Source organism: Scardinius erythrophthalmus, assembly GCF_964197995.2.
Source record: "Scardinius erythrophthalmus genome assembly, chromosome: 10".
NCBI classification, from domain to species: Eukaryota; Metazoa; Chordata; class Actinopteri; order Cypriniformes; family Leuciscidae; genus Scardinius; species Scardinius erythrophthalmus.
The window spans coordinates 10,722,310-10,774,769 of record NC_138230.1 but is presented as its reverse complement, the minus strand read 5'-3'; the positions used below and the strand labels follow the sequence as shown (position 1 = coordinate 10,774,769).

Here is a 52,460-nt window from a genome sequence, read left to right as displayed (position 1 = left end):
TGCATATGTCAAAATGTGAAGTATACACACTTTATTCCACAACCCAATGTGCTCAAACAAGAAGCAATCATAATTCTTAACTTCTCATTGTTGACCAAAAGTGTAAATTTACTTAAAACTGTAAATGTCTACATATTTCCAAGATGAGAACATTAAGAACAACATGGGGACATTTAATATTCAACAATATTATTGATCTGCCTTACTTAAAGGGGGGGTGAAATGCTATTTCATGCATACTGAGTTTTTTACACTGTTAAAGAGTTGGATTCCCATGCTAAACATGGACAAAGTTTAAAAAATTAAAGTGTACGTTTGAAGGAGTATTTCTGTGCCAAAAATTGTCCTTCCGGTTTGTCACAAGTTTCGGAAAGTTTTTTTCGAGTATGGGTCTGTCTTACGTAAGATAGAGCGGAATTTCCTTATATGGGTCCTAAGGGCTCTTCTGCCGGAAAACCGCGGGCGCGCGCGCACTCGTAGACCAGAGAGAGAGAGCGAAAGCAGTTCGCCATCAAAGCACTGCTCGGCTTTTGGAAGTCTATGTCACCAAAGAAGTGGGTTTTTGGTTGCCAGAGCAAGACAACCCTGCACAGATTCCCAAAGAACCCAGCGTTAAGGGACCAGTGGATGGAGTTTGTTTTTTCAGAGCATCATCAACGGAGTTGTGTAAGACTGTTTGTTCCCTGCATTTCGACGATGATTGTTTTATAAACAAAGCCCAGATCGACGGATTTGCAGATCGTCTAATGCTTAAGGATCGAGCAGTCACAATGATAAAGGTTCACGGTCGTGCGTTGGAACCGCAGGCGGTGAGTAAAACTGCTTCAAATGTCTGTGTGTGTTGTTAGCTATCGGCGCATAAGCACAGCTTTAGCTTCGCTCACACGGCCCGCCTCCAGCCGCTCGTTTTTTTCCGGAAAGACTCGGTACAGCCTATCTTTCTTTTATGAATATAATAAAACTAAAGACTTTTTGGAGATTTGAAGGATGCAATACTACTCTATAGGTACTCAAGATTAACAGGAGATTGAGTGAAAATGAGCATTTCACCCCCCCTTTAAGGTGGACGATGACGCAATCTGTATTGTAAAAACCACTATATAAATAAAGGTAAAAAAACAAAAAAAAAAACAGTTAAGCAACTCGCTTAACTGACCATGCAATTTGATGAGATCTCTTCAGAATTACAGATGCATCCTTATTTGCATACCACCTATGTTCTAAATGGTATATGAGATTGCAGTGTGTCCCAAATCGGAGAAGTTAACAAAAAAAATGTATGCAAGGATTTGCCCAGGTCTCAGGTTATAATTACCCACAAGCCCTTGCACTATAGAAGAAGAGCAGTTTGTTTGTAGAAAGATGGAATGCGTGATCAAAGCTGCTGCAATTTGTGAATTTAAAAGTGAATAATGAATTTGGCAAATGCAATAGTGTACACATAAACAGCAGATTCAAAGTTTGGAGGATCAAACAATATATTATCCTATCTTCCTTAATCTGAGGTGCCCTGTTCCTACACAGATTGTTAGCTAGTAAATGTATATATGTTGTCTTGAGATTCTGAAAATCAAAGAAGAAAATTAATTAAAATAAAATAAAAATTATAATTAAAGCCCTCCAAAGACCAGATTCTGTCCAAATCCTAGTTAGCAAAATATTATGTACATGCATAGGCTCTATTCCCCATGCCGTCTCGTCCTGGAGTCAACCATAAATGGATCTCATGCCTTTTTATTATGCACAACCTTATCTGCATATAATTTCCATATGCATTTTCCATCCAGACACCCATTAACAGATACTACAGCGCATTAGCGCCATCAGAAACACATTAGGCGACGATAAAGACTATAAATATATAATTTTTGCAGAAAAGAAAAAAACTACTGTCTGACATCAGCCTATTACTGAAAAAACTTTTGTAAAATAAAACATTCAACATGTATACAGAATACTGTTACCTTTTACATCAAAGTACTACAGTTAATATAAATTATAAAATAAAACCAAAATGTATTATAAAATACATCTGATCCACGCATGAGGAAGCACGTTTATTTTAAATGTGGTATATTAAAAGAAAAGTGTACTATGGATTTTGATCATTTAATGCAGTTCATTATTTGGATCAGTAAAAGCGTGTACTTTCCAATTTTGTGCATACCCAATATTATTATTCAATAGGTCCCTGATCTTTAACCATTACACCCCATAAAATTAGAAGATTTACAAACAGCTGCTGCACATTTAGCTGCCAATTATTAAAAGCAGCCACTTCACTTCCTCATCAACTAGAAATAATACATCCCGCTGCAGTTCAGGGCTCATAACAGGCCGTTGAGTCTCAAGGAAGTGCTTTACAGGACTCCAGGGTCTGCTGTAGTTCTGTGTTCGGTCTTTGTGTTTTCACTGGACTTTCCAAGTCCATGCGCACAACGGTTGAGCTAAACGCAATCAATCAGAGGTTGAGGATATTTTCTCGCTCTCTCTGTGCCTAAAGAGAACTGAGCTGGAGAATCCCAGGCCAATTAAAAACCCATTTTCTCTTCTCTCTCTCTCTCTGCTCTCCATGGTGTCTCTATTGACCCTTCTCTCTTTCACTTAAAGCTTCAACAAGCCAGGATCATCCCCAGCTTCAGCCTACACATGTGATGGGGTCTCCGTGCCCTCCTGCTCTCAATGACATCACAGATTCAACACAAAAACCACACATGATCGACTGCTTTAAATAGACCTGAATGAGGGAACGGCTGGGTCTGCAGCGTGAAATCAAAACGGACTCTCAAATCTTCTATCAAAATGTAATAGCATTCTCCTGTCTCTCAAAACAATGTTTCTTCTGACAGTGCCAGCACTTTGAGGGAAGTGAAAAATAATAAAACTAACTTACCAACCAACCAAAACCATGCAAAACTATTGCTATGCACTTGCTAAGGTGTTCTAAATGTTTTTTAGAGCATTGCTATGTGGTTGCAAGGGGTTTATGGGTGGTTACTTACTAAAGAGCTCTTTGCCAATTCTCTGATATTCTGGTCTCTAGACATGACGAGTCCCATCTTTTTTTCATCCGTAATGGAATGGAAGTTAAATGCCTTGCGAATTTCATTCTGTGTCATTATAAAGAATAACAATGATTTTCTCTCTCCAATTTGCATGATTCTGAACGATATAGACAGACCCTCAGGCAGTGTGTGTCTAAATCTAAACATCTTTATTATTCCACGCGTGTGTGCGCGTCGGCAGGAGGTTGAGAGGATTTCATATTAAAGAGAATATAGTTAAGGACCCTACAGTAATGCACCATAGAGTCTGACATCACAGCTCAGGGTCAGATCTCCTCTCGGCGCTGTTTTCCAACACAAAGAGTTGACGGAATATATATCACCCCTGAGAGGAGCCCTTCAAAACACACAACGCTTTTCTGCAAGCATACAAAGAGGGACAAGGTTACTTCAATGCTGCCTGGTCAGATTACAAATCAAGCAAAGCCCGTTTATGAGTCAGAGGTATTTACAGAAAAATGAGCAATTCGAACTGTTCACATTCCGCTCATGTATTGCGAAAGACGTCAGTAAACAAGAGGTAAAATGGGTCGAGAGGAGAACCATGAAATAAAATGCAGTAATAGCATGCATTTATCAAACAAATGACAGCATTTGATTAATTAAAAGAGCAACCATGAGGTGGGGAGGGGGTGATGATGTCATTATCCCGGTTCAAACACCTTGAGACACTGGCACGTACAACACTTGCGCCATAATGCATGCAAGGCCAAATTTTTATTCCAGACTTGCATGCACATTACTTCTTTGTTTATTGTCAAAAGGAGTCTGTCTTAAATAGGCCTGAGGACCTGGAGGAGGACAATGCCTTTCAAACAGGTGAAATAGATACTGAAACTTCTGGCCGACTGAAGTAGCTTTTGAATGCCTGAGGGTGATATATCTAGAGAGCAGGGTGAAAAATGCTAGAATGACAGAGACTTGTTTTCATGTGATTTTGATTCAGTTCTGTCATGATTTTGACACAGTCTTAAAGGGTTTGTTCACCCAAAAATGAAAATTATGCCATTAATGATTCACCCTCATGTCGTTCCAAGCCCGTAAGACCTCCGTTCATCTTCGGAACACAGTTTAAGATATTTTAGATTTAGTTCGAGAGCTTTCTGTTCCTCCATTGAAAGTCAATGGACGGCATACTGTTCACGTCCAGAAAGGCAATACAGACATCATCAAAGTAGTCCATGTGACATCAGTGGCTCAATCTTAAGTTTATCAAGCGACGAGAATACTTTTTGTGCGCAAAAAGTAAACAAAAATAACGACTTTATGCCACTATTCATTTCCTTCTCTCTGTGCCTCAAGTGAGTTCGCGTAGTGTTTCAGCGTAGCGCGTCTGTGTTGTACGTCACACGCATCGCACATGACCAGCGTCGGCCAATAGTGAGCCTACGTGTGACGTACAACACAGTAGGGCTGTCAAAATTGTTCAAAAATGACGTTCGAATATTCCCTCTAAAACACATACGAATATTCGAACTATTCGAACATCTGGTTGCGCATTTTGTCAATGACGCACCTTACGTCAATAACAGGACAAATTAATACAAAGAGACATAACTACTTGTATAGGTAGTTAATTTAAGTTTAAACATATTTGACAATGTATTACCAACACAAAATCAAGTAAATAAACTAATGGCCAAGACCGCAGACCTCACTCTCGCTCACTCGCAAGCACTCTCTCCCTCCCTCGCCCTCGCGCTCGCGCTCTCTGCGCATAACGGTTTAAAAATGAACAACAACAATAAGCACATGTTGAGTGCTGATCAAGAGTTTTGTGCAAGCAATTTAAGGTTGCGACTCTTGTCCCAAATATAGCAGGCTTCATTCAGTGATTGAAACAAATTTATTAACATTAATTGAAGTTTTACAGTATAGAACCGACATTGAACGCTCCGAGCGAGCTGTGCTGTGGTAAACGTGGAACTTTTCTGTTTAACGTTAAATAAAATGAGGCACACAATTTTCGAGATGTGACCTCATGTTGCTAGTGGTCGAATGGTATGCTATCTGTATCTTAAATAGATAGCTTGCATACTACTTTATCTCGGGGGAGTCGCGGCTCCACAATTTTACGTTCTACCGACCAAAATCCAAAGTACTTCCAGACATGGCTTAAAATCACTTTCTCTGCTGCGGTCGAGTTGAACTTGGGCTCTGCACTTTCTGCCATCTTCCATGCAAGTCAACCTTCAGCAGTGACGCTGTGCTAGACAGGGCGACCCTGACGAGACAGCGCGCGCACCCACTCGCAAAGCAGACAGCCGCGCCTCTGCTTCCGCGGGCGTGTTTTTCCATATTTGAAATTCACATTCGAATATTAATTTTCACTTTCGAATTTCTGTTTTTTAAAACTATTCGAATATATATTCGAATTTAGAATATTCGTTGACAGCCCTACAACACAGACGCGCTGCGCTGAAACACTACGCGAACTCACTTGAGGCACAGAGAGAAGGAAATGAATAGTGGCATAAAGTCGTTATTTTTGTATGATTTTAAATTCAATCATTAACAGCAACGGTCTTTATGTGTTAATGATTGAATTAATAATATTGCTACGCCTTCGTTTTTAACTTTGTGGTGTAAAGATATATATATTATCTGCGTATGAATGGGACTGTAACTTCTAACATGTCAAAAAAAAATTAGAAAAGAACTCTAGGCAACTTGTGATCATAAGAAAACCACACACAAAAACAGGCAGAAAAAAATTACAGGGCTTCCGTACAGTGTCGTTATTGTTAACTAAAGTTACAACTATTTAAATTAATTTCCATTAATAGAAATAAATCTGAAATAAAATAAATATTAGATGAAAAATCTTAAACTTATTTTATTTCAGTTCATTTTAGGCAACATTTCTCTAAAGTTTAAGTTGTTGTCCTAAAATTACTAAAACTGAAATAAAAATAAAGCTTATTAGAATTTGCTTTGTGTTTTAGATTACTCTGCTTGTGCTTTCAGTAACGTAACGGACAGTGTTTTTCACCCACTGGTGGACCTTCAGACACATTGTCCTTCAAACCATCATTCAAATCCACCATACAATGTCTGTGAATCACTATTTTTGATTCAATCAATAATTCGCCACCATTTACTAATAAAAGGAAACACCTCCAACCTGTCTTCAGAAACCACACAGAACACAATAAAAAAGCCTTAGAAACAATAATTCTGACAATATAACTTTGACAGCCCTATAAAGAAGCATCTTGTGTTACCTTTGCTGAAGTCTTTGGGGTCCAGAGAGAGGCTGTACCCCGGCAGGGTCTCCAGCAGGAGTTTGTAACAGGCCTTCCAGCCCGGCTCAGGAATGGTGGGAGCCACACACTGCATGGCGGCAACGCGTTTGAAGAACGCAGATTTACGGTGGAAGCCGATGAGCTCGTAGAGCTCTGACAGGACGCTGTAGCGCTGGATCTTCTCCTCTTCTGACAGCTGAACACAGATAGGATCATTCCTCATAGAGCAACTTGACTGACTTGCTGCGGTTTTACTGAACAGTGTTGTACATGCGCTCACCTGGCCGAGGTTGATGTAAACAGCGTTCTGCAGGAACTCGGACGCCTCCATGGCTCGCTTCTGAATGGCCAACACTCTGACGGCCTTAATACAGGCCTCCAGCTCAATCACTCCGGCACTCTTATACTGAAACACAGACAACAACATTTGCCTTTTTGTGACTTATGAGCTGTCAACTTTAAAGCGTTAATTTAGTGCCTTAATTATTTATTTAAAAAAAATTATTATAAAAAATAAATGAATGCAATTAATCATGGCCCAGCCCAAAAATATATTCCATTAGAGCAATTTAAGCTTAATAAAAAATATATATACATTTATTTTAATAAAGAATTTATTTTGTATTTATTCCATTAATGTACTAATTTGAAATATATATATTATTAAATAATTCATTTTACTTAATATCATTAAATAAATAACTTAAATTATCTAATTAAATTATTAATTTGATTATAATAATACTATTAATATATTATTTTGAATACAATAATAAATAAATAAATAAATAAATAGTGAAAAAAATGTAATAAATAAAAAAAAGTGTGCACATTTAATATAAATGACCAGATCATTCTGATATTTTAAAATCACATTGCCATTACAATTTCAGATTGTAAAAGTCACACTCTAAGACCATAAAGGCTCAGACCATAAGAGGTTCACTGATTAAAATATACATGCAAAAATATTTGAGGGTCAAAAAAAGGTCATCTCGTGTGTGCCTCTATTCAGGAATTATTCATTTAATTTTTTTATTTAATAATTGAATTATTAAATCAGTTAATACAATACGAACTATGGTTTTGATTGCACAACAGTTTTACACAAATGGCCACATCATGCTAACATTTCAATCACACTGAAATTTAATTTCAGACTGTAAAAACTGCACTCTGAGACCATCCGGATAATAAATTGCAATGCTGAAAAGACCTGAGGTTCAGAGAAAGGTCATGCTGTTGAGCCTCTTTAGGATGTGTCATCATATTTGAAAATCAAAGCTCAGCAGTGGTCAGCGGCACAAACGGCTGTGTTTGCAAGGCTGCAGTGTCCCCCGCTGGCGGCTGGTAGAACGAGAGCAGCAGAGACTGCGCGAGCGGCTCAATTCACAAGACTGGGGTCAAATACTTGACTTTACATGAGCCACGAACACTGAGTTTAAAATGCACCATACAAAGATATTTTAATTCCAGAATCTAGACCATCTCTAGGGGCTATTTGCTGTGAGACGCACATCAACAGAGCCATTTTGGGTAAAACACCTGCATAAAACATTTGCCATCTCAGAGCGAGAGCTGATGAATAATGAAACGCAACTTTGAGTGTTTAATAAAACAATGTCCCACAAAGAAGCTGCGTGTTAAAGTGGATTTACCACAGTTAAAGAGCGTTATTAGGCACGGCACAGCATGGAGAAATGTGTGCTTAAAACTCCCTTAACTGGGGTAAAATCAATATAACACAAGGCTTTGAAAGACTTGTTACTTATTATGGTCATGTTTAATAAAAAAATTGTTTCATAATTAAATGATTTTGCAAAAACAATTTTACAACGGCTTTAACCATGCCTGATTTTGGGAACATTTGATAACAAGGTCCCATTAGTTAACGTTAACATAAACTAAAATTAACAGTACATTTGTGGCAGTGTTTTGGTAACGTTAGTTAATAAATAAAAAAATACAACTGTTCATTGTTAGCTCAGGCCCACTAAATAATACTAATTAATTAAATAACTAATCAATACATTCACATTATTTGCACTAAAATATAAAGCAGCACAACATTGTTTTCAACATTGAAAACAATAATAATCATAAACTACTTTTTGAGTATCAAATAATCATATTAGAATGATTTCTGAAGGATCATGTGACACTGAAGACTGGAATAATGATGCTGAAAATGCAGCTTTGATCATAAAATTTTACAATATATTCACATAGAAGTAAAATTACAGTTCTCTCTACTACTCTATTCTGTTCTATAACAAAAAAAAACAAAAAAACATGTGAACATGGCCGCTTCTAGAAAACAAAACTGATCCTCCACAGCCGAGAACATCCTCTCAGACAGAGCATGTCTGTGCATGAAGTTACCTTGCCGTAGTAAGAGATGGCCTCCTTGTATTTGTCAATGATGTCCTCCTGACTCAGGCAGTTCTTGGCTCGGCCGATCTCAGTGCTCGTGTCTGCACTGATGCCATTGGTCGTCAGAGCGCCTGGACAGGAAGACAAGAGAGAGAACCAACGTTAACGACCATGACAAATGAAAAGAAAGTTCATTCTGTTCTCTGCGTGCTAATGCAATGCTTGCATTCATGCTACCTTATTTTCAAATGTTATAAAGCCTAAGGTCTGTAATAATACTAAAAATAGATTTTATTTTGCATTTAACAGCTCTGAGATATGAGATGCTGCAAATGAGCCCATTTGTCTGATGCAAGACCTGGAACTCGACAAGCAATTTCTTGAATTAAATATGAAAGTCATCAAGAAACATGTTTAGAGGAATGAGAAAAATAATTACACACTCAGGACGTTTATTAAAAAAGAGAGAGAGAGAATAAATTCACCCTGTTTACTTAATCCATATCCCTGGTCTTATCGGGAAAGATTCATCAGTGCATAATCTTTCATTAGAGTTTAATAACCTCCTGTATCTTTTTCATAAATAAAGTTCTGTATCTGTACTGTTGGTTTTACCTTCCAAACTCTTTAAAGTAATGAGAAATCAGTTAAAATATGGATTTTGATGTTGCTATGCAAATTAAATCTCTTAAGTGTAATAAGTCTGTTTGTGATCATATAACTCAAATTCAAATGGCAAACAAACACTGACCTCTAGTGTCAGCAAAGAGCAGATGTCGTTAAGTTTATTAGCATAAACAACAAGTTAAGCCTGTGTTTAAGATCTATCAACTAAATCAATCATGAGGTCAACCCCATTAGTAACTAATAAGTTAGTTATTCTTGATAGTTAGAAACAATTTGATCAGTAAGTGTCTGCACTGCAGATTTTGTAATGGTGAAACTACTACTACAAAAAATCAGGCACAAAAAACACAAACATCACATCTAATGATTGCAAAAAAAAAGAGCTATAAATCCTTTCAGCTGGATTTAAAAGTAAGGATTCACATCCATGCACTGAAATCACTGCAGATATTTTCATTTCCATCAGATCAGAAACACAAAAGGCCACCAAAACACCTGCACACATGCACAAGCACAACAAAGCAACTAAAACTACATCACAACAGCACAAACGGGCAGGAATAAAATCCTTATCTAGAGCTACACGTGTGCTTTACTGTACCTGGATCAATGAGAACTTCTTGAGCGCCTGAAGACACAGACAGAGAGGGAGAGACAGACAGAGAGAGAGAGAGAGAGAGAGAGAGAGAGCCTGGTTCACTCTAGGCACAAGCTGCAGTTGATGGTAAGCAGTGTTAGTACAGCACTAAATGATCTGTTATGATCCTGACATTGTGAAAAAGCCGTCAGCAGACATGCAGAACTGAGAGGTGGACTCTTTATATATAATGGCTGTTAACAGAAGCATGCAAGCTTAAACATGATTCATACTCTTAGTTTTGAATATGTTGTTATCAAAGCCTTTAAAAAAAGTCTTTGGACACTTAAGCCACACTTAAAATCAAACCAAATGGCATCTGTACAAATCAAGAGCTTTTCTCTTTATTTTGAACAGCATCTATTTGTATCATTTATCACAAATGTTAAATTTCATTTTTGTCAAATGTTTTACTTGGAAAGTGTATATTTCTTTCAAATAAATGTCATTTGGTTTGACAAATTGTACGTTCAATTTAACTGTGGCTTAAAGTGTGCAAATACTTTATAAAGCCCTTTTAGACATAAATCTGTAGAGCAAACCTCACCACAGTCGATTAATTAGCAAATGAAACGTGTGAATGAATGATACACCTGTTAATGAGTTCAAATATTATGCTATAGTGTTTTCAGGCGTATGTACTGTATATGTTAATGCATGCAAATGAATGTGGAAAAATCAATTAAATCCATTCAGAAAGAAAGAAATTCAGAAGGAAGGGAATTCAGGAATGGAAATTAAGGAAAGGAAAGGAAAGGAAAGGAAAGGAAAGGAAAGGAAAGGAAAGGAAAGGAAAGGAAAGGACAGGAAAGGAAAGGAAAGGAAAGGAAAGGAAAGGAAAGGAAAGGAAAGGAAAGGAAAGGAAAGGAAAGGAAAGGAAAGGAAAGGAAAGGAAAGGAAAGGACAGGAAAGGAAAGGAAAGGAAAGGAAAGGAAAGGAAAGGAAAGGAAAGGAAAGGAAAGGAAAGGAAAGGAAAGGAAAGGAAAGGAAAGGAAAGGAAAGGAAAGGAAAGGAAAGGAAAGGAAAGGAAAGGGAATAAGGAAAGGAAAGGAAAGGAAAGGAAAGGAAAGGAAAGGAAAGGAAAGGAAAGGAAAGGAAAGGAAAGGAAAGGAAAGGAAAGGAAAGGAAAGGAAAGGAAAGGAAAGGAAAGGAAAGGAAAGGAAAGGAAAGGAAAGGAAAGGAAAGGAAAGGAAAGGAAAGGAAAAAGAAAAGACAAAAAAGAAAGACAATAAAAGAAAAGAAAAGAAAAGAAAAGAAAGGAAAAAAGAAAGAAAAAGTAAAGAGAAAAGAAAAGAAAAGAAAAGAAAAGAAAAGAAAAGAAAAGAAAAGAAAAGAAAAGAAAAGAAAAGAAAAGAAAAGAAAAGAACAGCACAGCACATTTGTCTTGTGTTTTGCTCTAGGACACTCTCACGCTCCTGTTCTAGATCAGCATAACTGACTCAGGTTTAATAATAATGTAATAATGACTGTCTCTGGTTTAGACTAAACACTTCTGCTGCATGCTTTCTGCGAAGAAAAGGTGGCGATTCACTCCAGATGAAACAAACATCAAACCAAGAGCAGTAAATAACATCTGAGACACACAAGAGACATCCAACCTCATTCACTAATAATCTTATTCACACACATTCATTCATGATGTAAATAAAAACATATTGAGTTTCTATAGGAGACCCTTGCTTTTCTTCCTTAAATACATGAGTGTGTGAAGAAGAAAAAGTTTTGCAAATCACATATAATTGTATCATTATGAATGAATCAAAGCAAAGGTATGCAAAAAGGTCTACAATAATTTTATCCTCCAGACTCCAGAATCACTCAAGCAAACAAAATGAAAATATGAAGCAGAAAATCATGGATCATCTTGATATTTTTAGTTTAGTCAGATAAAAAGGGACGCTACAGATGTGTCTGACCGCACTGACCAGGCCTGTGTCTCTTCCCAGCGTCGGCAGCAGAGGAGACGCCAGGTTTACGGGCTCCGCTCTTCCCTGCAGTGCCTCCTGGGTAATGGAAGATGACAGACGCAGAACACAGTCCCTCCAAAGCAGCTGAGGAACAAAACAGAAACACTTTCACTCTTCTAATTCATCACTGGAGAGTTAATCTGTCATGCAGGCCTTTGGGAAAGCAAGATCCATTCGGCAAAGACTGAGAAAGTCTCGGCTGCTTGAGTTGAAGTGTTGGAGAAAGTGATGAAAGTGACTGGGTTTATTATTAGCTGGTCATCATGAGTTTAAAGATTGGATATAACTTTGCTCAGGCATGTAAGTGATTATAATGTTGTATGCTCAGCCATGTAAGTGTTTTGGTTGTACATGAGGTGATACTATAATGTGATAGTTACATAATGCATGTAAAGTTCCTGTAATACCAGTCTTCTACAAGCCAAGATGTTGTAATACTGGTTTCTCATGCCATTCTTACATTTGAGGAAATGGCCACCTTTAGATTTTTGGGACAGGGTTATTATGGTTAACTAAAACGATTTGAAAAAACACATGTGAAAAAAACAGACTATATGTGTGTATATATATATATATATATATATATATATATATATATATATATATATATATATATATATATATATATATATATATATATATATATATATATATATACACTCACCTAAAGGATTATTAGGAACACCACACTAATACTGTGTTTGACCCCCTTTCGCCTTCAGAACTGCCTTAATTTTACGTGGCATTGATTCAACAAGGTGCTGAAAGCATTCTTTAGAAATGTTGGCCCATATTGATAGGATAGCATCTTGCAGCTGATGGAGATTTGTGGGATGCACATCCAGGGCACGAAGCTCCCGTTCCACCACATCCCAAAGATGCTCTATTGGGTTGAGATCTGGTGACTGTGGGGGCCATTTTACAGTGAACTCATTGTCATGTTCAAGAAACCAATTTGAAATGATTCGAGCTTTGTGACATGGTGCATTATCCTGCTGGAAGTAGCCATCAGAGGATGGGTACATGGTGGTCATAAAGGGATGTACATGGTCAGAAACAATGCTCAGGTAGGCCGTGGCATTTAAACAATGCCCAATTGGCACTAAGGGGCCTAAAGTGTGCCAAGAAAACATCCCCCACACCATTACACCACCACCAGCCTGCACAGTGGTAACAAGGCATGATGGATCCATGTTCTCATTCTGTTTACGCCAAATTCTGACTCTACCATCTGAATGTCTCAACAGAAATCGAGACTCATTAGACCAGGCAACATTTTTCCAGTCTTCAACTGTCCAATTTTGGTGAGCTCGTGCAAATTGTAGCCTCTTTTTCCAATTTGTAGTGGAGATGAGTGGTACCCGGTGGGGTCTTCTGCTGTTGTAGCCCATCCGCCTCAAGGTTGTGCGTGTTGTGGCTTCACAAATGCTTTGCTGCATACCTCGGTTGTAACGAGTGGTTATTTCAGTCAAAGTTGCTCTTCTATCAGCTTGAATCAGTCGGCCCATTCTCCTCTGACCTCTAGCTTCAACAAGGCATTTTCGCCCGCAGGACTGCCGCATACTGGATGTTTTTCCCTTTTCACACCATTCTTTGTAAACCCTAGAAATGGTTGTGCGTGAAAATCCCAGTAACTGAGCAGATTGTGAAATACTCAGACCGGCCCGTCTGGCACCAACAACCATGCCGCGCTCAAAATTGCTTAAATCACCTTTCTTTCCCATTCTGACATTCAGTTTGGTGTTCAGGAGATTGTCTTGACCAGGACCACACCCCTAAATGCATTGAAGCAACCGCCATGTGATTGTTTGATTAGATAATTGCATTAATGAGAAATTGAACAGGTGTTCCTAATAATCCTTTAGGTGAGTGTATGTGTGTATATATATATATATTCTTTTTAGTTCAAACTAAAACAACTATTAATAACTATATAAATAGATAAATATATAAATATACATATAAATAAGACCTATTTTAACAAAAAAAATTACTAAAATTTATAATAAAAATAAAAACAGAACATATAAAAATTAAACAATTCAAAATACGAATACTTATCTAAAATAGTATCTCAATGATACTAAAATACTGATTTAGGGTGAAACCAAGTCTAAGGGTGTGTTCACACTTGTAGATCAGTTCTCTTGGTTATTTTGGTCCGGACCGAAAAAGAAATATTACATTTAGTCCTTGTTCGCTTAGCGTTCACACTGTTATTTTTAACATCGAACCTAAACATACAAAACAAAAAAGCTAAAATATACAGCTTTTATGACGTATATTTTGTGGCATATTTTGCAACAGAACTTACCAAACATCAAAAACAGTGCTGTGTGTTTGGCTAAACGGGCTTGTGATGGGAAACGTAGCAGTAGCACCTATGACGAGAAGAACCTACGGATATGACCTTTACGGATATGACATCACGTCCTGTTTTTGGTTCATTGTCTTTGGTCCATGTTGCGTTCATATTCCAGTCGAACCTCACCAAAGTTTGTTTTGAAGTAGACCGAAACCCTCTGAAAAAGTGGGTTTAGGTTCACTTGTTTGGTGCGCACCAAGGTTCGGATGGCAGCGTTCACACTAACAGAGCAATCGCACCTGGAAACAAACCTGGCAAGTGTGAACACCCCCTATGAATCATTCATCTTACCTCCCAGCCACAGGAAGTCATTGACAGAGCGCAGCAGCTCCACGGCCATGTGATAATGCACCAGGGCGTCCTGCAGCATCCCGGCCTGCAGACACAGATCCCCCACGTGCTTCCTCATGCGGCCCTGACAGCGCTTCTTATAGTGCCTGAGAAAGAGCAGTCAGAGAAACACTCAGCATTTACACACACAGCTCAGTTCTTCATCAGCGCTCGCAGCCAAGTGCAGGTGACATCAGCCATGTTTAATTCAAGATCTTTTATCAGCGGTGGATCGATGTCGTCTCTCTGGCTCGCCTTATATGGAGCACAGATATGCTGATGTGGTTTTGCATCAAGCTTTGTCTTCTGTCTTAGCCCAGTATTTACAGACAGAGAGGGAAGCTGGAGGTGAAGAGATGGATGCAGAAGGAAGGGGATGCACAGGCAAAACGCTGGGGATTTCAGCTAAAGGGATCCAAAAGCAACTTGATGTCTATCCCATGGGAATGAAGGAACTAAACAAAAAATAAAGGATTTATGTTTATAAACATGAGGAGGTAAAACTGTGGTGGAAGGAGCCCTATAGATAGTGTGCAAGAGGGTCAAGTGTTATTCAAGAGAGAGATAGACAGAAGAGAAACAGGAGAATTAATTTAAGACTTTCATAAATATTTACTTTTACATATAGGGATGAAGTATCAGTGACCATATAATAACATTAAATGATCAGCAACAGTCTGATTAAGCCAATGTTGGACTATTTTTATTTATTTATTTATATTTTTATCTTTTTTCTAATTCAAGCAGCATATTTTTGTCCTATGACTGATTACAAAACTGTTAACTAAATCTTTAAATAGTTCAATGCCAGGAACTCTAGTGTGAATGCAAGATTATTATTTTAATGAATGATCAGCCTAAACTTCACACAGCAAAACAGTTATAGACATTACAAAGCAATAACATATTTAGGAGTATAATACAAGTTGCAATGCTTATTTACAGTGCATCATATCATATCATATTATATTATATATTAGTATATTATATTACATTATCCAAAATGTATTATATTATGTTATATTATATTATATTATATTATATTATATTATATTATATTATATTATATTATATTATACTATATTATATTATATTATATTATATTATATTATATTATATTATATAATATTATCCAAAATGTATATATCCACTAATCCCTAATAATGATAAATAACATATGAGGTACTAATTTAATATTCATTAGTATAAATAAAAATATATTTAAAAATAGAATTATTAATATTATTGCTTTACATTAATTAATATAATATGTATAAACACATAATGTATATTCTATTATATTCTATTCTATTCTATTATATTATATTATATTATATTATATTATATTATATTATAATATATTATATAGAATGTCTATATAATATATTATATAGAATGTCTATATGCATGAATCCCTAATATTTATTAAATAATATATAAAGTATTAATTAAATATTTAGTAATATTATATGTATTATAAATAAAAATATATTAAAAATAATATTAATAATAATATTAATATTATTTCTTTAACTAACATCATCTTTATTATCTATATTTAACTGCAGATCAAGAACCTCCATCCTACAATGGAGTAAACACAGCTAAACTCAGATTATATTTAGAAATGGATGCCATATTCAAATTCATGCTGCGACCGTAGATGAGATGAGCACAAAGCTTTGCGTGCAATCACTCATGAATTACTGAATGACATCCATGATCTTCTGCAGTTAAAGCAGAGAGAGAGAGAGACAGACAGAGAGAGGCGGTATTCTTGATCAGACACTTGACCCTGTCAGGCACCAGGACCCCGAGAGTCTTGCCCATGTTTTACCTTTAAACAATCGACTCAAAGACGACACAAAGATTACACGCTGCTGAAAGCTCTTTTTTCCGTTCCTGCACAGCGATTTCCATCACAAAAATGAGTTTGACCTTTCTACTCTAAACTGAGCCACAAGAGAATCGAGGTCCAAGCAGTGTGTCACTGAAGGGGAGAGGAAGAGGCTGATCGGGGAAGAATGAACTAAAGCAGGAGACAGAACTACCGGCTCACCTTTTCACACCCCATAATAAACTCACAGGACAGTATGAAAGAAAAGAAGAAAGACAAATAAAACAAGGCAAAACAAGAGAAGGGAAGAAAAAACAACCATGAAAAAAAAATGGCAAAACTCATGAAACAGGATAGAAGATCATGCACGGTTGACCTACAGGCAAAACCATCATATCGTGGGACTTTTGGGAATCCAGTATTTACCGCTGTGAAATTCAGGCTAAATTTAGGATGAATTACACACCAGTTTAATACTCTTTTTTTTTATATATATATCTCTTCATTCCAAAAACTGCAAGTATAAACAACATTAATGGTGATTAGGGATCCTTCAATATGTCAATTATTTTCCTTGTTATGGATAATAACTGATAAACGGCCGATGTTTAAATTTTCTAGTATTTTGTCTAAATCAGAGTTTGTGAGGAAACAGCAAGACGTCCCTGGGTTGATAAAAAAAAAGCTAAGAATTAATTATATCAAAACAAATAGAAATAAATATATTCAAAATAAAACACTTAAAACAATCTATAAATACATAAATATAAATAAATAAATGTGTGTGAGAGTGTGTATCCACACACACATTATATTTAAATATATTATATAAATATATAAACCATTAACTGAGATCAGAGAACTGTAAATATGCATATGTGTGTTTGTAAATTGTAAAAATATTAACTTAAAATACTTTAAGTATATATTTTATGCCAAATGGGTTCAAAAAGGTTTGGGAAACCATAGTCATAAAATAATGAAAAACAAAACAATAATTAAAACCAATCAATATACATGCTATAAATAAATGTAGGCATCACAACATTATAATGTACAGTACTAAAATATTATATATATATATATATATATATATATATATATATGTATACATTGATTAGGATATTTGCGAAAGTTACATTTAATAGTGATATTAAATTATTAGTGTGTCTTTCAAGATTAAGATTAGCATTAGATGATGGTGAAGGTCACCTAAATGAAAAAATAAAATAGAAAACATCTTTAATATCAGCTGATAACTGATATGATTATTTTATATTGTCCATCCCTAATAATGATGCTTGCATTAGCCACCCTTCTCTAGATATAAGCATCGACAACTGAAAAACCAATATGGGTTGACTCTTATGCTGGTCACCAATAAAAAAAATTGAATTTCTCAGTAGTTCATCATTGAATGAACATCCCAGAACCCAAACTCACCTGCTGTCTGTGTCCAACCCCACAAAGTCCTTCTTCTCGAACGGCACACACAGCAGTGTTAGCTTATCGCCGGACTTATCGGTTGCCCTGTCCAGCCTTTTGGACTCCAGGACGATAAATATGGACTCAACGAAATCCTCCACCCTCTTCTCCACATCAGGACAGTCCTCATAGCTGGGGTAGAAGGCCACATCTGTGCGCTGCTGCTCCGCCAGCTCCCCCTGCAGGCCGAACACCAGCAGCCGCGAGTCGTACAGCGTGGAGCCGAACACCTCCTTCTGCCCGTGGAAGCGGTCTGACGTCTGGGGCCACTCTTTGGCCGCGGTGCAGCTGGTGACCGAGATGAGGCCCACCACTTTGCGGTGAGTCTGGAAGTCGCCCCAGTCGTTGTTCTCAGGCGGGTAATGGTGCCGGTATCGGATGAACAGGACGCGCTGGGAGTCTCGTATGCTGACCTGACTCACGCTGACGATGCGTTTGTAGATGCGGAAGAACTGGTCCTCTGGGACGATCCCCACGGGCTGGACCACCACCAGGACCGTCTGATGGTCCTCAGCACACTGCATGTAGTCTGGGACACTCATGTCTGCATACAGGGAATCTAGAGAAGGAAAACAATACACAAAACCATGTATTCTTTTACTATGGCAGGTTTCAGAAGGGATCTAAAAGATCTAAATTAAAAAAAAAATGTTTTCTATATTATTATTATCAATGTTGAAAAAAAAAATCAGGATTCTTTAATGAACAGAAAGTTCAAAAGAACAGCATTTATCAGAATTAGAAAGCTTTTGTAACATTATAGACTGCCGTTCAAATGTTTGGGGTCTTTTTTTCTTTTCTTTTTTTTGGAAAGAATTTAAAGAAATTAATACTTTTATTCAGCAAGGATGCGTTAAATTGATTAAAAGTGACAGTAAAGACATTTAATCAAATAAACGCAAAAGCATAAGAGATCTCTTTTAAAAAACGTACCGATCCTAAACTTTTGAACGGCACTACATGTATACACCTATACATGTATATTATTATTAATATTAATTAACTGAAAACTCTCCAATAAAAACTACTTCTGCAAAAGTTACCAAAGCAGGAAGATGAGCACCACGGCTTATTGAAATTATTGATATTTCACAAACTCTAATTATTCATCAATTTTCTCCATTTGAAATGAACTGAAATGAATTACCTCACGGTTCACATTTGACAAAATCACTGTGTAATCTTTATTTAAAAACACTTGACACAACTAAGGACTACTGAAGTACGTTTAGTAATCTTGTAAACAGCACAGATAAATGCATACAAAATACTCAAAATATGTAATATTTTACACATTCATAAACATAAACTGAATAAAACATGAATGCATTGTAACATGCAGCTTTATAAACAACCAGCAGAACAAACAGACAAATGTTTGACCATTGAATAAAACCTTATCGAGTTCCTTTTTGAATTCAGTTTGTTTCATGAAACAATCATCGTAGTTTTATTCATTAAAATTGATATATTTGTGCAACATATTTGTTTACGTTGGTCTGTTTTCAAAGGCGTGTTTGAATGAAACATCTTCAAATTCAAAAGCAGATATGAATGTGACAACAGCGCAATAAAGAAGGCTATAAGCCCCACAACATAAATTGTAATATTTATTCCAAAATAATGCTGACAGAATAAATCATATGAGTTTGAAATACGTGTGTAAACGTTTGTTTTTACTCACAAACGCTCTTCCTGTCAACACTGCTGCTGCTGCTTCTTCTGCTACTGTCTTGTCTGTGAGAGGCGTGTGACTCATGCTCGTGTCTTCAAGCGCCCCCTGTTGGATGAGCTCCAACATTCATTACTAATAATATCATAATATAATATAATGTTTGCCATCCGATAAAGGGACTGATCAATTAAATTGATTTGTATGGCGCTTTCTAAGGCAGCTTTGCAGGAATATACTTAAATATAAATATAAAGAACGAGGGAAAAGATCTTATGAACTTGCTAATCTTTTAATATAATAAGTATAAATATAATTTCTGTATTTTTAGAGTCAAATTCTCGTCCTACTGGTGTTTTGTACATTAAATTTAACAAAACAAAATGTCCCAGTGCCCTTTCTACATTAAAAACAAATAAATGACGGAATTAAAAGTAAAAAAAAAAAAAAAGAAAACGTGTGAATAGCGCATTTCATCGTATTTCATACATGTAATAATGTGTTCAAAAAAATGTTTCCAAAATGTGAACCTCTCGTTCACATTTAACATTTTCTGAATATATTACGGCATGATCAACCGTTGATCATCTGAGAGACCGCTCCACTCAGAGGCTGCTCACGCGTCAGACCTTTCCGCTCGCCTGCAGGCGTTCCTACTCTGCGCCTGTCATATGATCAGCTTCCCGTTTGTTTGTGTTCATGCAGCAAGCTAACCGCTTCCCACTATGAAACCTCCTCATCTGTATCCAAACTAAACATTTAATCCACACCGAGCCCACCTCAATTACTCAAATAGATCCTACAAAGTCGACATAGACAGATCAAAGGGATTTAAAGGTTCAAATATAGATTTATAATGTCGATGGAGTACGAGGAGCAGCTAGCCGGAAGCCTGGTGGACTCTTTCCCCAAAGATTTCGGCTACGGCGTGGAGAACATGGACATGATGCAGGAGAACATGGAAAACTCTCCTTCTGCAGACAATAAACCCCGAATCCTGCTGATGGGACTGAGGAGAAGCGGGAAATCCTCCATCCAGAAGGTCAGATCCCATATGGATACAGCACTGCACTTACTAAAAAAGTAATTTACTATGGTAATGCTCTGGTTTTGGACACTAACACGATGATAATACCATGGTGCTCTTGAAGTACATTGCTATATAAAAAGGTATTTAATGTCTTGCAAAAACGTACTGTGGCAGTCCCATGGTACAATCGTGCCATCAGATTGTAATACTTTTGTACTTTGATATGTACCGTAGTGCTTTCGAGAATACCATGGTAACGTTACAGGTTCATAGTGCCTTATTTCTAAAAGTACCATGGTATTCTTGGAAGTAAGATGGAGTACAACTGTATATTTCAAAGTATCATTATTACCATAATCATCACTGTACTCTTGTGCCCTCACAGTACTTGCTTGTAAGGTCAGTATGTTTTTGTGTGATGTTATATTACGTTTTTGTAAGTGTAACATTATAGTAGTGCACAAAATCATAGCATTACCGAAAGTACCATGTTTACCCCTATTGTAAAATACATGTGACATTCTGATCAGACTCTCATTTATTTAATTGTCGTATCAGATTTATATTCACATGTTATACTTGTTATTTAATATATCATCTATTTATGTATCATATTATTATTGTTATATTTTATTCAAATATTATGTTTGTATTATCATATGGGCTTCCTTCAACAATATTCCAGCTAGTAATGCACTCAATAATGTAATGAAAACAAACCGTTCTGTAACGATACAAGCGCTTGTCATAATATTATTTTTCCCCTTTATATTTTTATTCCAGGTCAGATGAATGGGGCTTTTATTGAACAATTGTTGACTGAAGTCAACATGAAATTAAAGTGAATGTTTACTTTCTTAATAAATTTCTATGATCATATCATGCATAATTTATCAGTGCATGTTATTGCAAAAGAAAAAAAAAAGCTTTGTTTTTTATTTTTAATGGAAAAGCTGCTAGTTCTCCTGACATAACCAAGTGATATGCTTTGCAAATGTTGAATGTAAAACTGTAGTTGCAAAATCATATTTCCTTTTATTATTAAGTAACATTTAATGCTGCTTAAAATCTCTTGCCTCTGGAATGCATTTTCTGTGTTAGGATGAAAGAATATTTTTGTCATTTATATATATTTATATAATTAATATATTATGTATATTTAAGATGGTTTTATTACTGTGTGAAAAATTGACTATATCAGAATCATTTTTTTTTTTTTTTTTTTTTTTTTTTTTTTTTATGTCCATATTGAGCTATGGCTTAATGTTTTGAATCTCAGGTGGTGTTTCATAAGATGTCTCCCAATGAGACGCTCTTCCTGGAGAGCACCAACAAGATCTACAAGGACGACATCTCCGGCAGTTCCTTCGTGAACTTTCACATATGGGACTTTCCAGGGCAGGTGGACTTTTTCGACCCCACCTTCGATTACGAGATGATTTTCAGGGGCACCGGCGCGTTGATTTTTGTCATCGATGCTCAGGTAAGCCGACAACTGGGAAATTATGTGAGCGAAAATGAGAGTGGTTGTTATTCAAACTGCTTACTTTAATGGCTGTTATTAACATTATGTATGGATGTGTTTCTCTCTCTCTGTAGGATGACTATGTAGAAGCATTAGGGCGGCTACATCTCACAGTGTCGCGGGCGTTCAGGGTGAACCCGGAGATCAATTTTGAGGTGTTTATACATAAGGTGGACGGTTTATCAGACGATCATAAGATAGAGACGCAGAGAGACATTCATCAGAGAGCTAATGATGATCTAGCCGACGCCAGTCTGGAAAAGCTTCACCTCAGGTTGGTCGTCCTGATGTACTGATCAATTTGCAGTCTAATGACAGATACCGAGTGTTTGATAGGATTATGCTGTGCTTTTAGATAGGCTATCGAGATATTCCATCAAGTAATGCATCAGAGATTGTGTAATTAACAGTGTTGTTATTGTTAAAAAAAACTAAAAATTAAAATGGTAACACTTTATTTTACAGTGTTACATATGTTACATGTAGTTACTATAGTAATGACTATAAATTATGCATAATTACATGCAACTAACCCTAAACCAAACCAAACTCTGATCCTAATCCTATAGTAAGTACATGTAGTTACTTAATAATACTTAGTACTTAAATACACAATTACAGCGTAACAAAGGCACCTTAAAATAAAGTGCAACCCTTAAAATGTGTTTTTGCGAATTAAAATAAATCTAAAATAAAATATACATTTTAGATTAAAAAAAACTTGAGAACTGTTTTGATACTAATAGTGTACAAAATAATACTCAAATAACACGATAATAGCATGAATCTGGATAAATTGAGAATCACAATTTTTTTTGTTTAAAATAGAGATCATGATTCTCCCACGATTCTGAACCGACAACTAAACAATAACATGTAATTTTCTAGAGTTTCAATGACTCACTCATAAAGACTTCAGTTGCTTCATTACTGGATGAATCAGCATTTTTAAACGAATCTCTTGAAGGAATGATTCAATGACAAATTCATTTTTTTATCAGTCACTTGTCGCCACCTACTGGTGTAACGATTTAATTGATACAATCTTTATTTGAGTGTCACGTGACTTCGTTCATCTTTATACTTTTATGTTGTTTTTAAAACTATAATTTCAATATAATATTTACTCTTATTATTAGGCAAATTGCTTAAATTCATCCCCTTTTGAAACTCATTTCCTGACATTCTAATGTAATTTTTGCATTATGAATGAATATGTTATGTTAACAAGCGATATTTCTCTTTGTTTGTTTTCAGTTTCTATCTCACCAGCATCTATGATCACTCCATATTTGAGGCCTTCAGTAAAGTGGTCCAAAAGCTCATCCCTCAACTGCCAACGCTGGAAAACCTCCTCAACATATTCATTTCTGTATGCACACAGCTGCTTTACTCAAAATGATTGCCTTTTGAATGCTTCCAGTATCCATTAATGTCCAATTTCGCTTGATCTAGATAAAATGTCTCTACTTTAAATGCTTTTATTGGTGTTTATCGATGCACATTAGAGACAAGTAACAGAACTGATAAGTGCATATTTGTAAATGCGTTATTTCCTCTCAGAATTCTGGGATTGAGAAAGCCTTCCTGTTCGATGTGGTCAGTAAGATCTACATCGCCACGGACAGCTCTCCAGTGGACATGCAGTCGTACGAGCTCTGCTGTGACATGATCGATGTCGTCATTGACGTCTCGTGTATTTATGGGTGAGAATCTGTGAACGGTACACAGCATAAAACGGATAAATATGTCCATCCTGAAGACCTTGAGCTTTATTTGTCTTACTATACACTAGTTTGGGGGCGGTATGATGTTTTTAATGTTTTTGAAAGAAGTCGTGGTAACACTTAGGTAACACTACAATAAGGTCCATTAGTTAACATTAGTTAATGTATTAACTAACATGAACTAACAATGAGCAATACATAAGTTACAGTATTTATTAATCTTTGTTAATATAATATTAGTTAATAAAAATCCAGCTGTTTATTGTTTGTTACCTGTTAGTTCGCAGTGGGTTAACTAATGTTAACAAATACAACCTTGGATTTTAATAATGTATTAGTAAATGTTGAATTAATATTATCTAAGTTTAATAAATGCTGTAGAAGTGTTGTTCATTCTTAGTTCATGTTAACTAAGGTAGTCAACTAATGTTAACTAATGTAAAGTGTTACCGAAGTCTTTTATGCGCACTAATGCTGCGTTTATTGAATCAAAAATACAGTAAAAACTGTAATATTGTGAAATATTGTTATGTTTTCTATTTGAATATATTAATTGTAGAAACCGTGATATAATTTTTTCAGGATTCTTTGATAAATATAAAGTTCAAAAGAACAGCATTTATTTGAAATTCAAATCTTTTGTAACATTATAAATGTCTTTACTCTTACTTTTGTTTAATTTAATGCATCCTTGCTGAAACAAAAAAAAAATATATATATATATACTTTATTATTTTGAACTTGTATCCTTTTTAATGCTGACTGTGTAAGATATAAGATGATTGTAATATATTGTATCCTTTTGTTTTGTCCATTTGTTGAATGTATAGTCTAAAAGAGGACGGCAACGGTAACGCGTATGATAAAGAGTCTCTGGCCATCATAAAGCTGAACAACACCACAGTGCTTTACCTGAAGGAGGTCACCAAGTTCCTGGCTCTGGTCTGCATCCTGAGAGAGGAGAGCTTTGAGAGGAAAGGTACAGACACGATCGCTCAGTCTAGAGCGTCAGCATGACTTGTGTGAAGTTAAAGGAGAACTCCGGTCAATTTTAACATTGAGCTCATTTTTTTGTACATTTGGAGTGCTGTCAATACAGAGAACAACGACAAAAATCGGTGTTGCCTACACCGAGTTATTCTATTTTTAAAATTTGCACCCTGTTGAGTTCAATGGGGCAAGTACTAAACCTGCTTTTAGCCTCTTAACATCCTTGATGTGTCATTACAAGTGCACAGAAAATGTGAGTGATTCCTTCAGAGTGAACACAAGTGAATCTGACTGCAGTAGATGTGAAAGATATGTATAAAAATGATGTTATTTAAGCCAGCGCACATACCTGTGTTTACATCCTGTTTTCGGTGGAAGTCCAAAGTAGTCGATTGCCGAGTTCACGCGCGTGATCATAGGTAACTAAACCTATGCGCATGAACCTTGCGTTCGCTCGTAAAATGTTTTCGTTCCTTCAAGAAACTTTGCGATCGTTATTGAGTTCTTTGCAAGCTAATTTTCTGGAGGGTATGCAAAAAAAATTGCGAGCGAATGCAAAGTTTCTCAGGGGGATGCAAATGATTTGCGAACGAATGTTAAGTTTCTTTAGCCTGCAAATCCAGGCCTAAATCTGAAAGATTAATGGTCTGGCATCGACTAATGAAACTCGGCCAGCTCGAGGGGCGGCACCAAGCATGCATTTGAATATCTCACTGCACGCAATTGGATAACACTACGACCAATCACAACAAGCCCCACGCTAAGCTACCAGCGGAGATATCTGGTAGATTAGACTCTTGCCTAACCTGGTTAAAACCAGACCATTCTCAGTAATAACTGAGTTCTGGTCTGGCAAAGCTTCATTAATAACTCATTTCCAAAGGGGCGTCACCAACGGACGTCGCTCAAATGCCTCTGGGCGCAATTGGATAGACCTAAAGCCAATCAGAGCGATTGTCATCGTGTAAAGCCATATGCTGCGTCCCAATTCGCCTAAGTTACACTACGCCATAAAAGTATGTACTCTTTTTGTGAAGAAAAGGTTTTTACTTTTGAATGTGTAGAAAAAAAGTAGGCAAGCTTTGGGACATACTACTTCGTCATCTTTATCGGACGGATCTGTCACGTAAACTGCCCTGTCAATCATCTTGCCACAGTTAAAATCCTCTATTAAATCGAATTTAATTTCCTACCGTTTCGAAGAGAAATGTAGTAGCACGTTCATCTGCCAGTGGGTCTTTCATGGAGACTGTCCTCATGTGTTTGCAATTTGAATATAATAATGCATTTAAAATTGGTGCGCTTCACCAACGGACGTCGCTCAAATGCCTCTGGGCGCAATTGGATAGACCTAAAACCAATCAGAGCGATCGTCATCGTGTAAAGCCCGCCCCAACGTTTCTGATTGGTGCCGCGATTTCGACGGATTAGAAATGGGCTTGAATGAGCTCTTTGCCAGACTACTTGCAGAGCAAATCTAAATTTGCCGGAAGTTTGTCTGGGTTTTCCCAGGCTAACTCTTGCCGTGTCCGGTCGGCAAAACAGCAAAAACGCCCGATTCGAGCGCCGTCTTCTGTTCCTCTTTTAGATAAAAAGCCAAGTCTAACTCGTTCATTGTAGCGGCCAAAGCCGTTTCAAACAACTGATTTGAAAAATGAACTTAAAGCAAAATGAATCACATACAGAGACTTTTTTTAAGCATCAGCCCAGACTAACAGGAAGAGTGTGTTTTGCCATTAAACGTTTTTTTCCACAGTTCCGTTATACTGAGATACGTGTGGGAAACAGAATAATAATGCTCAAGTTTGTTGAATATGAGATAAAAGTATTATGTTTTCATATGACAAGTCCCAGGGTCCAAAATAACCCTTTTTCCTTTTTTACATGATTCACTGTTTTAGTCATATTCAAAAATTCCCATAGCCATCTTGCAATGTTTACTAGTGACTTCAACGTCACAGCGCTGTCGTCTTCTGTTTAGCTCGCCTCTGGCCCGCCTATATCAGATAACCCGATGTGATTGGTGCAGCTCGGATACAAGGGCATATTTAATGAGCATCATTACTCGACGCCAGAGTAAACTCGCTGAGCAAATTCAACTGTGCTCTCGCGAGAACTCTGGATTTCCAGGGTAAAGTTTCTTGGGGAACGCAAAAGTTTTGCCAGCGAAAGCAAAGTTTTCTCAGGGGATGCAAATGTTTTGCAAATAAACGCAAAGTTTCTTGGGGGAAAAACAAAAGTTTTCTCAGGGGAAAGCAGATGTTTTGCGAGCAAACAGAAATTTTTGGGGGGGAACGCAAAAGTTTTGCGAGTAAACGTAAAGTTTCTTGGGGAACGCAAAAGTTTTGCGAGTAAACGAAAAGTTTCTTAGTTGAACGCAAAAGTTTTCTCAGGGAATGCAAAAGTTTTGCGAACGAACGTAAAGTTTCTTGGGGAACACAAAAGTTTCGCAAGCGAAAGCAAGGTTCCTCAGATGAGTGCAAATGTTTCTTGGGGGAACGCAGATGTTTTGCGAGCAAACGCAAAAGTTTTGCGAGCGAACGTGAAGTTTCTTGGGGAACGCAAAAGTTTTACCAGCGAAAGCAAAGTTTTTCAGAGGAACGCAAATGTTTTGCGAATAAACAAAGTTTCTTGGGGGAACGCAATAGTTTTCTTAGGGGAAAGCAGATGTTTTGCAAGCGAACGAAAATTTTTGGGGGGAATGCAAAAGTTTAGCAAGCGAAAGCAAAGTTTCTCACAGGGATGCAAAGGTTTTGCGAGTAAACGTAAAGTTTCTTGGGGAACGCAAAAGTTTTGCGAGCGAACGTAAAGTTTCTTGGGGAACGCAAAAGTTTTGCCAGCGAAAGCAAAGTTTTTCAGATGAACGCAAATGTTTTGCGAATAAACGCAAAGTTTCTTGGGGGAACGCAAAAGTTTTCTTAGGGGAAAGCAGATGTTTTGCAAGCGAAAGCAAAGTTCCTCAGGGGGATGCAAAAGTTTTGCGAGTAAATGTAAAGTTTCTTGGGGAACGCAAAAGTTTTGCAAGCAAAAGCAAAGTTTCTCACAGGAACGCAAATGTTTTGCGAGTAAACAAAAAGTTTCTTAGGTGAACGCAAAAGTTTTCTCAGGGAATGCAAAAGTTTTGCGAACAAACGTAAAGTTTCTTGGGGAACAGAAAAGTTTCGCAAGCGAAAGCAAAGTTCCTCAGAGGAGTGCAAATGTTTCTTGGGGGAACGCAGATGTTTTGGGAGCGAACACAAAAGTTTTGCGAGCGAACGTAAAGTTTCTTGGGGAACGCAAAAGTTTTGCCAGTGAAAGCAAAGTTTCTCACAGGAACACAAATGTTTCTTGGGGGAACGCAGGTGTTTTGCGAGCGAACGGAAATGTTTTGCGAATAAACAAAGTTTCTTGGGGGAACGCAATAGTTTTCTTAGGGGAAAGCAGATGTTTTGCAAGCGAACGAAAATTTTTGGGGGGAATGCAAAAGTTTAGCAAGCGAAAGCAAAGTTTCTCACAGGGATGCAAAGGTTTTGCGAGTAAACGTAAAGTTTCTTGGGGAACGCAAAAGTTTTGCGAGCGAACGTAAAGTTTCTTGGGGAACGCAAAAGTTTTGCCAGTGAAAGCAAAGTTTCTCACAGGAACGCAAATGTTTCTTGGGGGAACGCAGGTGTTTTGCGAGCGAACGGAAATGTTTTGCAAGTAAACGTAAAGGTTCTTAGGTGAATGCAAAAGTTTTCTCAGGGAATGCAAAAGTTATGCGAATGAACGTAAAGTTTCTTGGGGAACACAAAAGTTTCGCAAACGAAAGCAAAGTTCTCAGAGGAGCGCAAATGTTTCTTGGGGAACGCAGATGTTTTGTGAGCGAATGGAAATGTTTTGTGAGTAAACATAAAGTTTCTTGGGGAACAAAAAAGTTTTGCGAGCGAAGGTTTTGAAATATATTCTCTTTATATTATTGTTCCACTACCATGTCCCTTTATGGGCTCCGTATTGTTTCTTACTTAAAGATGTCTCGGCATATTAAATTCTGTAGTGTGTAAATATGCGATTCCGATCGTATCTCATGTTTCTATCTTCCACAGGTTTGATAGACTACAACTTCCACTGCTTTCGAAAGGCCATCCACGAGGTTTTCGAGGTGAGCAGCTCCACCCAGAGGACGGGTGTGGCCGTGCAGTCCAGCCCCCCCAGCAGCAGCGGTAACGGCCTGTCCCGGCTCAAATCAGCAGCGCTCAACGGTACACCCAGGAGCCTGGTTTAACCCAGGACACACGGACCTCTGAGAACACAGGCCTTCACACTAGTGCGCTGAACATGCGCTAAGGTACACGTGAGATTACTGGAGCGTTTCTCTAGTTATACCTGCAGTTCCAGGACCCGAGAGACACAACAGGACGCTCATACAGGAGAGACTACATTGCTGCTTTTTATGATATTTTGATGTGTTTGTGTGTGTGTGTGTGAGAGAGAGAGATTGAGAGAGAGAGAGAGATTGTGTGCAAACACAACATCAGCTGTTGTAATAGAGGGAAATGGAAAACTTTAGTTTAGCCAACAGAATGAGGCACTATGAAATGGTGTTACACTGAGCAAATCTAGACTCAAAACTAGTGAGCTGCCTATAATTTTTTTTATATCTTTATGTTTAAGGTGGCTAAAAGTGCTGTCTATGTATGGCGCTCTCTACGTTTCGAGGCACATTCCACTTTTCAGTGGTTTGAGTGTGAATCTCAAACATGTGCAAGTGACATTTCACCAAAAAATCAAAAAATTTGAAATTGGCTTATGTAAAATTTAGCCCGTTTTTAGGTGCATTAAAATGTTGACATTGTTTTTAACAAAAGACATTTTACCCAAATTCTCACAATTGCTGAAAAAGGTAACTTTTTTTGTAATTCTCAGTTTTTCATTACTTTAATGCAGTATTTTTATTGCAATAAATACTGTATTATTTAAATGTTGTACGATAAATATGTAATGTAAGAGTTCTTTGCTATTCAAAATAATATATTTTTCACATTTTTAATGAGAATACAGTTTTGTTTTTTTACAGTATTAAGAATTTGGTTAAAATTGTGCTTAATTTTCATTAATATATTGTCACAATTTAACAATTAAATTAGAAATAGGCTTCATTTTCTTTAAGCAATATCTTTCCTATTTAATTCTTTTGATTTTTGGGGTGAAATGTGACCCGGACATGTTAGATTCACCCATGGAACAGATCTTTTAATACTGTTTCACTCTCTTTTGTAGCAAAATTCCCAGATCACCCCGTCTTTAAGATTGCAGTTGTTAATATTGGCCAGTCCTGTGATTGTGTTGGCTTTCACTGTTATTTACTCCTGACCTACACAAAGGGAAAATAAAGGGAGAAAAGGCTAAAGACGTTTGTGAACGTCATCATGTTTCTGTGAACTTACAGCGAAATGAATCACATACAGAGACTTTTTTAAGCATCAGCCCAGACTAACAGGAAGAGTGTGTTTTGCCATTAAACGGTTTTTCCACAGTTCTGATATACTGAGATACGTGTGGGAAACAGAATAATAATGCTCAAGTTTGTTGAATATGAGATAAAGGTATTATGTTTTCATATTACAAGTCCCAGGGTCCAAAATAACCCTTTTTCCTTTTTACATGATTCACTGTTTTAGTCATATTCAAAAATTCCCCTTTCTTGAATAGATATAATGTGGGCTGTGTGTGTCTATGTAAATGTGTGTACAAGAAACTCACTGCTGAATGTGATTGTAGAATGAGTGTGTGTTCTTTTTTTTTTCTAATAAAGTGTAAAAGAATAAGATATTAATTTTGTGATTGAATTATAAGGATTATTACTTGTAAAATATCAAGAAAACGATATTTGTTTACTTATGGTATATTTTGTCTCAGAGCACGCTGATAAATTAAAGCTATATTCATTTGAGCCCTGGTCTGAGTCGTCTGTAAACTGTGTGTGTGTGTGTGTGTGTGTGTGTGTGTGTGTGTGTGTGAGAGTGTGTTTGTGTGTGTGAGAGAGTGTGTGTGTGTGTGTGTGTGTGTGTGTGTGTGTGTGTCTGTGTGTGTCTGTGTGTGTCTGTGTGTGTGTGTGTGTGTGTGTGTGTGTGTGTGTGTGTGTGTGTGTGTGTGTGTGTGTGTGTGTGTGTGTGTGTGTGTGTGTGTCTGTGTCTGTGTGTGTGTGTGTGTGTGTGTGTGTGTGTGTGTGTGTGTCACCTCTAGATGTCGCTGTCCGTTGAATTCGACAAATTGAAACGCATAAGTGGAACTAATCTGAATATAATTCTGAGGAAAGACAACAGGCAACACTGTTTGTTTTTAATACATTCATTTAATTTTTGTAAATGTATAATGTTTAAAACAACTTAACTTGTGTTAGCTCCTTAACAAACTGTAATGCTGTCCCTGAGCAGAATGTCTAAGTGGCGAGTGTGTGGGAGTTTTTCCGTAAAGTTATTAAATTTCAGAAGGACATTCCATGTTGCCATGTTGGACAGGCTGAAGAATCAACTTAAAGCTGTTTAAAGTTTAAATGTCGTGGTGTGTGTCAGATGTGGGAGGGCTGAGAGTGCAAATGTCTCGCCCAGTGGGAGGATCAGCTCTCTCTGTGTGCGCGTGTGTGTGTGTCTGTGTGTGTGTTTCATGAGAAAAACTGCAGTAACACCACTGTGTGTCTCACAGACAGACTTTAACAGGCTGTGCACAGGGACAGATCAGCTGGACACTTCAATACCACGGTAAGATGTCAACTAATTACTGTAGACACTATTAATAAAAAAAAAAAAAACCAGAATTATTGAGTTTTATAAGCTGAATAATAATAATATTGTCTTCTCATAACGTCTTCTGTTCAGGAACTCTTTCAGTTTTTTCTTGATCTATCAGTTTCAATGGAACCTAAGAGGTGATTTGTGTATTATGGATTAATTAGTCCCAGGAACCTCTGTGTGTGTGTCTGTTTGTGTGTTTATATTTGATTAATTTATATTCATAATCATTTGTATTATTTATTAGTTGATAATCATTTTAATTTCAGTATATTTTGTTCTAACTTTGTGTTACTGTGTGTGTATAGTTTTAGTATATAGTATGATTTTTATTATTATTAATTAGAATAACTATTAACTTTATTAATGGTTTGTTTTAATAGTTATGAGAGAGAGAGAGAGAGAGAGAGAGAGAGAGAGAGAGAGAGAGAGAGAGAGAGAGAGAGAGAGAGAGAGAGAGAGAGAGCAGTTGTCACTGTTGTCGCTGTTGTCCTGTTGTTCACTTCAGCTGTGGTACAGTCATTTTGGAATAGACTCATAGTACAGTTTACATTTTCCATAAAACAATGACAGTTGTGTGTGTGTGTGTGTGTGTGTGTGTGTGTGTGTGTGTGTGGCACCCCAGGGGCTCGGCGACAAAGGCCGCATGAAAAGTGAGTTATTTTTGTCCAGAATGCAGGCAGTTCTCTCACACACACACATACACACAGTGTGTATCCCTCTGTTTCTGTTTCTCACCAGTATTAAGATGGAATTTGCCCACACTTCTGTTCCCTAGTGTCTTTTCTACTTCCCAGATTTCCTTTTCAGTACTTACAAAAAGCACTGTGGTGATGCCATATAGAGTGTTTATATACAACATGATACTAAATGATAATTACCAAATTAAAGGTATAGTACTTCTGAGGTCAAACTTTCCTATACCCATAATATGCTAAATGTGAACAGACAGGAATAAAGATTATTTACACATTAACATCATGAATCAATAAAGCTGCTTTAAAACAACAGAGATTCCTCTGAGAGATGGCAGAAATACTTCCCAGATTGTAGTCACTGGGTGAATGAGGGGAATTGTGGCGCTCATTCCCGGTGCGCATAAATTTAAGGGTTGAAGTTTTGTGGACACTCACTGTTGCTGAGTAAGATAGATGGAGCCTGAGTTTTCAGACTGCTGTAAGTCTCAGATGAATAGAAGAGCGCTTTCCACCACAGGCGTGATTTATATATCTCAAAGTATATATCTCCCTTCCCAGAGCGTTAATAAATTAATCACACTGTCGTGCAGATGAATCATTCAAGAGCTACCCAAGAACTATTACATTATTATAGGTCCTTATGAAGTCTTTTTGAAAGTTGTGATTTCTTAGGCCCAACTTTAAGGCATGCATAAGCTAAAAACACCACTAAAGTGAAAACAGAACATATAAACAAAAAAAATCTAACTCAAAATATTAACAAAAACTAAAATAGAAAATCTATGAAACTGGTCATGTGACAGTGACATTAAGTTATATTGTATGTTATTCTTTTTACAAGCCCATGAAGAAAAATCCCAGACAACTATGTTATCGCAATACAGTATTTGAATGTAATTGTAAAACCATTAAAAATTACATTAAATGTAATTTAATTTAATGTAGCACACCACACACAAGGAAATTGGGTCAATTTTAATTTCACATTGACTGAATGCACCTTTTTCTTTTACAATCCCAGACAGATACAAATGTGAAATGAAATGAAATAGACATTAACATATTTTAATAATTAAAGGTATAGCGGAGGATTTTTTACTTCCGGGTGGATCACCTATACTATTGGTCCTCCTAATTGTCAATCATTCTGGTGAATCAATCAAACTTTTCAAAAAGTGGAAAGTTCTTATCTAAAATTCAGAAAGATCCTCCGCTATACCTTTAAGACAAAACATGCTAAAGAAATTTTCTATAACTTCTAATTGGCTGCACAATCGAATGCATAACATTTTGTCTACCAATAGAAATAATGGGAAATTATCTATTTTTAATTGCACAGTTTTTTAGATGTTAATCTATCACCCCTTTGAGTACAGAGGTACATTACCAAAAGAGTCACACATTAAAGGGTTAGTTCACCTAAAAATGAAAATTCTGTCAGTAATTAGTCATCCTCATGTTGTTCCAACCCCGTAAGACTTTCGTTCATCTTCAGAACACAAAATAAGATATGTTTGATGAAATCTGAGAGCTGGCTCACTCCTTCATAGACTGCTGCATAGACAACCCAGAAGCGCTGCGCTGTTACACTACGTCAACAGCTTAGGAGAATGACATGGAAGAGAAGAGATGGTTGAATAAAGTCGTTATTTTTGTTTTGTTTTTTTGCGCACAAAAAGTAGTCTTGTCGCTTGATAAACTTAAGGTTGAGCCTAGTCACTTGGACTATTTTAACAATGTCTTTACTAACTTTTCAGGGCTGGCAGATATCAGTTACCCAGCAGTCTATGAAGGAGTGATCCAGCTCTCAGATTTCATCAAACATATCTTATTTTGTGTTCCGAAGATGAACGAAAGTCTTACGGGGTTGGAACAACATGAGGATGAGTAATTACTGACAGCATTTTCAATTTTAGGTGAACTAACCCTTTAAGTATGTACTATAAGACCACATGCTTGCAATCAACAATTCTTTGCTTGTGTAGAATAGGTATCTGACCTTATACTGCTACATACTGAAACACGAACTTTGACCCCTCTTTAAAAAGATGCCCCATTTAGTTTCATTGTAACAGCAGGCATGGATGGAACATGGCATTATGGGAAGGCGCCAGTAGGTAAGCATGATGCTTGTTTATAGAGCGGGGTAAATATGGCTTGTAAAAGAGTAATTAAGTCTAACTTCTGCATTAATTCTCTATCCGCAAGCCAACTGTGGTGTCCACACATCGGTTTTTCCACCATCTAAGTGTATGATGTCACCAGAAACTTCCAGACATACAGCGAATTTGGCACCAAACTTTATATTTCCACTCACATCCAGCAAACACGTCGTTATAAGGTCTGATCGGATGGGTGTATGGGGAGGTGGGGTGGGGGGCTGTGACCACACAATGTTTTTAGTTGGCCTAAAAACTGGAATGCTGTGCGTAATCTTTCTCCGTGAGTAAAAGGCAGAAATGTTGGTCTCCTAAGAACTCCGTCTGGTTTTTCTCAGCCTGAAGAGAGGAATGTGCCATTTTTAGGAAGAAAAATGCCTTTGTTTGCCCTTTTGGAAACCATTAAATTCTTCCCAACCATGGCCCTGACCACAGTGGCATTCCCACAGGGTGGTACAGGGCAGAGAGACAATAGCTGGACACATGCCAGTGAAGAACACTATGCTGACAGACACACTGCTCTAGAAAAAAATGAGACAACTTTTAAATGGGTCGTGACATGAGACATCAAATTTGCCTTGATCTTTTGACAAATATGAGAGGTCTTTGAAACATTAAAACATCCTGCAAGTTTCATAGCTTAAACTGTCCTTCTCATTATAAACAAAGCATTTATTTACTCAAGCTCCAAAAACAGAGCCATCTGGTCTCTAATCGCTCTCGCTATTTTGGAGTCATACACCGATTGGTCCGCTTCAAGTCGAACACGCCTATTGTGGAATCTGTGACGTCACACGGGCCTTTTCTGTAAATTATTGTTATATATGGATAATGTTTTCAAAACAGTGACTGGGCATTGATGCTGTCATCTATGAAGTGACGTTAGCCAATCAGTGGCTGTTTACCAACAGGCCTTAAAGGAGCCGCCCCTTAAAAACTGATCGTTTCAGACAGAGGGTCAGAATGAAGGTAGAAAATTATTATTTTTTGTTAACTTTGTTAACATTATATGTGAACCTCAAGGAACATATTAAAATGATTTTTTTTTTAAATCAATGTCATGACTCCTTTAGTTACATTAATTTTGTTGTTGTTGAATTCATCTTAAATATTTTTAGTAGGCTATATGTATTTACTGAACGTAAAATGTTAGGTTGGCTTGATTTAAATTAAGTATTAATTCCTAAATTATTAATTCATATAGTATTTTCTTCTAAAAAAAAAATATCAGAATAGTTCATTTTTCATGAAAGTGTTAGAACAATCTGCTGTCACCACAGTGTAGGAACAACTAAATGTTAATGTGAGCAGTACTTTCCCATCCAAAACTCACTGCCACGATTCTAGGGTGTTGTGAGTGGTTGCCAGGGTTTTGCTAAGGTATTGGTGGTAACTATACAATTATTTTGTTATATACTATTGAAAAAAAAAAAAAAAAAAAAAGAAAAAGATATATATATATATATATATATATATATATATATATATTAGTTTTAGCATTTCAGTTTAAACTTATTTTATTTCAGTTAGTTGCCAAGGCAATTTCTCTAATTTTCATTTAAGTTTTGTTAACTTTAATCTAATTTTTATAGTTTAGTTTTAGATAACAACCTACAATTGAGATGGTGGATGGATGTTTAGTTGTTATCATGTTGCTATGCCCTGGCTAATCTAATCTGAGTGGTTGCTATGCTGTTGCTATGTTGACTAAGTGGCTGTTTTTGATTAAATGTTGCTATGCATATTGCATATGATTATTGCTTTGAATCTTTTGTGGTTGTTGAAGCATGTGTGAAATCATTCGTTATAAGGTCAAAAATCTGTTGAATTGTAATTCACGCCACAGATGAGAATTATAAGTCCATTATATTCAGCATATAGTTGTTTTACCAATCAAATGTAGTGATTCTGGACCAGGTTTAGTGTCTAAGATCAGTGTAGAAAGAAGAGAAAACTTTTTGAGGGAATGCTTAAAGACTGGATAAGGAAAGCAATGTAATCCCTTCTTCTCACATAATAAAACCTGTCTGGCATATAGATATGTTTAATAAGCATCCTATGATGACTGCGTTGTTTGCTAAACATCTGGAGCTGGCTCTAACACGTCCCATGGCAGGAAGACACATTGTTCTTAAGAGTAAGCAACCCTCCCAAGATCTCAACCAAGATATTAGATTCAGAACTAAACATCTTTTTCATACCCCAAATTGGTATTTATTCTTCAGACTGGAATTTGCACTTTAATCTGCACAAGTTTCGCTTTAATTAACGTTTGCTTCATTTCCCAGAATTCTTTGTTTTGCAATTTGCAAAAAGTCGTTCTCAATTTCTTCATTTTATTCACAATCTGACTTTCTATAGTTTCAGATATAACATTTGTCAGAAATGTGAATTAATACTGTAACTATACTAACTCTTTACTCTTAGAAGAAAAGGTTATATATGGAACAAGGGCATGTCAGGTGATTCAAATATAGAACCTTTAAGGGGTTCCATCATGGGGTCATTTTATAAATTTAATGTTTTAATTCATACATTTTCTATAAATTCACATTTCATTTTAATTAAATTTTATGAATTAAACAGTTTGAAAACATACTTTATAACTTGAAAAAAATTACCTCTTTAATATGAAAGGATAATGCATTTCATATAAAACCTTTTGGCATAAAGAATTTTTAAAAATTTGTCACGACACACATGAGGGAGACAGTAGATCCAAGTGCAGTGAGATATTTATTGGGTAATCCGTGAAACGTAATCCAGTCCAGGCAAGTGTCAAATACCATACAAGCAATCTAAACGAGAACAATGAACACAAGGAACAAGCAGAAACAAACCAAGAAGTGTGAGACATAACAAGGACTCCGTAACAAACACTAACACAGACAGGGCATATATACACACAGAACTAACAAGGTGATGGGAACCAGCTGAGTGCAATAATCAGATAAGTGACAGAACAGAATGCTGGGAAATGTAGTCTAATGTGAATGACACCGTGAGAACGAGGACCTCTAGTGAACCCCAGGGAAACACAACCAGACACTGTGACAAAATTGAGTCAAGAACCCTATGATCCTTTTTTTGTAAGTGTATGAGATTTTTACTTTAACAGAAAAAAAAGTTTTAATTAAACTTTGCTTAATTTCCTAGAATCCTTAGTTTTGCCTATCTCACTTTTCCTGTTTATTCACAGTCTTTTAACATTTTTTTACTCCCAAATTAAAATTAGAAACTCACAGTCTGAACATCTGTCAGAAATATGGGCAATGTAAGTTTAACTACAAGTTTACACGCAAGTGGACATTGAGTACTTTCTGTGGTATTCTAAATCTGGGATGAATTTAAAATCCACAATCAACATGTTTGATATGTTGACGGATTAATTTAGAATGGCTTCAGAATGTAACTTGAAAGTTTTATTACACTGACATTTGGCCCGCAGGTGTTCAATAGCAATAATCTCACTGGCACATAGACCTCAGGAAACAAATAACTACCAAAGCGCACACACGCACAGAACACAGTTAACCAGCTGGTTAATTTTCCACCCTCTGAACAATGGGGTTGGAAACTTTTGCAGCTGCTGAATAACGTACTATGTGCTTCAGTAAGTGTGAGTAATTTTGTGTCAAATTAGGGGTTCATTATATTTTCTTCTCATAACACATGATGCATTGAATAAGCTGGACTCCAGTACATAGAATACCATACCTGTGGAAACCACATTCAAAGAAAGTTTTTGTTGTTCTAGTGTTCGGTTTTACAGACCATTTAGCAGCGTGTTTCTTTAAAGACCCGCGGCTTGGGGAATATATGAGGTGGAACCAGAACAGAGACGCCCTTCCTGGATTTGCCATTGCATGGGGTCTGTGTGAGTTCGTACTGTTTTTGGATGGGCCGCATCAGGCATCTAAGATCGTCTTGTTGAGAAGGAAAATATTCCTTGTTATGGAGTCATTAATCTGCACATTGTCAAGGCAGGTTTAATCATGTGGGAATGCTGTGGAATTTATTTGATTAGTTGTTTGCCAATGTTCTGCTTTAGATGGCAGGCTTACAAGTTATATAGCGTTCTTTTGTAATGAAATCAGGTTTGATCTTTAGGGGAGAGGGGTATTAAAAAAGAGTGGAATAATAAAATGTGGTCAGAAATGTGATTAAAACAAGTTTTGGTTTGAAATGCAATTAAAATCAGGTCTTTCTTGTCTGCATTTTTGGTCTGAATGATCTGATCAGATGATATGTGGTTTTCCATCATTCAGTGATTGGTTGTTACAGATTTTTTCAACTGCTTACACACATTTAGAAAACTTTGCCTCTTTTTTTTCAAAACTTTACTCACAAATCCAAGAATTGCACACACAAAATGCCTCACATCTCTTGCTAAACGAAGCACTGCATTCAAAATATCACAAACACATCTCAAAAGCAAACATTTGACTTACGTTGCAAACACCTTCGTCTAATATTATATTTTTGGATATATCATATACACACAGTTATTCCAAACCTAAAGCTCTTCTTTCATGAGATGTTTAAAAATTCACAGTAAACGCGAAAGCAAGATTGAAACCAAACTACATATTTTTTTACTGTAAGCATTTGTGGTTGTGAATACAGTATTATACCGTCTGAAAAACCTATAACTTGACCTTTGGCTTGTTTATAGGCCTATTCTAAAGCCATGATTGGTTGGTGTTCAGTAAAGCAATGAGTGTTTGTGAGGCACTGATGAATTACTGTGGCATTTTGATTGTTTCTTAGGGTTAGGGTTAGGCTAACCCTAACCCTTGAAAAAGGAAATCAAGAAGATTTGTTGTGTGTTACAGAGAGAATTGTGTGTTGTGGTTTGCAAAAAGTGTTTTATAAAATTGAAAACTGAGCCGGAGACTGAGAATTAGTGTATGGTTTTGCAGATTTGATGTGTGATTCTGGTGTTTGAGTGTCAGGATTCAGAAATTGTGTGACAAGTAAAGGATTTTGTGTGTAAGCAGTTGAAATAAAACTGTAAAATGTTTTGATCAATGGATTATCAAATAGTTTTAGTTGCAACCAGCTGTAATAATGAGCTAAAAGCACAGATCTGTCGTGGTGTATCTTAACTTTTCCAGTTCTTTTGCACTGGAATAAGATAGCTGAGATGTGCAGACACTCTTTTGTGAGTCATGAAATGAGCCGTCAGTTAAACGTTTACCGTAGCGAGACACAAAGACTGGAATGTCAGCGTAGTGGGAATAATATGTCACCTATGATCTGGAAACTGACATGGAATGATTCTCACATTCTCTTCATCTTTTCTTTCTGCTTACATTATATACATTCCACAACACTTACACACTTGTCTCTCTTATCCTTCTATGATTTTGTTTTCATTTTATTGTTTTTTTTTATGGTTTAATTGTTGCAGTTTATTTATTTATTTTTATTTTATTTTTTATAATTTTGTTAGTTGCTGCTTAATTATTTAACATGTTATGTAATTGTTTAATTATCTTATTTTATTCAGTGGATGAGTTGGACTGGATAGTGAATTCCTTTTCACATTATTAAGTGTTGATAAAACATGTAAACTCCTTTAATAGTGTTATGTGTGTGTGATTTATTTGTTTCATTATTTTATTCAATTATTATTATTTTATTTTTTTAAAGTTCCAGGATCCATCCTAGGATAAGAGTGTGTTTGTTGATGAATGTCCAGAGTGCGCAGAACTGGAATCCAGACAAAGCAGCAGCATATTTTGGTCACTACATAATTGCAATACTTCCATTTGTGTTAGTTTTACTGTCTTAACTATTATTGTAGAATATGGAAAATAATGATAATATGACAATGTGTCCAAACAATTGACTGGTAAACCTCTTGGTGCTCATGAAGGAATGTGCTTGTGTTTATATGAGGAGTCACTCAAAGTCCTGTACTGCATTTCTCAACAAAAACAAGATGGTTTAGGGGGAATCTGAGCTATTTCCAGTTCACAAGGCCGTTCAGTCATTTGGGGGTGAGAGCAGGATATGAAGAAGGGGGAGAATGCGAAATCACTGTCATGATGTTCCTGACCCTCGGGGAGTTCTACACATCTCATTAGATCCGCATGTTCTACAATCAGAACGACTCCCACACAGAATGCCAGAGGAGAGCGGGAAAAAGAGCGGGACAAGAGATGCAGGCACAGAAGAACTCAAGCTTCTTGTTTGGTTTCATGTCTTATTGTCCACTGAATTTAAACCCATATAAGCATTCACATATAAATTATATATATAATTATGGTATAAATTATGGAAAGGGACGAGCAGATATAGCTGTGGACTGGAGATCTCCAGAGCAGGGTGTGAACTCCAAAAGTCGTTCACCTCCGCTAAATGTTGCTGACTTACTTTTCAAAATAAAAGTTTGTAAATTAGCCATAGTTTCTCATGGAGAGTTGAATTGATCTTACATAAAATGTTAAAGTTATAAAATGTGCTACATAAATGAATATGCCTGTATAAATATGCCCTCGAGATTGACATTTCATATTTGATGGGACAATAGCTCCGTGAGAGGGGGGTCCCAGAGCTTGTGGACGGGGCATAGACTGGAACAAATAAGATGGTCACTTGGGACATCACTACATGATGAGAACTACTTAAAATGACAGAAACCATCTTTGGGAAAAATGATTTGAAGTGTAATTTTGTACAAGTTTGGCTTGTGTCCCATTGGATTACATGGAGAGGGCGGGGTTTATGACCTATCCGCAGCCAGCCAAGGGGCGATCGAAAAGCTTTGGCTTCTGTTTTCAGGACTCGTGTGGCACACTTGGGCCAAGGGCTTTTGGACCAGGCTGAAGAGACCTCTCGCCCCCCTGAGTTAGCAAACTCTCCAACACTTACCCGTTTTTTAAGATCCAATCAATTTCCAATGGTTAAAAGAAGTCTTGCCCTGTTTTCTCATTAAATATCTGGTTTTACTCAGCAATATCACATTACAGAAGTTTAGTGTTTGTGTGATGTGTTTGCAAAGATATAGTGAGAGGAGATTCAGTGAGTTTTTAGTGTGGGAATCTGTTCATTCTCACGCTCTGTCCAGGACACACACACAGTGGACATCGGCCATGATCACACATTTAACACGCATATAGAATGTGACCGCTTGTTTCCCCAATGGATCCTGATGACCATCTGAACCATTTAATCAGAGATAATGGACTAGACTCAGATCCCTAGAGTCTCTCTCTCTCTCTCTCTCTCTCTCTCTCTCTCTCTCTCTCTCTCTCTCTCTCTCTCTCTCTCTCTCTCTCTCTCTCTCTCTCTCTCTCTCTCTCTCTCTCTCTCTCTCTCTCCACACACTTTTCTCCAGTCATTTAATTAAAAACCTTCAGGCCTAACACAGGATTTAATGCTGATTCCAAATCAAAACAGATTCATCACTGATTACAGACTACATAGTTATTTCTGATGTGGAAAGCCTCACAGATAATTACTCAAAGGTAACTATTTAAATCTGTTTTTTTTCTTTAGGACTAGAGAGCATCTCAATCCGCTGACTGTGTTGTATGAGTCAGAGAGTAGTGGAGCGTCATGTCGGAAGCGTTTGACTGTGACGGATGTAAGGAGTCTCTGTACGGGAGGAAATACATCCAGGTGAACGACGTTCCTCACTGCGTCCCCTGTTACGACCGGCTGTACGCAAACACCTGCCAGGAGTGCAAAGAGCTCATCCAACACACCTCACGGGTGAGCGTTTCACTCAGCGTCACAGATGGGATTCAGAGGTGGACACATACATATTTACAAAACATCATTTTAAAAGTTATTAATTTAAAAATATTTTATATATTTTAGATGTACTGTAGTTGTATAATTATAAATGTTATATATATATACACCATGGTAGATTCAAAGTTTAATTATTTAATTATTTTACCATTATTAAGACATATTTATAAATATTTATATAAAAAAATACTTAGAATAATAGAATAAATTTTTTTTATTTAGTGCTGTCATCTAACATAAAAGTATGTATATATATATAATATACAGTATATATACACACAAATTATTTTTATATTAATTATTTTTTATACAAGTATTTATATACAAGTACTTTGGTGTTCCATGGTTGTATTTCAGTATGGGATTATTTCAAAATACCATAATATTGTCATGTGATATACCATTACCGATCACTGTATTAAACACAACATTACGGGTTAAAATGCCCTGCAGTACCATGTAAATGCTATGGTAACCACTTGGTACCATGGTATTTTTCATGTAGTTTATATCTGATCCCAGCACAGTACTTTTTCATAAGTGTTCTTATATGTGTGTGTGACTTGCAAACTTCCACAGTATTTTTAAACACTGCTATCAATTGCTTCCACTTGTGCTGTGTTGTATTTGGATGTGTCTTCATGTGTTTTATAGTTGCTCTTCAGTGAGTTTACACACACAGGCATAAATTCATTCCATATAATATTTACAGGAGATGTATCTGTGTATCATTCGTCATAGATTCCCACTCTCACAGCTGGTCATGGTCACGCGTGACAGACGGCCAAAGCAAACAGAGACTTACACATCCACTGGGAGAAATGCACACTACATAAACACTACTACTACACGCTCTCTCTCTTTCTGTGTTTTTCTCCCTCGTTCTCCATCAGTCATCTGGAGACGTGAGGATTTGTGGGTCATTCGACTTAAAAGAACATCATTTATTAAATGTCAGGTTTAACAGTTGAGTTTGAACTGCTCTGAGTCAGTGACTCACATGTGAGGGTTTCAGAAGTCAAGTCTAGTCACCTTTTTTATATAGAGTTTTATACAATTCAGATTGTTTCAAATCAGCTTTACAGTGATTGATTTAACATCTGTGAGAAACAGCACACTGTCACATCAGCCGATCTAGTGTACATAGAGACGGTGAGATCTCTCAGATCTGATTTCTTCACTGGAAGATCTCGAGTGTTTTAGACAAACACGAGGAGGTTAAGCAGAAGCTTCTGTTCTGTGTTCAGGATTCATAACCGTCTAATCTTCGAGAGCTTGGATGAGTGGACGATAGTAAAGCATGTTTTCATTGTGTAGACACAATTCCTTTCATGGTAGTGGAAGTGACACAGAGAATAGCAAGATCTGTTTTACTTCAACATGCTTTTGGTCATAGAACTTCCTGCACAACCAGCTGTGTCACCTCGACTCACCTTTTGTTCGGATGTGCAGCGACCTTTGATCCAACATTTGATGATGTAACTGTGATTAAATAGATTCAATTCTATGGACAACATACGACATGCCACATCTTCTTTCTTGAACTATATCCAGGGGTATGGGCTGAAATATGTGCCACCAGAAACTGAATTTGAATCATTTATATTTGAATTTGAATTGATAAACTTGAATAATTGCATTGGAAAAATGAATTTGAATCACATAATTTGAAATTGTATTGTTTAATTTGAATAATTGCATTGAAAAACTGAATCTGAATTGTATAATTTGAAATTGAATTTGTTTGGAACTGAAGTCCAATAGCCTACAGTTTGATCCTCACTGAAAATTCAACTCTCTATGTATCCTCACATTCAGTTCTCACTATTCAGATTCAGATCACTAAATTCAATTTCAAGTTACTGTAACAGACATCCGGGTAGTTGGAGGATGAAGGAAGAGCAATCGAGCGCAGATCGATATCGATAGATAGAGTTCAGTGTCGCAGGATCATCACTCAGCACTAAATATGCCAGACTGTTGTGCTGCTTATGGATGTTCGAACGAAATAAATGAAGATAGATAGATAGATAGATAGATAGATAGATAGATAGATAGATAGATAGATAGATAGATAGATAGATAGATAGATAGATAGATAGATAACATTTCACAGGTGAGAATGTGTTTTATGATATACTATATGCCGCCTTCGACCTCCAATCTGAGGTCCGGCGGCGGCGGGAGGCGGAGAGTTCCGTGGCCCGCGGCAGCGGCTCTTCTCCAGGGCAGGAACACAGCCTCACCTCGCTGCTGCACCGGTCCCCGCTGATCCAGATGGGACCGGCCAAAGACAGTGGCCGGCGGACGGAGAGAAACAACAAAGCGGGGCTGTAAACTTCACTTTGAAGCAGAAACTCTTAGTTCAGAAGGGTGAAGTTTCTGTTTGGACTCAGAGCTGTGAACTGATTATAATAAATATTCTTTGTAGCCTATTACTGTAACACATTAATTAGTCTCTTTGTTTTGTTTGTTACTGCACATGATGATAAAGCTACACTTCTAAATCACAAACAAAACTAACTTTAATATTTATATAAACGCTGTAAGGAAGGAGACGATCAGATATTAGAGTTGATAAAAATAGACTCAAATAATAATTTACTATTTTGTGTTTTAATGTGGAAACATCTTGTATAAACTCAGGGGATTGGCTCTTACATCACATTGTATTACAGGCTTGCTGATGTACAAAGTAAACCAATACCATTCAAATGTTTAAATTAATTAACATGTATTTTATTTTCAAATATGGATAGTCACACCATTGTAGCCATTTTGCAGAAGGGCAGGCTATGCTAAGGTAAGTAGCGATAGTTCATTTTAAGATTACTTAAGTGTAAGAATGTGACTAATAAACCTAGGCCTACTAGCACTAGGCATTATATTTTGAACATTGTAGATTATATTAATATCAAAAGCCTACATTTTCTCTGGACTCGATCATAAATACATGTCTGACCTTTGGAACGAACCAAAAAAACCTAGAAAAAAAAAATATATATATATGGGTCAAGGCGAGGCAAGCACTTATTCGTCGTTTTATTGCTGGTACTGTGCTCCAAAACGTAGGTGCTGATTGGCCGAAGAGGAGTACTGTGTATCTTCGCCACTAAACTCTATCTATCGATCTGCGCTCGATTGCTCTTCCTTCATCCTCCAACTACCCGGATGTCTGTCACAGTAACTTGAAATTGAATTTGGTGATCTGAATCTGAATTGTGAGAACTGAATGTGAGGATACATAGAGAGTTGAATTTTCAGTGAGGATCAAATTGTATTGGACTTCAGTTCCAAACAAATAAATTCAATTTCAAATTATACAATTCAAATTCAGTTTTTCAATGCAATGATTCAAATTAAACAATACAATTTCAAATTATGTGATTCAAATTCAGTTTTTCAGTGCAATTATTCAAGTTTATCAATTCAAATTCAAATTTAAATGATTCAAATTCAGTTTCTGGTGGCACATATTTCAGCCCATACAGGGGAGTCAGTCTCATGCACGGTCACAAGATCTAAACTAAATTCAATAAACGAAGTACTGCATGATTTTCTAGAATGCTTTAATATAATTAACAGTTGAACTGAATATATATATTTGTGTTCTTGTGCTGTCTGTCTTCAGGAGCTGTATTATGAGGAGAGGTATTATCACGAACACTGTTTGCGCTGCTCACACTGCAGCCGTTCTCTGGCCGACGAGCCGTTCACCCGTCAGGAAGACGTCCTGGTGTGTAACGAGTGTTACCGTAATGAGGTTTCCTCTAAATGTGTGGCCTGCGCCAAGACTGTGATGCCAGGTACAGTTCCACACACATACACACACACACACACACACACACACACACACACACACACACACACACACACACACACACACACACACACACACACACACACACACACACACATATGCATATGCATATATTTCATTTATATACTGTATACTCTAACATTCAAAAGTAAGATTTATTTTATTTTTTTAAAGAAAGAAATCGATACTTTTATGCAGCAAGGATACATCAAATTGATCAAAAGTGACAGTAAATACATTTATAATATTACAAAATATCTATATTTCAAATAAATGCTGCTCTTTTAAACTTTGTATTCATTAAAGAATCCAGAATAAAATTATCACAGTTTCCACATGGGCCTAAATATGAAGCAGCAAAACTGTTTTCAACATTGATAATAATCAGAAATCTTTATTGAGCAGCAAATATTTTATATATAAATAATACATTTTTCTTAAATATATATATACATTCATGTGTGAGTATTTATATATACAAAATAAATATACACGCTACACACACATATATTATGTAAACACAAACTTTTATTTTGGATGCGATTAGTCAGTTGCTCAGCACTAATATATATATAGAAATAATTTCTTTCTATAGATTTGAATTGCAGAAAATTGTATTCTGCTGCTGTGAACATCTCAATCATCACAAGCCTCTTGCATGTAATTGATTGTACCAGATTGTATAGATTACATCATTACATCATAATACAACACAACAAATACGAAACCTTTCCAATGTAATCCGACAGAAAATGACGTTTGTGTCTCACCCTGCCCGCTAAAGCAGAAACCGAGTTAATGAGTTTTGATTGGGCGTCAGGGTGCGGCAGTAGAGATGTGACAGTGTGATTACAGACACACTCAGCTGAGAGAGAAAACCCTGTGGCCACGCTCACACACACACACACACACAAGCCTCCAGGCCTGGTGCCAACACTTGGGCGTTACATTACCCATAATTACACTCCGCCGCCCGCCTCTGTCTCTCTGGAGCTTTTCAGAGAGAAATAAGAGATGGTGAAAGTTCCAGAAGGATAAAATTACAAACTGAAAGTGGCAGCTCTCTCCTCCCTCGCTCATTTGAAACAGACCCGCCGTCTCAGTCCCTCACGGCTCATTTTCACACCCTTTCTCAGTCTTTATACAGAGATCAGGTGAGCCAGTTTAGCGTTTTCCCACCAAACCTGTACGTTACATCTGCAACTTGTGCATTTCCAGATTCCAGATGCATTTTATTGAAATACCTGCCGTTGTGGAATTTTCAGCCCACAGCTTTTGCACGCCTCAGAAACAAAACACCCACTCGAGAGGCTTTAGTAGATCCAGGGCAGTTCAAGTTCAATTGTGTGAATGTAGTTGTGTAGCAGACAGACTGTAGCGTGACATCACACATGTAGTTAGTCTCTGCATTACAAAGACTAATTAGTTATCAGACATGCTCAGCCACCCTCAACACAATACAACACTTGAGCAAGAGCAGCTGAGGCTGTTTCTCAGAAGAACACCAGCGCAGACATGCAGAAGCACAGATTGTGCAATGATGTAACGAGATAAAAATGATAAAAGCTATGAGATAATGTTTAGCTCTTAAATTCAAAAACCCAAGAAATCAAAATTACAGTTTTCTGGCTTACTTTATTTCTGTTATCTTTGAGGTGAATCTAGTGTCCCACTGTTATTTTAGTATTATTTGTATACTCTATTTATTAACATTTAAAATTGGCTTTTATTTTTATATTTTATATGTTTTACTTTTTATTTTGGTTTTTAAGTTTCAGTAATTTTGTAATGTGCTTTTGTCATTGTTCTTAGTAGGGGTTTTATCATGATCATTTTACACATTTAATCTGAAATATTTGTCCAAAATACATGTTCAAAATATAATTTTTTGCAGTGTAAAATGAGAAAGTATCTCCTGCTTGGACGGGAAAAAAAATATGGAAGAGCTCCTGCTCCCATTAGTAGTTGCATTGTCTTTACATGAAGTTAAAATGGTTGTGTCACGTTGCTTTGCTCAATGAAGTGTTGTACAGTTAGTTTGAACAGATGTGGATCTCTCAGGCTCTAAGCGGCTGGAGTACGGAGGCTGCTCGTGGCACGAGGAATGTTTTGTTTGTTGCGGCTGTGAGAAGCCCATCGGCGGACAGTCGTTCATCCCAGATAAGGACGAGTTTTACTGTGTGTCCTGTTACGAGGGACGATTCGCCCCACGCTGCGCCCACTGCAAACAGGTGAGAGGAAAACTAGCACTCTTAAAAATAAAGATGATGATTCCATGAAGAACCTTTAACATCCATGAAACCTTTCCACTGGACAAAAGGTTCTTTAAGGTGGAAAAAGCCAATTAAAATATTCTTCACATAAATAAAAAAAATTTACTTTTAAGGCAAAATCATTGTTTTTTCATGCACTGCTCAATTTTGAGATTTTGGCCTATTTGTCTTTTCATAACGTGTTGTTTCAGACTAGTGGAAAGAAAACATCCAAAATACACTTTTAAGTGTTTACTTTATGGTACTTTATCTATTTGCATCTCTAGATTTCAATTACAATTAATTTCTTTAAAGGTTGCTTTCTTAAAATTATTTTTTTCTCCAGTTCAGAAGCACTTACATACACCAAACTTTACAGTTCTAATATGTCAACAAAATGAAACAAGAATTTTGAACCTGATTTCATCTAAGATTCAGATTTTTGTTTTGGAGTTTATGCAAGTGAGTGCATAGTTAATTAGAAAATGCCTCATTTGCATATTTAAACATAATATTTCCAAAAACTTACACAAATGTTTGGAATTCTTAATTTATTCAATCAACATGGTGTAGTATGGTGATATTTATTATTGTTAAAATTTTACCCTATTTATGTGTCTTGCCTTCAAAGTTGTTCACTGAAATGTTCTTTGGGAAAGGTTCTTTTTTTCACTGTGAAAACCCCCTTTGGAAACTTTACTTTTAAGAGTGTAAACTACACACATCTGAAGATTAACCTAAATACTGAGTATTTGTTGCTTTTATTTCATTGCTAACCTCATTAAGTTGTACGCAGTGAATGACAGTGTTTCTGGTCTCGTCTCCTCCAGATCTTGGTTCAGGGTGGCGTTACGTACAGAGACGAGCCCTGGCATAAAGAATGTTTCTTGTGTTCGGGTTGTAAAGTCCAGCTGGCCGGACAGCCTTTCACAACGCAGGGTGAAGATCCGTTCTGTGTGAAGTGCTTCAGTAACCTGTACGCCCAAACATGTGCCGCCTGCGCCAAACCCATCACAGGTCAGTGTGTGTTAATGTGTCCTTATAACAAGAGGATCTTCATTAGTAGTTCCTTCAGCTGAGAACAGAAACACTGTCAGAAACAAGAGACAGTTGTCACATAAACAGGGTCGTGTGTTTGGAGGCTGTTGAGTGTGTTTGAATAAACTTCTGCTTGTTCATCGGGACTCAAGAGTCTCTCATCCACCGGGTCATCACCTATGAGAATATAATATCTAACTCAAATATCAGTATTAAATATCTCACTGTTTATATGTTTTAACCCTATAAAGCCTAGTGTATCATATTTGATATGCACATTTCTAAAACATCAAAACTTTGCTGAAAACTTGTACACACTCTTCTACATGCCATCTATTGTATGAGTGATAGTTTATACATTTTAGCAAGTAAAAGGCCTTAAAGTGTAAATTTAACTATAACGTCCCCCTTTAGGTCGTGGTTCACGTGTCTTTTTGCTGTGAAATCTTGATTTTTTTTTAAGTTAATGTAAGAACAACTTTTATATTGTTATTAATATTTCAAAATGAACACTTATTGGACTGAAACAACTTTTATTTGTTACATGTATTTGTTCATCTCTCAGTCATTATTGTTTTACATTATACGTTTTGCCTTCCACAATAAAAACAACAGAGATTTGATCATAAAACTAAGTATTTAAATATCATCTAACTAAGACATTATTGGGAGATACTGAGTGACAACTGATTTTTACATGCATTTCCTGAAGTCCGCTATACTGTTATAAAGATCTCAATGATTTACAAACAATCAGAATTTCATCAATTTATGGGACATAAATATCAGCAACAACAAATTGCATGTTTTTTATCAGTTTGGACCTTTGAATAAAATTGAGGTGTTTTTTCCTCCAATTATGAGCTTCATATTCTCACTAATCATACTATTAGCCATAAAATTGTGTCGAATATGACATTCAACAGAAAATAAAGCACATATCCAAAAAAAAAATGTAAATATAAAAAATCGTCCATTTAAAAAAATTATATATGTAATACATAGATTTAATTTGATTTTCTCATCCTCATGTCGGTCCAAACCCCAATGACTTCTTCTATGGAAAACAAAAGAAGATTTTACGCAGAAAGTCCATGCTGCTCTTTTTCATTGAATGAAAGTGAATGGAGACTGGAGCTGTCAGGCTACAGTATAAAAATGACAAATAAAATCACAAAAGTAGTCAAACAAAACATGACTTCAGATAACTTAAACATATAATATACAAGTTGTATAAACCATTTCTATGTTGCTTTTTTAGTAATTTAAGGAGCTCAACAGCCCCAGTCTCCATTCACTTTCATTATGTCTATAAGAACTTCTTTTGTTACACAGAAGTAAGCAATATAAGTTTGGAACAACATTGAGTAAATCATGTTTAGCAGAACAACGCTGTAAAATCCATAAAAATAAAAAAAAGACAATTTTAGGACAGTCTCTGTTAAGTAAAATTTTTGTGTTAACCATAAATCACACAATGCAGAATTCCCAATACGGGTAAAACACTGTGAAACATCAATACGGAATATTCCTTCATTAACACATTGAGCCATATTTTTACAGACTTTTCAGTCCTTATCAATATTTATAAACAAGTTAAATGATGTTCATTTGAAATGATGATAATGTTATAGAGATTTTAGAAACGGCTGCTCAAAATGAATCTCCTCTCAATGTGTTTGTCAGGTTTTGGAGAAGGGAAGTACGTGTCGTTTGAGGATCGTCAGTGGCATCAGTCGTGTTTTAAGTGTTCTGAGTGTTCGGTGTCTCTGGTCGGCGCTGGATTCTTCCCCGACGGGACAAAGATTCTCTGCAAAAACTGCAATGCCAAATAATTCAAAACTGCTTCTGTAGATGTGCTGAAGAACAGACCGCTGTGTGATAGAAACACATTTATGAAACGTTTGACATCATTTATACATGTATGATACATGAAAGTTTATGTGTTACATTCTCCCAAATCTGTATGTTAAAATATCTCCACTAGAATGACACATTAGATTGTGTAAATGTATTTCACAGTTTAAATGATAAACTCAAATCATTTGAACCGAACGTGTTTCGAGCCAAAGTGACTCAGTTTTGATTTTACGTTTGAGTAATTTTCCATGTGTTTGCATTAACATCAGGCCTTTAAATTCCCTCCAACATCAACATTCCTCAATGAAACTTACATCTGAACAAAACACACACTGAGTGTTAATATGTGAGGTGTGTGTTCAGCGAGACAGGATTGAATCATGTAATGATGGTTTAGAATCTGGACAGAAAATGTTGTTTGTATTAAACAGTGAATTTTACAGTGCACTATTTTAATGCACAGGAATTGTTGTTTTATCCATTCATTTTTAATAATTCTCACATGAAATATTCACATATTAATAATGATTTAACAGGTGGCTTCCTATTTGTGTTGCTTTCAAAAGAATACTTTAACTTTGTTTCTAAATGTTTGATGTATTTTTACATATGAATGGCTTCAGTAAAACCGCTCCTGTGTTTCCTTTCATAAAATATTTGTTACATAATAAACAACAACTTTCAAATATCATTTCAGGTTAAGTCAAATTATGTTTTCACTTTAAAAACAAATAAAAGATAAGATATCTGATAAGACATTGTGTCTTGTTTTCTGGGGATATAAATCAAAATGAAGTGTTTTGTTGTTTAAAAAAGCAACATTATCTACCAGTGGAGTAAGAAAAATAATCTGAATTCAGACAGAAACAAGATTATTTTTCATACCCCATTGGCAGATAATTTTGCTTGTTTTAAGCAAAAACTCACTTCATTTTGATTTATATCCCCAGAAAACAAGACATAATATCATATGGCATTTTACTACTTTAGTAAACATCTTGATTTAAGAATCTTTTGACAAAACAAGACAAGACAAAAATACTAAGTAAGAAAAGCATATTTTTTTCAAAACTAAAAGATTATTATACTTTGGTAAAATTATTGATGGCAGAATTACTACAGGTTTTAAATTAAAATGAGGATTAAAAACATCACAAAGCAGAAATAATATTTTCGAACCCTTTTATAAATATAACCTGTAACCATTGGTTTAAGGAATTCTCATGACTCTTCCATTAGATGCAGTGA

General features: G+C 36.4%; 3 protein-coding genes across 4 annotated transcripts; 2 read left to right on the top strand and 1 right to left on the bottom strand.

Annotated features, from left to right (window-relative positions):
- Positions 1-6,140: 6,140 nt before the first annotated feature.
- Positions 6,141-19,666, bottom strand: LOC308697323 (trafficking protein particle complex subunit 9-like; the record flags this gene model as incomplete). Its single annotated transcript, XM_081376505.1, has 9 exons — positions 19,616-19,666; positions 17,890-18,490; positions 14,571-14,716; positions 11,873-11,998; positions 9,912-9,938; positions 8,693-8,814; positions 6,591-6,716; positions 6,290-6,506; positions 6,141-6,193 (listed from the first exon to the last, which is right to left on the bottom strand). The coding sequence occupies exons 2-9, from the start codon at positions 18,471-18,473 to the stop codon at positions 6,141-6,143; spliced, it is 1,401 nt and encodes a 466-aa protein (XP_081232631.1). The 5' UTR covers positions 18,474-18,490; positions 19,616-19,666.
- Positions 19,667-20,276: 610 nt separating this feature from the next.
- Positions 20,277-30,783, top strand: rragcb (Ras-related GTP binding Cb). Of its 2 annotated transcripts, none has more exons than XM_081375994.1 (7): positions 20,277-20,645; positions 21,913-22,116; positions 22,233-22,432; positions 23,416-23,530; positions 23,722-23,864; positions 24,716-24,864; positions 28,937-30,783. In XM_081375994.1, the coding sequence occupies exons 1-7, from the start codon at positions 20,460-20,462 to the stop codon at positions 29,113-29,115; spliced, it is 1,176 nt and encodes a 391-aa protein (XP_081232120.1). In that variant the 5' UTR covers positions 20,277-20,459; the 3' UTR covers positions 29,116-30,783. The 2 variants fall into 2 exon arrangements, with proteins under 2 accessions (XP_081232120.1, XP_081232121.1); XM_081375995.1 differs by having other exon boundaries at positions 20,564-20,645; positions 21,887-22,116.
- Positions 30,784-31,477: 694 nt separating this feature from the next.
- LOC308697445 (four and a half LIM domains protein 3-like) lies at positions 31,478-51,659 on the top strand. The gene is made up of 6 exons (XM_081376681.1): positions 31,478-31,591; positions 41,985-42,200; positions 45,874-46,048; positions 48,124-48,293; positions 49,145-49,331; positions 51,039-51,659. Exons 2-6 carry the CDS (start codon positions 42,045-42,047, stop codon positions 51,185-51,187), a joined length of 837 nt encoding a protein of 278 aa, XP_081232807.1. The 5' UTR covers positions 31,478-31,591; positions 41,985-42,044; the 3' UTR covers positions 51,188-51,659.
- Positions 51,660-52,460: the final 801 nt, after the last annotated feature.

Bases quoted from the DNA above. Each gene is read 5' to 3' on its own strand.
- rragcb (XM_081375994.1), top strand. From the start codon at position 20,460: ATGTCGATGGAGTACGAGGAGCAGCTAGCCGGAAGCCTGGTGGACTCT. The intron at 23,531-23,721 runs GTATGCACACAG...ATTTCCTCTCAG, and splicing joins TCCTCAACATATTCATTTCT to AATTCTGGGATTGAGAAAGC. The intron at 24,865-28,936 runs GTACAGACACGA...TATCTTCCACAG, and splicing joins GGAGAGCTTTGAGAGGAAAG to GTTTGATAGACTACAACTTC.
- LOC308697445 (XM_081376681.1), top strand. From the start codon at position 42,045: ATGTCGGAAGCGTTTGACTGTGACGGATGTAAGGAGTCTCTGTACGGG. The intron at 42,201-45,873 runs GTGAGCGTTTCA...GTCTGTCTTCAG, and splicing joins TCATCCAACACACCTCACGG to GAGCTGTATTATGAGGAGAG. The intron at 48,294-49,144 runs GTGAGAGGAAAA...CGTCTCCTCCAG, and splicing joins GCTGCGCCCACTGCAAACAG to ATCTTGGTTCAGGGTGGCGT.